The sequence below is a fragment of the Chelonia mydas genome, chromosome 3 (genome assembly GCF_015237465.2).
Source record: "Chelonia mydas isolate rCheMyd1 chromosome 3, rCheMyd1.pri.v2, whole genome shotgun sequence".
Taxonomy (NCBI): domain Eukaryota; kingdom Metazoa; phylum Chordata; order Testudines; family Cheloniidae; genus Chelonia; species Chelonia mydas.
This window is the reverse complement of record NC_057851.1, coordinates 155,936,587-156,008,675: the sequence shown is the minus strand read 5'-3', so window position 1 is coordinate 156,008,675 and position 72,089 is coordinate 155,936,587. Positions and strand designations below refer to the sequence as shown.

Sequence of the window (72,089 nt, the reverse complement as noted above, 5' to 3'; positions counted from 1 at the left end):
AGTTGTGAGCCTGGCTGCATGCCTATGAAGGGAAGCCTAGAGACACAAGGAGCCCCCTTATACAGGCTTTCTGCAATGCCAGACCCTGCATGGGGGCAGCAGCCACTGCAGGACTGCTATTCTTCCTCCTGTATAGATAGGCAGAGCTTTGGGTCTGCTCCCACAATACACTGGACAGCAAAAGTGAGCTGGCACAAAGGGGAAACTAGCCTGCACCAGGAAAAGGGCTGGAGCAGTTTACTTCCCCGGGGAAGGGAGTATGTACCTGTGCTGCCACAGAGTAGTGCTCCGAGGATCAGTTTTGTCCCAGCCCTGCTCCTGGGACTGGTCAGCTATGCACTGTTTACCTGGGCTGGATTGCAAGGTTTCAATCCAACACTAAATGACTTGCTCAAGGACATATTAGGATTCACTCAAAGGCAGGATTAGGATTTAGAAATCCTCTTTCTCGGACCTGCCATTAAGCCATTAGACTGCATTGCCTGTCAAGCCTTCTCTCAGCTCTAGAAGCAAATCTCAGCAGAATGTTTGTGATGTTTGGAAATGTTTCCATTATTCTTTCAGTTTGGATGCCTCTGCATGCCATAGTCCCAGCAGGGATCCAAAAAGTAAGTGCGGATATAGAGAGCAAGAGATTGTACTCATAGGATAGAGCATTTTGTTAGAAGATCTCCCTAGAAAGTTGGTTCTATAGACTTCCATCCCATCTCTGCAGACTCAAGAGAGTCAGTGAGTACTTAGATAAGCACCCTGAAGTTTATCCAAAGTCAATCCTTTGGAAGGCCCTGTAGATGGGTTGGGTCACAGAGACCCCCTTGGGACTGCCACCTGATGTGCTGAGATTACCTCTGAGCCCATTTTCCCTGGCCTGATGGGACTTCAGTACCCTGCCTTGTTGAGCCAGACATGCTAACCTGCTACAAACACAGACCAAGATCTGAACCACATCCCCCAAAAGCAGCAGACTTAACAGAAAACGGCTCAAAAACTTCTCCTGTCTCTAGCACCCAGATACCCAGTTCCCAATAGGATCCAAACGCCAAATAAATCCATTTTACTCTGTATAATGCTTATACAGCATAAACTCAAATTGTTTGCCCTCTATATCGCTGGCAGAGAGATATGCACAGCTGTTTGCTCCCCCAGGTATTAATTATTTGCTCTGAGTTAATTAATAAGCAAAAAGTGATTTTGTTGTTAAGTATAAAAAGTAGGATTTCAGTGGTTCCAAATAATAACAGACAGAAGCAAAATAAAACAAAAACACACAAGTCTAAGCCTAATACAGTAGGAAACTAAATGCAGGTAAATCTCACCCTCAGAGATATTCCAATAAGCTTCTTTCACAGACTAGACTCCTTCCTAGTCTGGGTCCAGCAATCACACCCCCATAGTTACTGTCCTTTGTTTCAGTTTCTTTCAGGTGGAGAAGCTATTTTCTGAGCCAGCTGAAGATAAAATGGAGGGGTTTCCAGGGCCTTTTATGTCCGCTCTCTTGTGGGCAGAAACCCCTTTGTTCTCCTGTGCAAAATTACAGCAACAAGATGGAGTCTGTAGCCATCTGGGCAAGTCACATGTCTATGAATGATTCAGTTTTTTGCAGGCCGACGCCTTTGTTTACATGTTAGTTTAAACGTTCCCAGGAAAGCTCAAATGTGGATTGACGTCTCCCAAAGTCCATTGCTAGTTAAGTACTCCCAATTACCTGAATAACCCCTTCACACTAGATTGACCAAATTTGCCTTATGTGCTTCCTACAGCAAACATTTTAAATACAAGCATAGAGCCAACCCTCATAACTTCAGGTATAAAAATGATACATGCATACAAATAGGATGAATATATTCAGTGGATCATAACCTTTGCAAAGATATGTTTTATGCTAGATATGCCATATAACCTATTCCAGTTATCTCATAATTACACTCATAAGCATAGTTCCATAAAGCATTATGGAGTGCAATGTCACAGGCCCTTCATCCATAAAATAAATACATCAGAGTATTGTCAACAAACAGAACCTAATCTAGTGTTATAATCTTAGGATCTGATTTTGAGAACATCTCAACCTAGATTCCCTTTGTGCTCCCACAATTTTAAGGCACAAATATACACGGACACAAGGGATATTTATTAGGCATGTAACAGTCAGAGTTGCAGGTGGAATGAGGTCACTAAACATCTGCATTTATCACTTGTACCCACACAATTAAAGACTACTTCTAAAATTAGACCCTTAAAACAAAACAAAAAAAACCCACTATCTTCTCCGCACTTCTACACAGTGATGTTGGTATAAGACCACCTTGGACTGGAGCCTGTTTTCCTGTATAATTTTTGAAGGGAATGAATTTACCGATTCACTTGGAGGAGCGTCAGCCACCCTCCAGTTCACAGGGGCTCTGTTTTATTTATTAGTGACAATGAATTCCTTTCATAACTCTCAGCAGTACATTAAATTATTCATGTATCCCCCAAATACAAAAGGCTCCTGCTCTTGAATATTTGATGTGGCTTATAGTCGTACCTCTAACATGTTTAATGTACGACTTCTCATCCCTGGGGAGTCCCAGCAGGGACACTTTTTTGATTCCTCCGTTACTTGCCAGTACCAAAAGGTGTTACCACATGCCTTCCCTGTACCATCAATAGATTAAACAAGGATGCCAGATTCACTCCAGCTCTGTGCTTACCACATGATGGGGTGGGGGGGATGTCACACAAAAACCTCAATGGAGGTCACACAGCCCTTCTAAATTCCACACAGAGAGATGGGCAAATAACTCATTTTTCGGTTCGCTGGCAGTTCAGGGGCTGGGCGTGGGGGAACAGTTCAACTTGACAAACCACGTCTTTTACAGCAAAATTGAAAAAGTCAACAAAAAATTCATTTTGTTTGACCCAAGATGAAATATTTTATTTCCAGACATTTTAACCCTTTTTAAAAATAGAGTAAAAGGAAACGAAGGGCTAGATACACAAAACTGCAGGAGGTGCTAGTCATCAATCATCATCATCATCATCATCATGTTCCCATTACGCCTCTGGCATTTAGGGCAGTGATGAAGCTCCTCCATCCTGTCTGTTTCTGGCAAGTCTTTCAATGGTTCCCCAGCTACGCCCCAGGTTTTTCAGCTCGGCTTCCACAGCTCTTCACCATGTTGTTTTTGGGCAGCCTTGTTTTCGCTTGCCTTCAGGTGTCCATCTAATTGCTACTCTGGTGACGGAATCAGTTTCTATCTGAAGCACATGACCGATCCATCTCCAACGCCTCCTGGCAATAATGGTGCTCAGATCCTCTTGGCTGCACTGTGTGAATAGATCTTGGTTTGAGATTGTTCTGGGCCAAAAGATATGGAGGATTTTTCTGAGGCAGGCTGTATGGAATGAGGACAGTTTGGACATGTCATACTTTCTCATTCCCCAGCATTCTGCACTATAAAGTAGTTTTGAAAGTACACAGCTCTGATAAATCTTGAGTTTGGTTTTGGTGTTGTACTTTGATGATTTCCAGACTGTATTTAAGCTCCTGAAGGTGTTCCTGGCTTTACTGACTTTGTTCTGGATATCCTGGCTTGTTCCACCATCCTGGCTGATGGTGCTACCCAAGTATGTGAATGTTGCGACATTGGTGAGAACATAATCCTCTATCCGTACTTGTGATGGTGAGGAAATAAAGGTCATGATATCTCATAGATTCATAGATATTTAGGTCAGAAGGGACCATTATGATCATCTAGTCTGACCTCCTGCACAACGCAGGCCACAGAATTTCACCCACCACTCCTACAAAAAACCTCACACCTATATCTGTGCTATTGAAGTCCTCAAATTGTAGTTTAAAGACCTCAAGGAGCAGAGAATCCTCCAGCAAGTGACCCGTGCCCCATGCTACAGAGGAAGGCGAAAAACCTCCAGGGCCTTCCAATCTGCCCTGGAGGAAAATTCCTTCCCGACCCCAAATATGGCGATCAGCTAAACCCTGAGCATATGGGCAAGATTCATCAGCCAGATACTACAGAAAATTCTTTCCCGGGTAACTTGGATCTTACCCCATCTAAAACCCATCACAGGCCATTGGGCCTATTTACCATGAATATTTAATTACCAAAACCATGTTATCCCATCATACCATCTCCTCCATAAACTTATCGAGTTTAATCTTAAAGCAAAATAGATCTTTTGCCCCCACTACTTCCCTCGGAAGGCTATTCCAAAACTTCACTCCTCTGATGGTTAGAAACCTTCGTCTAATTTCTAATCTAAATTTCCTAGTGGCCAGTTTATATCTATTTGTTCTTGTGTCCACATTGGTACTGAGTTTAAATAATTCCTCTCCCTCTCTGGTATTTATCCCTCTGATATATTTATAGAGAGCAATCATATCTCCCCTCAATATCTGTCTTATTGTGGTTGATTTTCAGTCCAATTTGTTGTGAATGCATTGAGTTGTTTTTTCTTGTATATGGTGTTGGATATGTGATAGGTTTCAGAGTAGCAGCAGTGTTAGTCTGTATCCGCAAAAAGAAAAGGAGGACTTGTGGCACCTTAGAGTAACAAATGTATTTGAGCATAAGCTTTCGTGAGCTACAGCTCTAAGGTGCCACAAGCCCTCCTTTTCTTTGAGGATATGTGATAGGAGAGCGACATCATCTGCAAAGTCCAGGTCTTCAAGGGATGAGAAGAGTGTCCATTTAATGCCTCTTGGCATGTCTTCTGTTGCACGCTGCATTACCCGGTCAATGGCAATGTTGAAGAGGATTGCAGACATGACACACCCCTGATGTACTCCTGTTTTGACTTCAAAACTGAGCTCACTGTGATCAACACTGCATATAAAGTTGAAATAGAAGCTTTTTGATGATGTCGATTATAAGGAAAGAAATTCCATATGCCCTCAGAGTGCGCCATAGGTTGGTCCTGTGAATGCTATCAAAAGCCTTCTCAAAAGTCTATGAAATTTATGTAGAGTAGTCATTGCCATTCTAAGCACTGTTCTATTATGTTTTGTAGAGTGAAGATCTGATCTGTGCATCCATGCCCTTTCCGAAAAACCAGCTTGCTCTTTCCTGAGAATGCTATCAACTGTCTCTGATATATGCTGGACTATGATCTTACACAGTATTTTGCTTGGCACAGATAAAAGTGCGATACCACACCAGTTATTACAAATCACAGAGTTCCTTTCTTTGGAATCTTTACTATAACCCCATTGGTCCATCCATTGGCACTTTTTCCCCTTTTCCGGACTGATGTAATAGAGGGGCCAGGATAGATGCTGCTAATTTAGGATTTACCTTCAACAATTCTGCATTCAAGTTATCCTTGCCAGGAGCTTTCCCATTTTTTTAAGGATTTAATGGCTTGAATGATCTCTTCCTTAGTTGGGGTGTCTGTGCTGATATCAAGATCTTCTTCTGCCTCCTGGATGTTTGCTTCCTCTTTAGGTGACTCCCTGTTCAGCAATTCTTTGAAATGCTCTGTCCAGTGCATTTCTTTTTTAGTGTTAGTAGGTGTCCTTGTTTGTTCCTGATGAGAGTGTTTGTTGGTGCCTGCCGTTTACCACTGATAAGTGGCTTCATTTTGTAGATTCCTTGCTCACCATAAGCAGCTACATCCTCTGCTTATCTTGCCAGGTTATCAGTATAATGCCATTTGTCCACTCTCACAAGGCATTTGACCTTGCCTTGCTATATCACGAGCAGTATTTGTCCTTTAGATTCTGGGATTTTGTGTCTAAAACTTTTCTTCAGGGCTCATCTGGTTTCTATGGCGTTCCATATGCTGGGTATAATCCACTCCTTCCTTGTCTTCTGCCTGTAGCCTAGACAGGTGTCACTGCTCTGTTTATAAATTGTTGTTACTTTGTCCCACTTCTTGTTGATCTCCTTGTCTGCATTCCCCTCCTCTTCATCAAGATCTGCAAGTGCTTGAAACCTGTTATTTAACTGCAGAATGAAGGCTCTCTGTATTTCAAGGGACTTTAGCTTGTCAATATCATAACGTCTATGTCCCTTGTTTGGTGGACCCACACTTCTCAATTTTAGCTTCAGGGAGGCTATCACAAGGTGGTGGTTGCTGCTAACATCTGCACTCCTTCTCACTTTCACATCTGTCAGTGACCGTTGCCATTTGCCATTGATCATGATATGGTCAATCTAGTTCTTATCTCTGCCATTTGGAGAACACCATTTCAGCTTGTGAATTTCACGATGTTCAAATAGGGTTCTGCCGATGACTAGGTCAGTCATATTACAGAAATCAACAAGCCTTTCTCCGTTTTCATTCATAGTGCCACACCCATGTATTTCCATTGCTCTGTCATTGTTTGTGTTGCGTTACTGACCTCGGCATTCAGGTCTCCAATGATGATAGTTAGGTCACTTTCTCTAACTCTGCCTGTAGTGTAAGGTAGAATTTGTCCTTTATTTTTTCATCGCTGTCATTTGTTGGAGCATAACACTGAATCAGGATGATATTTTGTTTCCCTTTCAGTCTGGCTCTCATAAGTCTGGTGCTGATGGATTTCCATTCAAGCAGGGAATGCTCCACTCCCTTCTTCAAAAAGGATGGTAACACGCTCATGGTGTTGTCCATCATCCCATCCAGAAAAGAGCAAAGTTTCTCCTGAGGCTGCTGTTAATCTTCCTGATCCCATCCATCTGCTCTCGCTGACACCCAGGATGTGTAAGCTGTAGCGGCTCCTCTCCGCTGTGACCTGAGCTAGCTTCCCTGCTTCGTACATTGTCCGTACATTCCAAAAACCAAGTTTGTTTTTTGTCTTGGTGTTGAGCATGTCAGTCTTCAAGCCAGTGGCTTCATTTTGGCTTTCACCTCTGGCAGCCATACGGGTCATTAACTCCTGAAGGCCATCACCCACAGTAATGGTAGTTTTTTCCGTCGCTGTTCCCATAAGATTTTGTTTTTTACGGGACAGCGTTGTTAGCCCTGTGCCTAACCCCCAACCTGGAGGACCAGGGTGTCTGTTTTGTCTGGCTTCTCCCTAACAGACCAATCTGGCATGGTTGAACCTACCAGGAACAAAAAGCCCTCGCTGACACAGACTCTGGGGATCATTAGAGCACGCAAGCTGTCCTGCCAAATAGTTACAATTAGGCAAAGTTATAAGCAACTGAAAACAGGGAAATGTCAGGCAGCCTTAATAGCAGGCAGCACTACCAGCCCCACCTATAATAATGAGAAAGCCCTCAGTTTCCTCACTTTAGCTTGATGTGAAGAGCTAGTATCCTTTGCTGGGAGGCGGACCGCTCCTGCTTTTGGCTGCATGGAGTCTGTGGTGGCTTCAAACCCTGTTCATCTTCTGGCTTCTGCTCAGGGAAGGCCTACCAGGCTCAGCTAGCTTTCAGTCCTCATGAGTGCAGCATAATATTAGGGCTTGGTCTCTCCATAGTGGAGGTGCTGGTGCTTAGTCAGTCTCAGGCCTTCTGACAGGAAAAGACAAATTTTCTGCCTCCTGCTGCTGCAGAGAACAATCTTGGAGGTTGTTTCTCCTCTGGCTTCTCTAACTTGACGGCCTGCAGCCAGCTTTCTCTGTGTTTCCACAGTCCCTGCCAGACTCAGTGCATGTGGCCCAGCCACGTATCAGCTCTTGAGGGCCTGGCGTGTGTCACCCAGGTATACCAGTCAGGTTCCTCATCCAGACCCCACAGGCTGTCTCTCTTGTTCAAGCACAGGTTTGCAGGCAGTCTCAGTTGCAGTTGCAGTTTGTGTTGCTCTCTTTGAGAGGGCCTTCTTTGAAGCCCACAAACTGGCAAGAGAGATACACTGACTATCATTTTTCAGCAAGATGGCCACTTCTGGTACTAGGCTCAGAAATGCCAATGGCCATTAAACACTACTTGCACAAAGCCTTTATAGTATCTTACCTTTATATAGCACCTTTCTTGCCAAAGTACTTCATGACAAGTATATGTAGTAGGGCTGTTGATTAATCGCAGTTAACTCATGCGATTAACTCACTTTCAGGTGACACTGTAAACAAGAAGCGGGCAGCAAATGTAGAAAAAACTTGTTTGAGCAACTGGCTGAACAAGAAGTAGGACTGAGTGGACTTTCAAGATCTAAAAAATTTTAGATTGTTTTATTTTTGATTGAAGTGTTTTTGTACATAATTCTATATTTGTAAGTTCAACTTTCATGATAAAAAGATTGCATTACGGTACTTGTATTAGGTGAATTGAAAAATACTATTTCTTTTGTTTTTTTACAGTGAAAACACTTGTCATAAAAAATAAATATAAAGTGAGCACTGTACACTTTGTATTCTGTGTTGTAATTGAAATCAATATATTTGAAAATGTAGAAAACATCCAAAAATATTTAAATAAATGGTATTCTATTATTGCTTAACAGTGCAATTAATTGCGATTAATTTTTTTAATCACTTGACAGCCCTAATATATAGGAAGCAATTCAGCCACCTCTGGAGTAGAACATAGCAGCTGTTTAACAACGCATACCAAACACAATCATTGTATAAGATAGGAAGTGAAGGAGAATACCATATCCAATTGAAAGAGCAAGAGGAATTTTAAGTAGGTAGAATGTAATCAGTGGGCCATATGCCTCGAGTTCTGCTGAAAGTGTTCAGTAGCCTTGAAGTGGCATACGAGTGGCTAAGAAGAGGAAAACGCTTTACAAATATTCACGTCTCAATTTGATGAGGTTCCAGAGGTCCCTTAATCGGATTTTCCCATACTAGACCTTTTCAGTGCTACATTGCAGTAATGATTTCTGGATTTCCTTGTAAAAAATTTATGATTTTCATCACATAAAGACAAAGATGGTAAGAAAAGGAAGCTGATGTTTTATTCCAATGATTTATGTGATTGAGGATCTGGGCTAGATATTGCAGCCATAGCCAGCCCTGTGAAGGGCATTCAGCTCAGGATGGGATACTTACATGTGTGCAGGGGCAGAGAATTAAATCTTTTTATGTTAAACAAAAGTGGCTCTTTTCACAAAATGGGGTTGGGGGTAAGCCAGGAAGGGGAGGAACCCTAGCTGGAGCAAAGGACTGTGATAAATTGGGCCCAGAGCACACAAAACTGCTGGGGCTGGATGAGGGTGCACAGCTGTTTAGCCGTGCTATGGCTGTATAGAAGCCATGCTATAGCTTTTGCTGTCTGACCCTTCTGATTTTGAGGTGAACAGGAGCGGTGTACATAATATGAAGAAAATAGAGAAGGAAAAAATATTCCAAGTCCTCAGGAGGAATTAACCCACTCCAGGCCACAGTCAATGGATGTTATTGTATCCAAACTCTTATTTAGCCATTCAGAAGCCAGGATAGTGGTATCATTTATCTATTCTTTTCCTCCCAGAGTTATCCTTATATTTGATTAACTATCCTCTTTCAACTAACTCAGAATATACAGTAACATTATATATCCTCTGGGAATTTATAATAGCACTATATGGACTTGGGTACATCATTTGGGCTCTGTGCCTCAGTTTCCTCATCTTTACTAGGGGGCTAATATCTCCTACTTTTTTAATTGCTTCAAGATCTCAGTGCAAAAAGCCCTAAGCACTAAAAGGATTCTTATCATATTGGGTAATGTTTTCAAAAAGGCCTGACTTAGTCGATGAAGTCCTATTGATTAAGGTCAGGCGGTGAGCATCACAAGGCCTAACTTTCAGGTGCCTAGAAAAATCACTGATTCACAAAGCCCGAGTTAGGAGACTGAGCTCTTATACAGCGAATGGGGAGAGGAGCCTTACAGTGATTCACAAAAACCAGCATGCTAGACAGAAAGTTGCCTAGGCTAGCCAATGGGAGTTACTGGCCAGAGGTGTGCCTTGTGAACCCTGCCCCTGTCTCAGACACAGGGGCCTAAGTCTGGGATTCAAGGAAAGCCTGGGGATTCTCAGCTGCAAACTCTCTCTTTGCATTAGGTGCCTGCACCATTTTAACAGAAGCCCACGAGGAGGGCTGCCAGTAGTGGCAGCAGACTTCTCTCATAACTTCTCTCCCTGGGATTAGGTCACTCACCTAGGATGTGGGAGACCCCAATTCGAGTCCCCCATCTGCCTGAGGGGGAGAAGGGATTTGAACAGGTATCCACCATCTCTCAGGGGAGTGCCCTACCCACCCCGTAATAGAGTCATTCTCAGGCTTGTGGGCTTGCTCTCTCTCACCCAGTCCCCCTGCTTAAATGACTAATTATTTATCCAGAGTACAACAGGAGAGACTATGGGATATTCTCAGGCAGGGGTCCCTCACTCCAATGGTTAGAGTGGTCACCTGAGGTGGCAGATCCCTGTTCAAATCCCTTCTTCCCCTTGTCTGTGTGTGTGTGTGTGGTGGGGGGGGGGAGGGAGGGGTGTCTCTCCCAGTAAGTATCCTAACCTGAGGGCTAAAAGTTATTAAGGGGTCCTGTCCTGCTCGTCTGTGTGAACTTGCATGAGGAGCCTGATGTGGTAGGTGCCCTCTGAGCATACCTACCAGATCAGGTCCAACACACGACTTAGGCAGCCCAATACTTACCTTCCTCTGATTCATGAGTCACACTCCTCAGGCAGGAGACAGGTGTCCAGGGGCCTAGAGTGAGGGCTGCAGTGCACTTGCTTAGAAGCAGGAACTTGGGCACATAAAGAACTTCGATTGCAAAAGAAAACCTTCAGCACCGAGTGAGTTTACGTGCCCGCAGGTTCAGCAGGAGTTTTGTGGATCACAGTGGTCCCCAAACAGGAATATAGGCACCTCATCCCTTTTGTGTATCCAGGCTTGTCTTTGATAAACAGGACTTAGGTTCCTAAGTCACTGTGGGGGGAAGGGTTGAGAGCTTCACCCATTAACGGTACTAAATTATTCCCTTCATATAAGCTGCTACTTCACAAAAGTTTTGAACAGCACACCCCACCCCACCCCCCCCGGCCCCCTGCCCATTCCCAGGGGCATCTCAAGCCAACAAAATAATTATTTCTCAGAATTTGCCCCCCTATCATTTTGCATAGTTTCACAAAATAGCATTGAGGGACTCAGTCTAGTTCCTAGTGGACAGATGTCCACATCGTCACAACCTGACTGGCCAAAGACTGAATGATTAGAGAGACTGAACTACTCGCTCACTCCTAGAGGTGAGGCAGTGTGACAGCCAGCTAGCCTTACTGCAGCCACTACCATGCCCGTTCTGTGACACTGTGCCAAAGAGCACACACTGCTGTTGCTTGCTAATGCAGTGTAAAGTTCACCAGAATAATACACCCTGCTGCACTGGTGTATTTTTATGAAGGGACACAAACCTCCTTGGGTTCTGTGTTGTCTCAGCCATATAAAGCCAGCTCAGTGGGGTGGAAATCCCTTTGGGCCTGCTATAGGAGCTTGCCTTTTCCAAATACGTCAAAAACACAACCCCAAAGCTGAATGCAGGATTGCTGAGATCAGGGCTATTCTGGTGCAGACAAGTTATGTACTGCTGATAGGGGAGGATTAATAAGCCAGGCTGCTCATCCGTTGCAATTAGAAACAACACAAACTATTTTGGTGCTATTTCTATGCAGAGAACTTGAACTGCTTATCAGACCCTACCCACTTGTAGATCTCTGTGTAATCAAGGTTATGTTAAATATAGGATGAGAAACCAGTGGCAACATCCTGTGTGCTGGGCCTGATTTAGAGCTAAAGGACTGCTTGGTAACATTCGTACAGCAGTAAAAAGGGATTAGTGAGAGGTACTAACAGGATTTTGTTGTCACTTAATTGAAGCGAAAATTGCTCTGGCATTTTAGCTGCCTAGAGGGCAGCAGGATGCAATTCAGGCCTTAATTCACCATGGCCATCAAGCTGAAGGGCTCACTTTATGGGTCTTTATTAGACCATCAATATATTAGTCAGCAACCAGATGCAGGAAAAAGCTGGAGGTCTAATGTAACGATTAAAGAACTGGGAGTGAGGACTGCTGGGTTCTTTCCCTCGCTCTGCCATTGATTTGTGGTGTGACATTGTCTGAGTCACTCAGTTTACTGCTCTGTAAAATGGGAAGAATACAACTTATATACCTTACAAAGATGACATGAGGTTTTATTTAAAGTAAAATGAAAGTTGGCATATAATTGCAAAGTATTATTACTCTTAAAGAAACCTAGCTCTATCTTAAAGCAAATCTAGTGGGTTTTATAAAGGTGCCTACGTAAGACAGCATGGTATATTAACAGGTTTCAGAGTAGCAGCCGTGTTAGTCTGTATTCGCAAAAAGAAAAGGAGTACTTGTGGCACCTTAGAGACTAACAAATGCTCAAATAAATTTGTTAGTCTCTAAGCTGCCACAAGTACTCCTTTTCTTTTCATGATATATTAAGCCCTGCCATTTCAATCTTTCAGGTGATGTATTGTGTTTGGTATTCCACTTGAGAATTTGACCCTAATCGACTGCTGTAGGATACCTAGTGTGTGTTGTTTGACATGGCAAACAATGTGAAGTGGTGGGGAAAAGACTAAATCACAAAAGTGAAGCCCAAAGGGGTTTATAGGTCACACTCTCACAGGCTTATCAATTAAACTTGAGTTAGAGCAGCATGATTCCATGGGCTGCTCTGACCATTGTGATTGGAGCTCCAGGTAGCAAAAGAATTCTACTGCTTAAAAGACAGAAGAGTTGGGATGACTGGGAGCAAAAACTGGGAAATCCAATCATACTATTCAACCCCACCTCATCATCCACCACCAGAAACTAAAGGCTAGAAAAACAAGAGGGTGAACGTTTTGATCTCCAAGAGTGGGAGATTTCCCAATTGGGAGAGAAATGAGTTGGGACAGACACAGGATACAATAGCCTATTCTAATTCTTGAACAGGGATATTAGATGACTAAGTGCAACTTCAAGCTTTCAGAGCTACCTTGGAGAACACCAACAAACAGCTATCTGGTTGAGAACTTAGCACAATTGCTTTTCATTCAAGCATTTTTTCCAGCTACACTGACTGTATTTTAAACTTCTTTCCAAATACATTTGCAACCTAAAAAGATCTCTATTCAAAAGTTCTTGTATTTTAAGGAAACCTCTGCCTGTCCTAGAAACAGTTATTACTGTAAACCCCCCTAAAAAGGGGTGTTATTTAAATTCACTACTTACGTTTTGCATTAGTTTAATTCCCCATTGAATTCCTGAGTAGCAGATAGTCTCTTCAGCTAGGAGTATTTCATCCATTGCAAATAGGACTTAATAAATTCATGATCTCTTAATCTCTTCCCCACATCAGTATCTTACATTATATATAGAAACTTTTGTCCCTAAACATATTTAAAAACAGGATTAATTTCTCCCAGCAATGAAATGCATCCAATGCTTGGGCAGAATAAAGCAACTATTTAATCATACATGCATCATACAAACATAAAACAATAATTTAGGTGATATTCTTTCTGTTCTCCTAAAGTTAAGTCTGCCGGGGGGAGGAGTTAGCAGAGCAGATTGCAATTATCCAAATTAGAATTTAGCCATGACTTGGAGAGAACACTCCAGCTCTTGCTGAAAAACTCATGGCATCTTTAAAGACCAAATGTAGAAGCCCAGTTTATTACTCATGCAAACTACTGTATTTCAAGCAGCTCAGTGCAATCTAACAGGCAGCGGAATTCGTTCTGCAAAGACTGAGAGAACAATGTCAATTGCTGAGTCACCAATGTGACTTCTGATAGCACCCTGCTTTTTCCTTGGAAGTCTCTCATTCAAGCCCTGACACTACTTTTCTGACATCTCACAAGCATCCCCACCCTAGATAGCATGATAATAGAAAGACATTTGAGCTAGCCCATCGATTGCTTTGAATACTCTGGGAGGATAAGACTAATGTTCCCTGCTTCACTTATAACTAAAAGACAGCACCAAGCCTGTCAGTCAGGGAGTCTGGCTCTGCCCTCTCTGGACATTTGCCAGTGACAGTGCTTCCAAAGCTGAACAGTGAGCTCCTACCTGTACTTGAATATCGTGCAGGACTTGCTAAGGATTTCCCCGCAGAACATAAAGGGCGGGGGGGGGGGGGAGAGGGGAAAGATTGAAAATCAAGTTCAATACATTTGTTTTTTTTCCAGTTTAGGGAGGGTTGGGGCAAAACAGGGAGGGGAAAAAAAGTGGCTGATCTAGCTGAAAAAACAAATTACACCCAGTGGGGACAAACATTATGAGTCAACATGAGCATCAGACCACCATTAGAGGCAGCCCACGCAGCTCGGTTAAGAACCCATTTCCCATCAGTGCCAGCACTGTACTGCAAAGTACGTTCAGCAGTGAAGGGAAAGGGCTCTGATTATTACCTACTGGTATCACGCTGTGCACACAACACTTGAAACTTGTTTATCAGCGACTTCCCCCTGGATGCCTAAAGTAGTGGAAACCACACCGTTCGCAGCAACTGCACCACAGACAGGCATCTCACAGGAAGGACGCTACCTGTTAAACAGCTAATGGCTACCTCAGGCTCGCTTTCTTGGATTCCTTCCTTAGATCAATCATCAAGAAAAAGGACGTTTTTACTTCTCATGACTCTGGAGTTCTTTTCTTGAATTACCAGGAATATTTCCTTATAATTTGTAGCAGATCATGCAAAAGGTGATGAGACTTACTCCAAAGCATTTACAGGGTGTTTCTTTGATACCCACCCTCTTCCTCCCCACAAATGTCTTAGCTTGACTGGATTACCCAAGAGTATTTTTGACAGTACCTTCCTGTGTCTATCTGGTTGTAGGCACAACAACCTTTGAGTCATGCACTAGGGGTCTTCTTCACCACACTTCCTGCAGCTGTTACAGGCTAGAAATACTTCAGCATGAATCTGTCACTTTAATATGAAGGAAACCTTTAACCATAATTCTCCTCTTTTTTACAAGCCATGTGAGCACTCACTGCCATGTCAGAGACCCACTGAAAACCATCTACTATATTTACGGAAGATTTAGCTTTATTTCTGGTGTGGCCAAAAAAGCGATGTGTGGACTAATTAGTGCTATAGGATAACATCTGTCTTTCACCTTGGAAAGTCCAAGTTTAAATGTGGGATAGATCACTACTGAAATGAGTTAAGTCATCTCAGCATGAGTAGATATTTATATCTAGTTCTTTAAATTATTCTACAGTTATCCAGTACATTTGTCATCCACTAATTAAAACTAATACTCTGCATTTAAATAGATCTCACGGGACTTCATTTTTTAAAAGAAAAGTTCGCAATTTGAAATGGCGTTTAGTGCTAAAAACTTGATATGTCAAAAGAAGAGAAAGTTTGAAGGTCCCATTTCCACTATACAGGTCTTGAGAGGAGTGCACTCGGGAACACGAAACACTAAAGATCTAACTGACGCCTCAAGCAGAAAGAAAAAATAGAAACAAGTTATTAGACATTTGCTTAAGAGTTCAAGTAACTGAGCAGATGAGAACCATTTTGCCAGCTGCTAATTAGTTTAGCACACCTTGGATACAAATATGAAACTAAAATAGGACTGGGGAGGGGATTTTTTGTTCCATTCAAAACACACAAAACGCTAACTGAATGTCTTTTACATGGCTGAAGAGTTTAAGTTTTCTGGGGATTTGCACCATAGACTATTACATGTGCTTCTTCCTTTTAACTGCAAATAGGAGCAGGACAGAAGGATGGTCAGTCTTATCGTTCAGACATTGGACTAGAACACAGGAGATCAGTGTTTAATTCCCAGCTCTGCTGTGATCTTCCTGTATGACCTCAAACAAATCCCTTAAGGCCAGATTTTCACAGGTATTTAGACACCTAAAATTCAGATAGGTGTCCAGTGGGATTTTCAGAAGCATGCTGAAGCAGCTTTGAAAATCTGGGCCCTAGTCTCCCCTGATCTCACTTCCTTCTTCCCAGTTAAGGTTGCAAACTTATCAGGTCAGGAATTCTCTTACTAGGTGTAGGTTTCAGAGTAGCAGCCATGTTAGTCTGTATTCGCAAAAAGAAAAGGAGTACTTGTGGCACCTTAGAGACTAACCAATTTATTTGAGCATAAGCTTTCGTGAGCTACAGCTAGTTAGTCTCTAAGGTGCCACAAGTACTCCTTTTCTTCTTACTAGGTGTAGGGACAACACCTAGGACAGTGGCACGTAGTAAGTGTGTTGGGGGTAGGGGAGGCTAGCTGGGGACCCCAGACACTACAGCAATACAAACAGATAAGGAATCCAAGACCGACTTCCTTATTCTCCCTTCCAGACAGTTGCACAGGGGATGCTCTCTAGTGTCAAAAGATTCCAATCAAGTGAACCAGTGTTAGTCCTTCAAGATTCCACCCACTGCAGGGCTCGAGTTGCCTTTTCCCACTGTATTTACTCTTAATGCCCTCCTCTCCCAATTTCCCCCCTCCAAGCCTCCAAAGACATCTGTGCGTGTAGTAACACATGGTAGTCACTGTTGACAAGCTGCTACACAGAGAAAGAACATACTGGGAAAGAGAAAAGTTTGACTTGGATGACATCAGTTACCCAGGACCAAGCAGAGACCACCAAACTCTGTTCCCTTGCGACCTAGTGCAGTTCCTTTCTTACATCTCCAAGTGGAGATGTTCATGAAAGCCAGGCAAGTCTTAACCTTCTAGTCATTACTGAGCTTTCTACCACAAAAACTGCAGCACTGAAAACATTTAAAGTTCCTTTCTGCAACAGTCACTAAGAGCATACAGCAAAATGCAAGCCAGTCCCAAACTAAACATCTCTGGGTGCAACAATGGCAGGGGAAAATCAATCAGCTATCCCCAGAAAAATCTGAAATATACATTGTAAAATAATGCATTTATTCTACTAAACACAACATTCTGGGCTGCAGAGGGATTTATTTATTTTTTTAAAATGGCTTTTTGAAAAGCGCACACATGATATAAATTTGAATCTTGTCTAAAACAGCAGAGATTGGTTAGCATGAAACTTGATAGAAGGTTGAGGAAGGTTATACCAAACAAGCTGACCCTTGTCTTACTTGTACAGATTTGAATTAAGTTATTCAGTATTCAGAGCCAGAAAGCTACAGTGGAAGTAAATAGCAATTTTGAATCTTACCCACACTGGTAGGGAAGGATGAGTAACTATATTAGCCATAACACATACAGGCCACTATGTATAGTATGTTCACATACTGAATGTGTTGAATAATCTATTTGGATGTTCACTCACCTGTTACATGGGCTGATTTTGAGCTGACTTTCAACTCTCCTGTGATTTTGCAAGACGTCTCAAATTTTCTGGCTCAGGGTGAACTGCAGGCACAAGCAGATTTTAACACCAACTGATTTGTGCCTGCAAATCTGTAGTACGACAGTTGTTTGCACCAGAGATTCACTGTGGGCTCAAAAATGCATCCATAAAAAAAAACCAACCAAAAAACGCATCATTGAAAGTGAATCTCCTTTCCTCAATAGCACCCAAACGCAAATGCACAGTTTCACTTTCAGTGGAGTGCTCTCTGTTAAACAACTACATTTTGGTGGTCCCAGGAGTGGTCACTGCTGATGTGTTTCACTGCACACGAAAACATTCATTAAGGATGAAGTGGAAAGAAGACTAACAGTGTTTAGCGAAAGGAAAAAAAATCAATTCTAGTAGAAAAATAATTTAATAAAGGGATAAGTTTCAAGAAAATATTTGTATAGTAACAACATTTTTTTTTTCAAGCAAAAAGTCCACAAAAATATACATGTGTAATGTGTTTATACATAAGTTTTGCTGACATACCCTGTTTTAATTTAGTTCAGTCCGTGTAGATTTTGATTCACAAGGCACCATCACTGCTATCAGACTTCCTGGGATATTTCAATTTTCACCAAAAAAAAAAGAGTCAGACAGTTTTTCTAATCATTTCACATTAATACAAATACACTTTGGGTTGGCAACAGTCCACAAGGAGACCAGGTTACACTGGGGGGGGGGGGAACCCCACACCCCGACTTTTTAAAAAGTGTTAAATCTATTGAAAGAAATCAGTGCTAAACACTGAACCTGCAATACACACCACACTTTTACACTGTGACGTGGCCCCGAAATGAGAGGACCGGTGGGGGTGGGGGGGAATAAATGCAGCAAAGTGGGAAGTAAACCCAACATGGATTTTAAATTGTGAAATTAGATCCCATTCTCTCTTAACCGAGGACAGTACACGGTACAGAAGGGCATAACATAGATGATAATAAAACTAAACATGGGGGGGTGGGGAGGGAAGAGTGGGAAGACTTGATTCTGCAGTTTCCCAAATGAGTGCTTTGCTACCAGACTGCAGAGACAACAGCTCCTCCACAAAAAGCCCTCACTGATTGAACTAGTTCATATAGCCTGCCCAGCAATTTGATGAATTCTTAAAAAAGTGTGTGTGTGTGGGAGGGAAGGGAATAAAAGAGGGAAGGCTAGGGATACCTGTTTCATCAAATGCAGTTCTATACTGAGAAAGAAAAAAAAAAAGAAAAGCCCAGCCCATATAAAGCAAATGAAATATGTAATTACTAAAGAAATAAAAGACACACGCTTTCCAAAAGAATTTTTCATTTTTATAATCAAATTTTTTTTTTACATAGACAGAAACACACCAATATTTTGTGCGAAAAATATCTTAAATAAACTTTGCTTGTTCTTGATTTTTTACATTCTGATATACATATGTAACAAGGTTTATGGCACTGTAACCAGAATCAAAGGAAATGAATAAAAAGGAAAATATAATTGCTTTTGTTTATTCCTTCTAAATCAAGCTGGCTGCTGTCACACTTTAAAAATTATTTTTGTATTATTATTATTGGGCAGTCAGCTGTAATCAGTTTGCACACTCAAAATAAACCCCAAATTATTATTATTGCACAAGAAGCCAGTGAAGGCATATGGCATAGAATGGTCAAAGTCCCTTGCTGTTAAAACCTCTTTACACCCAAAAATAGAAAAATAGAACCAGAACATGAAACACACCAAATAAATGTTGTTGTTTTTTTTCTTTCGTTTCTATCAGGAGTGTGAAAAGTTCTAAGCTGCTCGGATTTCCTTTGCACCAGTGAGCATTTTGCTTTATCTTTAGCAAAGCCTTTGCAGAATCAAGGCCCATATGCTTCAGAAAGAATCTTTTCTGCTTTGTTTTGGCTGTTTGCATGTTGTTTTAAACATCGTTTTCTTCGGTCTATGAACCTGCACAGACTACTTAGCCATAAACTCTACAAGTGGCTAAAAAAAATAATAAAATAAACAAAGAAGCACAGGTTTTTTTCCCCCTGTTGTGTTGCTTTTAAAAATTATGCATTTTGTTTGGAAGCCTCCCTGCTTTGTCAGTTTCTAGGAAGGGAATCTCAGTGGCATTTCATCAAACGTAGTGAAGTTCTTGGATTTGTTTTAAAAACCTTTCCTCACCAAAAAAAAAAAAGGTTTTTGTCACCAAGTTTGCGAGGAAAAAAAAAAAAGCACAACCCTTCCCCTCCCCCCCATATCAAGTGAAGAATATGATAATCCCTTTATTTTATGGCACCTCTTAGCTTCACTATCACACAACAGTCTCCACACCAATCAGCTTTGGTGTGAGAATTCGTGGGGTAACGCCATTATTTAGATCTTCTTCAAACTCCAGTAACTGCCCCATGAAGTTAAGATTAGGAGAAATGATGGGTCGTTTGCCTTTGACAAATTTATAGGCATCCGTCATGGTCATCCGCGTGTGCTTCATTAAGTAAGCGATGACGATGGTGGCAGAGCGCGACACACCGGCCTGACAGTGAATAAGGAGGCCTTTTCCACACTGGTGAGCTTCCTCTGGAAACAGAAACAAAAGACAGAGGTAACACTTGTTGCTGGAAAGAAGGGCAGGGCGGGATTTTGTTTTTAAATTAAAATCAGATAATCTCAATGCAATTTCCAATTAATTGGAAGGAAACTGTCAGTGAAAACCCCCTCACTTAGGTTACACACACAGCAAGATAATTAAAAAAAAAAAGTGGAAAATCAATTGGACTGTTAAAAAAAAAAAAATCCTTTACCTGAGCCAAAATGCAGCAGAAAGTAGCCAGTTTCAGATTTAGTTAAATCCATTTATCTCATCTCAATTGCTCTTACATGAGCACAATATTGCAATGGTTGTGTCGCAGGCACTGCAGGGGAATACTTGTTTAGGAATAGCGTGATCTTTAGTCAAGGCACAGGACTAGGAAGCAGGAGAGTTGAGTTCTATTCCCTTTCAAGCATAAATATTCTATAATAATTTTGGGCATGTGATTTATCCCCATTTAAATGAGGAGGAAATTCAGTCCAGAGGTTAATACCACCTCCCATCAGGGTGTTATAAAGCTCACAGTCACTACTCATTGTAAGATACTTGGAAACATTCTACTCTTGGAACGATTTCCACTGATCCGCACTTTGGATGAACTTTAGCCTGACATTCTTTCACAATGTCTTTGCAAAAGCAGCAAGTATTATACCCATATTGCAAAAGAGAAAGCTGTAGAGAAGTTAAATAATTTGCCCAGGGCACTCAGCAAGTCTGGCACAGTTGGGAAAAGAACCCAGAAATTCTGACTCCCACTTCTTTCCTGTATATGAAAAGAAGAAAGAGTGGTATGCTCCAACTTCCCCTCTGCTCCCAGCCCAGTTTTAATCACCTTTAGCAGTGTGAAGAAAGGTGGTTATGACAAATCCTATACCCAATCTGAGCACAACTCTAAGCATTAACTTGTGTCCCTTGATGTAAGCTCACCAACAACGTGGGCAGGGTTTGGGGAAAGGGTATCTCCAGGAATTGTACATCAGCAGTATCTGGAAAAATAAATTACAACACCAATTGTCTTCCCCCCCCAACCGCAACCCATGAACATTTTTAGAATGACAGATCCCTAAAGCAAAAGTAAGGGAATCTTAAAGGATGCTCCTAACTCTAGGCAGGTTGTATTTTGCACAAAAATCCACAAACCACGTTCCATGCTCTTCACATGGGTTAGAGCAAAAGGAAACAACAGCTAACAAGTGTGGATAAAGGAACACATTAGATCAAGAACAGGTCTATTCTGACAGTATAAATTAGGCTAAGTTCCCCCAGGATATTTTTGCCAGTTAGCATTTGAGGAAGTAAAAGCTGGAGTTTTGTAACTGCATGAACTTTCGGTGTCTCTTTCCAGCAAGATTCTGCCTTCACATTCTATGACTTCAGTCTTCAAAACCCCAGATGGATTGATTTATTTTAAAAACACACAGTTTAAGATGTTTCCAGATCTTTTCAAATGCAATTTAAATTTCCCCCAAGGCAAGACAAAGAAAAAAAAAGCTTTGACAGGTTACTTAACAGCAAATGTAGCCAACTGATAAGATATAGCTGTTTATTAAACACACAAGCAGGCCCTCAAGCTGCAGTTATTAAAAAGGAAAGTAAAACCAATTTAGGAAACACATACTTTCTAGCCTGGCCTGTGAGAGGCCTTCTTGTAGTTTTCTCTGCACTCGGATCAGGTAATAGACCATGCATTATTTATGAATGGTTTCAATGGGATCTAATCGTGCCGTTGTTATGAATGCTGAATAGAGAACCTTTTCTTCTCAAGAATGGTTGCAAAATTTAGTAATGTCTTAACGTAAGCCAGGCCTGATTGCATCTTCCTGTTCTCATGAATTAGAAGTTTAGGGTTTGCCTGAGTTCATGACCCAGCTTCTCTTTTTTACTGAATATAAAACAAGACTTCCTCCCCGCCTTGTGTTCACCTCCTCACCTTCTCCAGAGAGGCCATTTTAACTTTTCCACTCCTGCTGTAATCCAGGTTTAGTGAAACTAATTTAGTACAAACTGGAGCATATAGGAGCGTAATTGGTTACATATGACCAATTACAGATCATTGCTATGCAGGCAAGTAGATGGCTATACTTCAATATCCTCAAATCACGACACTACTGCTACCCCGGCGGAGCTGGGTGCGGGGCAGCAACTGTAGGAAGCATTTGGCAAATAAATCAGTGAAATGTGGTAGAACAGCAATCCTGAGCACTTCTAGTGAGAGATCTAATGAAACTTTTAATAAGAGCCAAGATGGTAACCTTAGCGTCTCCCAGCTGAATTCCAACACAGTTATAATTACCTTCTGTCTACTTATTTATATGAATAGTCACAATGATGTAACCATTACTTTAACCTCTGAGGATAGGACAAGAAGCAATGGGCTTAAATTGAAGCAAGGGAGGTTTAGGTTGGACATTAGGAAAAACTTCCTCTCAGGGTGGTTAAAAGCACTGGAATAAATTGCCCAGGGAGGTTGTGGAATCTCCATCATTGTCTAATCTGCTCTTAAAAATCTTCAAACACCTGTCAGGGATGGTCTAGATAATACTTAGCCTTACCTTGAGTGCAGGGAACTGGACTAGATGACCTCTCAAGTTCCCTTCCAGTTCTATGAGACTCTGGTGCATTGACGCAATTAAACAATTAAAAAAAAAATACAGCTAGACTGGGCAGAGAGTCTGAGACATTCTCCACACACACTCTCCAAGCTGACACTACTCTTAGCACTGCCATGAAGGAAAGCAACATTAGATAGTTTCAGTAGAATGTGCTATTCTAAGGGCTTGTCTACATGGCCCCGCAGCACACACTACAGGGTACGAGTTGCAGCCTGCACTACAGTGTTGCATTGTAACGGGTCCCGTGTAGACCCTGCTCGTGAGAACTAAAAGGTACCTAGTTTGTGTTAACGTAGACCCGTTTCAAACAGGACTCTACAGTACGTTAACTCAAACTAGTATCTTTTAGTTCGCACGAGCAGGGTCTACACAGGACCATTACAATGCAACACACATGCCTATAGTCTACACTGTAGGGCCGTGCAGACAAGCCCTTAGTTTCCTGCATTAGACCCCAATCCTGAAATTGGATCCACTAGTTCCAGGTCCCTGTTGGCTCCATTAGGACTGTGCCAGGGTTGGATGTCAGAGGTGCTGAGTGCCCAACTCCAATTCAAGTCAATTGAAGCTATGGATATTCATCTCTTCTGAAACTCACAAGCAGAGGGGGGTGAGCTAGCAGATCCAACGGTGGGACTGGGAACGTCAACCATAAACACAATGCTGCTGCATGCTCCTAAAGGATATGTCTTCATTCACTGCATATTGAGCCCAGGGGACTGGCACATGGATTAGCCTAGCCCAGGTGCAAGCATCCGCACTGAAAAGCCCTACCGCAGTCACTGTATGCTCACTAGTGCTACACTCCCTCCTGTGTCACACCTGGGCTTCTGGAGGCATATCCCATGGCTCTTTGTGCTACAGTAAGCAGAGTCATTCTAGGATTCTTTACCAGTGAATTGCACGTGAACTGGTCTGTCCTAGGCACATGTGAAGGAACTGTGGGTGGGGACTGGAAGATTATCAGCCCTGAAGGGATTGAGCCCGTATCCTGACCACAAAATGGATGGGCCTTTGGGTACATTTACTGACCTTAGGGTGCATTTACATTGCAGTTGGGAGCATGCTTCTCAGCTCCATTAGACGGACGTGACCTAGCTCTACTCGAGCTAGCACAGTATAAATAGGAATGTCGCCTGTGGTAGCCTGGGCTATCTGCCGGGAGCGAAAACCTTCCCAGACCCTCTGGGTACACACTCAGGCAGCTAGCAACACTGTTATTTCTAGCATGCTAACTCAAGCAGAGCTAGCAAGTCGCTGTCTACCCGAGCTCAGCAGCACACCCACAGCAGCATGGGCAGACTTACCCTTCCTGAAAGCAGCACTTGGGCTCTAACCTCTACCCACAGGCTACAAAAGTGCTGTGAAGCGGAGTGAGCACTGGTAAAGCACTTGGAGCAAGTCTGCCATGATAGGGAGGTTGAGGACAGAGACTTTTTTTTAAGAAGGGAAAAAGGGAAAGGAAAGGGACATCTTTTTATCACGGAGACACAACAGACCAGGAGCAAGATTTTTAATGGGACAGAGCAGAAAAGTGGTAAATATTTGCCTTTAAAACAAAAAATATGGACTGGTCATCCTAAGTAAGTACACCTAGCAAGCATGCTTTGAATGAAGACTGTATAAAAGAGTATTAATTTTTCATGGTTTAGGCAGCAATAAAAATAATAGAAGAAAAACCTTAGTGAATTACTTTGAACAGACGACTTCAAGATTGTACCTATGGTTAGGTTAAAGTGATTAACTGCTTAAAAATACCATTCATTCCTAACGCGTATGGGCCTCAAACGAACAAACTTATCATTGCAGGGCTCCAAAACACTACTGCAAAGTGTAGTATCTTCAATCGTTTTTAAGTGGAGGGGACAGGGCACTAAGTAGAGAGAAAATGGAGCTACTCTGTCTACCCTCCCAGTCAGCACTGAGTCAGGTTGGCATGACAGTATATTTGGAAAGCTTACACCAGCACCGCAATGTTGCCACCTTTTAAGTCTGCATCATCACAAGCCTTGATATGTTTAATGCCTCTGCTCCTGGAGTTACAGGATTAGAAAGACTCCCAGGTTTTTAAAAGGGGGTAAGCCTTTAGCCCTCCTGGTTATTGAGAAAAGCTGGAAAATGTGACCACGCTAAAGACCTTTATTTTTTAAAATAAAGTCTCATGATTTTTGGAGGCACGGCTCATTAATTTTGAACACTTGGGGTTTGGCAGTATTGCCACTGTGTACATATAAAGAGGACTTGAAGTCTGACTTTAATAAGAGGTGCCACAATTCTGAAGTCAATGGGCTCTGCATTTCTCACAAAAACAAATCCAGTCTTAACAAGCTTTCTGAGCTGTCAGCATAGCACTAAGTTCATTCAAGGTTTTCAAACAGGCATCAAGGGTTATAACAAGAGTAATTGCCAGGCAAGGATAGTTACCAATGAATTCAAAAGCCTCTTCGAAGTACTGCCTGAGATTCTGCTTGTTGCTGTCAGTGGCAGGGAGCCGCTTGTAGTTGAACAAGCCTTTCTCGTAATGGTAGAGGGGGAGGTGGGTGGTCACGTTGATTACGTATCCTATGTTCATCCTCTGCATCTTCTCCAAGTCCTGAGCATCATGCTCATTTCCAAGGAAGAGGAACGGCAAGATGGGGGTCAGCTCGGCATTCTCTATGTCCGGAGTGGTGGGGATGGACTGAGGTAGTGTGGCCGGCACCGCAGATGCACCTCCTCCGCCTTCTGGGCACTCCTGAAGTTGGAGGGAGTTATCACAGAGGTTTTCGTGGTTCTGTTTAAAACTGCTGAGTCCACCTGAGAGAGAGAGTGTAAGGGCAAAGATTTCAGCTGGAGATTTATGAGGAATCTACCGCTCACATGAGAGAACTACTCACATACGTACATTTCTTCAACTCTGCACTATGCCTGAGGGTTTGCTTCCTCAGAGCAGGTTTTCCGAACACAGTGGTAAAAGTGCCTGATCCCCCATCAATGCCATTGCTTACGTTTTTGCTACCACCAGTGCAGCTGTACCATTGGTAACAGCTGCTGCAATACATCCCAAATATGACTTATTTTTATTTTTTAGTATAGACAAGATATATCGGGGAAGAAGTTAATAGTCAAACGTGTTTCCATGCAACACATCAGTACACAGTTGCACCCCATATGGCTGGGGCTTCTAATTTTGTGGGGTGAGAGAAAGTAGTTATCTGAACAAAGCTGTACAACAGGTTGAATCACTTTGCTTTAAATTGTAGGGTGGGAGGGTTAAACATTTGAACTATAATATACAAGTCTTAACTTTATCTGTTCAAGTCCTTCACTGATCTGTGCAGCAGAGATTGCCCGGCACAGCATGACATTTTCATGAGGAAAAATGTCAACAAATGGAGGGAAACATAATCCATTAATACTTCATACCAGGCAATAGAGTAGCGAAGTTTTGTTTTTTTAAAAGACTGTATTCCTCATAAAAATGATCATAGTCGAGCTCACTTAATATGTGGCAAACAGCAGCCCCACTTTTTCTACCTAGAGTAGCTGCAAATATGCAACATTTATTATTTTTAGGACATTAATAACTGTGAGGAAGTGGACCAGGGGGAAAACCAGTTTAAGTTACACTTCCCCTGTGTACCCTATTATGCCGTGGGATTTTAAAGCAGCGTTTTCTTTTCAAGTGGGTGGCACCACAAAACACTAGATGAAAAGCAGAATCGTTTTTAAAATTCTTTCTACACCTCATTCCACGATGACATCAGCTCCAGGCTCCCCACCTGCCTGGTTTCCATAGCAATTACACAAAGACATACAATGACATCAGTTGGCATGACATTAGCTCTTTGAGTGCAAACAATACTAGAAGAACTACTTTGTTTAAGACCTTTGGTACAACTGTGTTCTTGGGAGTCAATGATGTAATGCTAACAGGTGGCTTGGGACCGCCTTTGCCTCACTGGAGGGGGGAGAGGGGAGGAAGACAAAAAGGAGATATGTATACAGAAGGGATATCTTTGTAAGAATATGTGTTTAATGTTTTACTGAGGCCATATGGAGTACCATGCAGCCAATATTTTGAAACCGTCAAAATGTATGGATTCAAATGCACGTAGTTAAATCTAAGCCAAAAAAAAATATATATATATATATCGGGAGAAAGATATAAAAAGGTTACCAGAAAGAGCTGCACTGACCAAAATAAATGCTTAAGAGTTATCATCTTGCTAACTTTATTAAGCTTAAAAAGAAGAAAGTATGTGGCTGCTTAATACACATAAAATACTTTGGTAATTCGCTGCTAGGAGAAGATTTTAAAAATATGGAAACCTAAACATACTATCATATTGACAGGCTTTGTTCTTCATTTGCTGATAAGTTTCTTATTTTGTCCAGGACCCCCAACAGAGTTAGCAAACTGTAATACACTTCTCCTACCCCTAAGCCCCCCCCCCCCCCCCAACCTCACACATTATCTTCAGGGGTATTAAACACTTCTCTCTTAACAGTTCCAGGACAAAACAAATGTGCAAAGCAAACCTCAGATAAGATCTCTGCTCAGGAGGTTATTTGAGAGGGGAAGTGGATGAAGGGGGGGGGGGGGGGGAATGCAAACCTGGTTTAAACTGTCCAGTGAAGAGAGAGAGCTTTAAGGAGTTGTGGCTCAAACACATTTTTTACTCTTCTGATAAAGGAACATGGATTTTTAAAAGTAAAAGTAAAGGTAAAGATGGACCAGATATCAGAAACTTTCTCTAAATGACTTTCAATTTCAGAAGAGATTGGGAGTGAGGGTTAAGCAAGAGGGTTAAGTGTTTGAATCCATATACCTGGATCCAAACTCACTCCCAAGATTTTGGTTCTGATAAGATCCAAAATCCTCAGGCCGCACAAGAGAACAGCTCTTTTTGAGCTACTTTGGCTCAAGATGGTAAAGTCTCATGAGTAGGACCCTATCAAATTCAGTCAATTTTGGTCAATTTCAGCCACAGGATTTTTAAAATAGTGAATTTCATGTTGTCAGATGTTTACATCTAGAAATTTCACAATATTGTCACTGTGGGGGTCCTGACCCAAAAAGGGGGTTGTCATGGGATTGCCACCCTCACTTCTGCTCTGAAGGCAGCAGCTGCAGAGCCTCCTGCACCCAGGGGAGATTCCTGGAGATGGGTCTGATCTCCACCACCAAGAGCAGCTCTGCAGGGGAAGAGGAAGTCCCATCCCTCCCCAGCCCAGCTGGGACTAGCAACTTGAGTCTGGTGCATAGCAGGAGCCCCCTGCTGGCGTACCCCCAGCCCTCCTCCCGTCCCGCCCCTCCCCTCCCTTCCCTTACAAATAGCTAGCTTTTACGGGGGAGATCCAATTTCACGGTCCACAACGTGTTTTTCACAGCCATGAATTTGGTAGGGCCTTACTCCTGCGATAGCACTCAAGAGGACACCTCCATCAAACCGTAACCCCGTCCTGATGCAGCCTTTAACGTAGCCTAAAACCAAATGTGAATTCTGGTCACCTCAGCGCCTCGAATTTGGAGGCTGCTTTTCGCAGTATGGACAAGTGAGTAATTACATTCTAAATATTGTTTTATGTTGCAGTAGCAACCAAAATGTGCTAGCACTCTCCAAACACTGCCCCGCCCCAAAGAACATGCATTCTCAACAACGCTGCCAGACTCGCCACACCTTTGCATGTGGCATTCCCTATCCCCCACCCCCATTTAATTGCAATGGAAGAGGGGTGGGAGTAAGAAGCTGTAGGCTGATCCTAGCCTCTTCATCTCTTAGAAGCAGAGATGTTTGTAGGGGTGGAGGAGGTTAGGGTAATGGCAGAGCAGGCCGGTGAGACCTGGGGAAGGGGGAGAGAAAAAAAAAAAAAAAAAAAAAAAAGGACTGGAGAGTCCAGAGCAGTCTCCCCAACTCTGCCTCCCCCTCCCGCCCCCTCACCCATCCTGTTGCCCAGTCTCTGTTCCTTCCTTCTTGGCTCCTTGCCTCCCTTGGTGGAAGGAGACACCAGGCCACCCAACTGCAGCAACCACCCCCTCCTCCTCAGCACTTCTTGCCAGTTTGAAAGGAGCAGGTGGGAGTGGAGAGTGAGAGACAATATGAATGTCTGAAATTCCTCCTCAAGAGCAGCACCTGATGCCTAGGAGCAGAAACTGCAGGGCAACCCCCAGACAAACATTCCAACAAGGCTGCCAGGCAGTGGGGTAGGGCTGCTGGATAGACCAATGGCATCCAAGAAGCCTGAAGCTTATTATCTCTTCCAGCGGGGGAAAGAGAAACATAACATACAAACAAAATGACAGTAGCCACCTCACTGATTAGGTGCACGTTTCCTCCTTGGCTGGCTTTTGGGGGGGGATTTTTTTTTTTAAAGAAATTATCGAAGCACAATAGCTATCCAAAGCACATTTCAGAGTGCACGTGCCCTAAGCATATGCAGCACTGAATGCAGTGTGCACATTAATAGACATTTTTAAAATATGCACACTTGGAGACAGGAACAAAGAGGCAGTAGATGATAATGCAAATGCTTATGAACCATGCAGTGAGGTGAATTGAGAGAAGAGAGGAGGGAATTTTATATGAGATTAGTTAGGCTGTCTTTACGAGAGACATTAACTTTGCAGTCCCCACATCAGACACCCTAACAAGCATTTTAGGGAGAAGCAGTTAAAGAGAAGACTCCCCTTCATAAAAAGTAAGAGGTAACTCAATATAAAATGAATTTACAATCTCTTACTATGTTTTTCTACAGCACTTAGCACAAGGAGGCCTTGATCCAAGTGGGTTGTTTGGCACTACATGTAATTTAAACATGTACTTTGTGAATACATCAGAATGCAATTTATTCCACTCGCTTGCTGGAATAATAAAATATATGTATCAAATGAATTTCCTGAGGTCCAGAGTCAGGATGGGGTCCCCATCTGCCTGTGTGTACGTATAACCACTAGAGCTTTTAGTGGATTAGTATTCCTTCAGAGGATGGCTGTTATCCCAGAATTTAAAGTCTATGCTCTCGGGAGAGAAGGAAAAATATATATATACATAACCATAACCCCAAGAAAAGAAAAGGTCAATACTGACCTACAGCAGGTCTGTCTAGACTGGATGTTCCAAACTTAGTGGTGACAAGGACTTCACCATGTCACTCCTATCAGGGAAAGAGCCTCAGGAAAACTGGATGGTGGGAGGGAGGGACATTCCAAAGGCTCATTTTTTTAAGCTGTAGGAGAATCTATGGGTGACACTAATGTGTTCTGTTACACTGTACTTCCAAACTTCCCAGGTCATGGCACAAGAATGAGAAGTGCCCTGAAGAGGGAGGTGAAGGTTGAGAAGAATCACAAAAGGAAATGCAACATTATACAAAAAGTAAGCTGCACATTAAAAGAAAGTTTAAAATAGTAGCATTATACAACATACACAAGTCCAGATGCGCAATCCTCAAATCTAAGAACAAAAACAAAACAGGTTTGTTGGCATGGGAGTCCATTTCTGAGGCACCGCTGAAGAGATAGCTATAAAGATCTAGAGACTGTAGATCTAGAGTACCTTGTTCCATGAGAGGTCTGATTGAAGTCAGTGAAATATTCTGGTAGAAAACACACACACACACACACACACACACACACACACACACACCCCCCCCTATAATAGCAACTATGGCCCATTTTGATAACACTGTAGATCTCCTAGGCTGAGTATTATGTAGCTGCAAACACCATGTTGCAGATTGTGTCCACTTAGCTGCCGGTGATGAAAAGTATAACTTCAGCCTATTGCAGTCAGATGCTACATTGCAAGCATTTATGCAGAGATAAGTGTATGAAACTGCTTGCACTTTCACCCTGAAGTGCTGACGAGCAGATTTTCAAGGGTCTGAGCACACCCAAATCTAACTGAAGTCAGTAGGTTCTGTGGGTGTGCAGGGCATCTGGAAAACCCAGGTATTTATTTAATGAAGACTGGAATCAAGGAAGCAATACTCTTAATGACAGGCAGGCTGGCCTGTCATCTATAAAGCAAGATAATTCAGAAGCCAGAGTATTCTTGTAGTCACTGATGCAAGCAGCCAGAGATTTGTGCCATTATGACTACATCTGAAATACTTCCCCCACTGTATGACAAGTTCCACTGTCCTGCTCTGCCACACCTGCTAGTAAATAGAGACAGACCACAAACCATGTCCTGAGAGATCAAAACTTTTATGAAGCTGAACAGTGCAAGTCATACTAAGTCAGCACCATACCCTCCAGCTACCAATGACAATTTGTTCCATTCTGCATATGGAAGATCTGTTTGTAAGTGTCTAGATTACTTTATTCTAATAGTAACAAAGTCCTTGTCGCTAGGTTGTAGTCTCTGGAGATCAGCTGCACACCAGTTTCAACTTATTGAAACCACTGAGGATCACCTAGTTGGCGAAAAAACAGGGACAGGTAGATCCATGGAGACTTGAGCCACGGCAGTTTTTAAACAAGCAAAAAAAAAAAGTAGACTAGCTTGAGTTGTAACAATGTTACAGACATTCAGTGGGTCTATTCTGTAATCACCACGGGGGTGATTATTATATTGTATGCAGCAGACACAAAATGGTCTCATATAGCAGAGATCTGCTAATCAGCTTTTAGCAGGAGCTATGAAATCTTCATTGGCAGAATCATCTGCAAGATCAAGAATTAAGAGTGACTTCATTCTATGAAAAATCACTAAACAGTCTATCTTAAAGAGCTAGGATATGCAGCTACCCCCATGCGACATCTGTACTCTCTAAAGAAAAACTAAAGAATATTTTTGCTGACCTACAGTTGATGCATATCTTTAAGTTCTAATTTTAACAGGCACCGTATGTTCCTGTTGTGTCAAAAATACGTTCCTGTTTTGTAATGCATCACACAGACTGTAGATGTGATGTCCTCATTTAGACAGAACATGTGACCCTCTAGTGACAAACAGACCTTTTACATATCTACCCTAGATTATAATAAGACAACAAAACTTCATTAGATAAAAGCGAAGACTAGAGGAAAATATTGGCTAAGGCCACATTCTGTCTATATCTTCTTTTCAGATTTGCTCCAGCCAAAGTATTCAACTCTAACTGAAAGATTACAGCAGAGCAGAATAAAGTAGTACTGAGTAATTCACTAAAGACTTTTAATGGTTTAAAAAAAAAAAAAAAAAAAAAAAGCAGCCCACTTAAGAACACACACCAAATCTGGACTTTTAACCAAAATTCTGTACTGTCTAAAATTAAATAAGAGTTTTCAGCAGGTAACATTTTGGGCATGCCAGGAGCAATAATATGGCTGTATTGCAACATGCACCAAGGACACTTTGGATTTGTGCAAGTACAGCCTGCTCCTTTAAACCTGTGACCTCATTTATTTGTATTACTGCAGAAAAGCCAGAAGCAACAGCTGATGACAGTCTCATATATTTTCTCACTAATACAACCATTAAACTGCTTTTGTGTTATTAATGAACAGGTGATTTTATGTCAAGCTGATTCAAAGTGCAGGATGATTCAAGAGAAAGTCAATCTGACTTTCTCTCTCACACACACACACACAGTGGGATATGTATTGCACTGTTTAATTTTAGTCTGTCCACACTATATCTAAAACTACACTAGCATCAACAATGTCCCAGACCTGTTGGAAAAGTCTTTACCTTCCTCCATCCCAAGAACCATCCCAAGAACCGCAAAATAATGCTTGAGACTGGCTTCCAAGGTCATTTATGACAGTTCTAGGACTGTTTTCATAATTATCTGTATGCCCGGGGAGTCAGAGTCATTCTGTGGGGAGGGCTGAATTCTGGTTTTAATTATGATCTGGGGCACAAGTTTAGGACTGGAGTTCACAAAGGATTGGCCCCAGAGCCACTAAGATTTGTATATCAAAGATACGTCTCTATGTAATAACAAATAATAAATAGGGAACTAAAATTTAGTAAGTGCCCTGTTGTGTCACAGAGCATCACTCAATGGAGAAAACATGCTCATCTTATGACCACTGCTATTCCTGACCTTTGTTCCTCTTCCTTCTGGTCTTGATTCCTTTCTCTTTGGCATAGTCCACATGCAGGAAGTGCTTTGATTTAACTAAATTGGCTCATCTCCTTTGTGTGGGCATCCTTAAAATTGGTTTAAGAACAGCTAAAATTGATTCAGCTTAATTGGGTAAGAAACCAAAACAAGTTCAATTGATTTTAGCCACTTAAACCAATTTAAGAATAGGATTGCATTGACTATGCAAGGGAGTAGAACAGTTTCTTCCTACATGTAGACCAATCTTTTGTCTCTCTCATCCATTCACCTTTCCACATTTTCCCTCCCCTGTAACAATTCTCAGTTCTTCTCCTCCTCCTCCCCCACGAATGTCCGGAGCTTCCCTCCCAATCCCTTCAGCAATGAAGTAGTTAATACTGACATTTAAAGAACTGACACCTCCAGTAAGATGAATGGAGGCTGTGGGAGTTCAGGCCTCTCCAAGCCTTTTTCCCCAGACTGTTTGCAGACAGACAAAAACACGGCTGCAGATAACCTTCCACACATGAATCAAGTGTAATCTTCACAGGCCCAGGGGCAGAAATTGGAAGGGAATTTTTTTTAAAACGAAAGCTTAGATTCTACAGAATCTGATGTGTCCATATCTTGCATGATAGAGACTAGTCAGATCCAGCCCACAAGGCTAGAGTTTGACACCACTGCCAGGCAAGTGGTTACAAATATGCTAGTGTAAGTGGGGGAATAGTCCCGCTATTGTGGGGAACTTTCCTGGCTTCTGCACTAACCCGGTGAAATAGGCTAGCGAAAGGATCTGAGTCCTCGCTCCCACTTCCTTTACCCAGAGGCCTCCCTGCCCTTGAAGGCCCCCCTTCCACTCTCCTGTCTGGCAGGGTCCTCGTAACCCCAACTAGGCTGGGCCCAGGATTCCTGGGGGGCTCGACCCCCAACCCTGCTGCAGTCACCTAGGACAGGGGCTAGTGTGTCCCCACTCCAGGGTACTCTCTCTGCACTGGGCACTTCTCTGACCCACAGATTATTACATACAATTTGAAGCAAATGCAAGTTATTTAATCAACAATTAATTTTAAAAAGAATAAGCGGAAATGGGAAAGGTTAAAGGAAACACATCAGCCTACTCTGTGGCAGGGAACATCACAAACAGTGTCTCTGGAATGTCAGGGCAGTTCACAGTCTGTTCCTTTTAAGTCCCAGGCCTCCTTCTCAGGCCCTGGCTGTGCTGCAGGGATGCTGTGGGTTGGACCCTCCCTCTGGTGGTGGCCACAGGCTCTAGGTGGCAGGGCCCTTTTTCCCAGCGTTGCCCCCGCCCTGTCGGGGTTACCAGTCCCCCTTCGAGTCTGGCCTGCAGAGCCTCCTGGGTGAGGCGTCTCCCTGTGCTGGGCCCACTGCCCAGGGTCCCCACTCGCTCTCCCCAGCTGCTCACGATACCCGGCTTCGGACTGCTCCAGCCCCAGCTCCAGCTCCACTCTGTCTTACCTCCAGCTCCACTCTACCTCAGAATGGCTGCTGCTCTGCCTCCAGCTTCTCTGGCCCCTCTGGCTCTGGTTGCTACAGCTCTCCTCCCAGGACAGGTCTGCTCTACAGGCTGCTTCTGTGACTCTGCTCCCAGCACTGACTTGCTTCATGGGCTGCTTTTCTGGCCCATCTGGCTCTGGTTGCTGCAGCTCTCCTCCCAGGGAGAATCTACTCTCTCTGGGCTGTGCCTCTGACTTTGGGGCTGCAGCTCTGCTCCCAGGACAAGATCTGCTCTCTCTGGGCTGCTTTTCTGGTCCCTCTGGATCTGGCACAGCTCCGCTCCCCAGCTTAGCTTGGGTCCCTGCTTTCTCCTTAGCTCGGCCCCACTCTGTCTGACCCAGGCAATTCCAGCTCACACAGAGGATGGGATCTCCCTGGCTTCCTGACTCCCTGATCAGCCTGCCCGCCCTGTCATTCAGGCTGACCTGGAGCATTGGCCTCTCTCCATTGTTCCTGGGGACTGTCAGTCTCAGTGTCCTGATTCCCCATCGACCCTTCCCCTTTGAGCACTGGGAGCTAGCAACTAAAACACTGCCACTGAATGTTAGTAAGGGGGCAACAGTCCCCGTCAAGGTTCCTTCCCCACTCTGCTGAGCCTTTGCCTTCTCCATCTTCAGTGCATGTTTCCTCTTTTTCCTTTGCCTCCATTTCTTTTTCCCTTGCCTCCATAGCTCTCCTGTGAGCAGCCTCTTGGGTTTTCTCTGCCTCCATAGCTGCTCTCCTGTGGGCAGCCTCTTGGGTTTTTTCTGCCTCTATCGCTGCCTCCAGTTCTCTCCTGTGGGCAGCCCCCTTTCCTCCTCAGCATACTTCCATTCTTTTTCCTTTACCTCCATAGCTCTCCTATGGGCAGCCTCTTTGGCTTTTTCCGCCTTGGATTCTGTCATCTTAGCCTCTCTATTTTTAAACTAACTTTACACCCAAGAGTTAGAAAGAAAAAAAAAAAACTGGCTTGTAAATTTTTGTACTGTAATGTGATACCTATGTTCTCTGATAGCTATTCTCAGCCTACAGAAAAATCTTCTAGCTGCTCTTAACTTAAATATAAACAAGAACAAAAACAAAAACAAAACACACTTCTTCAGGTCTGTGAAAAACTTGTGAATTTCCCTGCAGGAGGTTAACTACCCTGCCTTGAGGTAGAGAAAACTCCAGCTCAAAAAAGACAAATCCCTTTGTTATGCTTGCTGCTTTGGCCCCCAGGCAGAGAAAAAGAAAAACTCTAACTGCTTTCAGCTTAAAACCTGCTTTCAAGCAGCCCAAAGGGAAAAAAATGTCCTTTTAAAATCCTACTGTGCTTCTGGTTCAAAATGACCCCACCACTGCCACCATGTCAAGGTTCTTTCCCCACAAGGGTCAGTCTGTCTGTGTGATGCTTTTGCTGGGAACAGATCAGGAATGCTCTTCAGAACTCCTGTAAAAAGTTAGTAAGCAGTTTAGCTAGAAATGCAATAGATTTTCTTTTGTTTAAACGGCTGGTAAATAAGCTGTGCTGAATGGAATTTATATTCCTGTTTTTGTGTCTTTTTGTAACTGAAGGTTTTGCCTAGAGGGATTCTCTATGTTTGGAATCTGATTACCCTGTAAGGTATTTACCATCCTGATTTTACAGAGGTGATTCTTTTACTTTTTCTTTAATTAAAATTCTCCTTTTAAGAACCTGATTCCTTTTTCATTGTGCTTAAGATCCAAGGGTTTGGGTCTGTGTTCACCTATGCAAATTGGTGAGGATTTTTAATCAAGCCTTCCCCAGGAAAGGTGGTGTAGGGCTTGAGGGATATTTGGGGGGGGGGGGGGGGGGGAAGACGTCTCCAAGTGGGCTCTTTCCCTGTTCTTTGTTTAACACGCTTGGTGGTGGCAGCATAGGGTTCAAGGACAAGGCAAAGTTTGTACCTTGAGGAAGTTTTTAACCTAAGCTGGTAAGAATAAGCTTAGGGGGTCTTTCATGCAGGTCCCCACATTTGTACCCTAGAGTTCAGAGTGGGGAAGGAACTTTGACAGGCCCCCCTACACTAGCAACACATGAGCTGCAATGCAGCCCCTTTCCACTGGGCTGCTGGTACAAAAGCAGACCCAATGCCAGCATCAGCAGCCACAAGACAATTACCCCAGCACAGGGGATTCTACAGTGGCATACAGCTAGACAGCAGTCCCTATCCCTGTTGCTGGTAAGGGGGATGTGGTGAGGGTTTATTTACACCCTTGTGATCCTTAAGTCCTCATGCATTTGGCAGTGGCATTAATTTACTCACCCCCCAGCTGCACTTGATCTCATAGTTGGCCACCATGTTTAAATATTGTTGCTGCTACCACAGTTTCAGCCATAGTGGGAACACGGCTCTACTGTCATCGACACCCCACCCTTTTCAGTCAGAGGGTCAAACATTTCACACTGGGGCCACAATCAATACTTAGAGGCTTATTCTCGGTCCTGTTCCACTCCCTTCACAGCACTCTGGGTGGTGCAAGAGTGGAAACTGCCCTCAATTCCTCCATCAGGCACAGAGCTAGCAGTCAGCCTCCCCACTTTGCTCCCCTACCACAGCCCCTTGTGCAAGGAGTAGGTTGAGAACAGGGAAGGAGAACCCCTGGGGCAGAGAATCAGGAACATGTAACTGGTTGTTCTCCTCAGGTTCTCCTCCCTTCTCCCCTCCTGGGCTGTCCTAGGGAGTGATGCTGGGAAGGCAGCCATCCTTTGTTAGTTGCTCCAATAGGTTCCAGCAAAGCCAAGCAAACACCTATCCTGCTCTGTCTGAGGCTCTCAGCCATGCAAGTAAAAAGGCAATGGACCAGGCAGAGCTACTCTCTCCACCCTCCTGGGCAATACAGCAGGCAGCCACTCTCGGAGGTGCTGAGCAGCTGTAGCAAGGATGGGACAGCAGCTCCTCAGAGCTTCTGGCTTACATCAAAGCTGTCCCTGAGGCTTCAGGGGAAGCAGTAGGTAGCTCTGCCTCCCACAATTATCCCATATTGACAAGGCTGATTCAAAACACTTCAGATTAAGGGCAGGATTTCCTGCCATCAAATACAAGTTCTTCGTCTTACCACAAACGTCGTTGAGGGTCACAGTTTAGGTCAGGGCTTGTAACTACTGCCCCAGAAAGTCAGTCTCCAAAAGTGGTACTACTATTAATATAACTAACTATCTCGTGCCATGGGGAGCACGTGACAAAAGAAAAAGGAGCAATTCTCCTCAGCTAAAGAAAGAGGGACCAGTTCTGATCTCACTTACACTGGTGAGAATCAGAGTCGCTCCTTCACTTTCCATGGAGTTACACCAAGTTTTGCCCAAGAAAGATAAACTGGGCACAACTGACAGCGTGTACAGATGGGAGGAACCCACCATATTCCATGTTGATGGGAAACACAGATACAACAAGACTTCTGCTAATTTTTAGCATTTCTGTTTACCCTGTTAAAGAAGGGGGAAGAAAATCCATTGCGTAGCAAGTGCTCTTCAAGATGAAATGGTTTACCTCAGTTTCAGAATACAAGTAGACTTTGCTGGATCACATTTGCCTCTGAAATCTATCCAGTCTTTGAAGGAGAATTTAAAAAAAAAAAAAAAAAAAAGAGAGTGACTTACACCTTTCTATTTATGTTGGTTACTAACAGATTAGAGGAGTCTTGCTCTCTAGTGCTGCAAGCACTTTTCTCACCTGCCAAGGTCTGCCTGCAGCACCTTTAAACAGTTGACAGCAGGTTTTTTGCCCCTTCCACACACACAGCACTAAGTGTCAGCCTTGCCGTAAAAGATTAAGCTTAAAAAAATGTAAAACTAAACAGGTGGCTACAAAAAACTTCCACCTTGATACACCCAATCTAATCGAGTCACTCCCTCTAATCAAGCTACCAAGGTGAAAGCTTCACAAACACTAAAAAAAGAAATCCTAAATCTAACAACCAACCAACCAAAAAAAGTCTGACAAAAGCAAAAAGCTCTTCACATTCCAGAGAACCTGTAAGGTGAGGTTCCCCCCCTCGCCATGTGAACTACCTAGAGAGGTTTCAGAGTAACAGCCACAAGTACTCCTTTTCTTTTTACCTAGAGAGGCTAGTTTATAAACAAATCCTGGCCCTAAAGGAAGTTAAAGATTTGCAAGCACATCCTTGACAAGAAGAACAGGAGGACTCGTGGCACCTTAGAGACCAACAAAATTTATTTGAGCATAAGCTTTCGTGAGCGACAGCAGTTGCTTTGAGGTCCTTTTTGGTTTCTAAAGAGGGACCTAGGGTAAAATTCTCAGATGTATATTAACACGCATTTTAGATTATTTCTAACACTTCTAACTCCTGCCAACTCCTCACTGCCAGACCTCCAGTTCACAGGACATTCTCCTTCTGACCCACTATAATCTCCTCCCCAAGCTCTTTGACCCTGTCTGCACTAGAGAGATTTTGTACTATTTTGCCAGCAGTGGCACAGCTGGTAGACAAAGCCCCGTAGCCTTCCTTCTTCATCTGCTGAAACAAACTTCACTTCCCATCTCTCGTCATGACATCACTCATGTCTCAAGTCCTTTCTCTGGCACCATGCCTTGACACTGAGGTCAGGCTCTTCATTCTTACTTCTAAGACTCTGCACAGCTCTTCCCCTGCCTGTATTTTATCTCCCTTTTTTGTCACCCTCCACCTCAATCCCTTTTCTCCGACCACTCTTCCTGTCTTGTCTCTTCATTCATGGCTTTTCCTATACTGTTCCCTACACCTGAAACTACATCCCTCTGCCCACCAACCTTCCTTCAGATCTTTCTTCTTCCCACCATTAACTTCCACACTTGTACCATCTACTCCTTTTGCTCTCCCTGGATAGGTAGCATCAGACCATGCAATTCACTTCTTAGGGGATAAGGGTTCAAGCTACTTTGGTGGGTAGATTCACCAGCCAGGAGAGCCCAAATGTTCAAGTTTAGTTCTACGTCCATTTCCTCAGGACAGGCATACTGATGAAACCAAAAGAGGCAAAAGAGACTCAAAATACTTGGCAAACTGAGATCTTTCCCACTTTGGACAGTGGGAAAGGGTAAGGACATATCCTCCCCCATATAGTATCTTCCAGGATACTATGCCCCCCCACTAGGGCTTCCCCCTCCTTAGGTCTCCTATCTGCTGGTCCTGACTAAGAATCAGGAAGCCTTGTATCTCTTGCTCCTAGTCACATGCCCTGCAACTATAGCTCCTAGTTTTGAAGGGGCCCCAAGAGCTGTAATGGGCACACTGGATTGTGTGCATGGGCTCCAAGACCCAGTGACATTTTACACTTTCATACCCCACCCCTTGTCTAATTTTCACTAGAAAGCCTTCAGGAATTCTATCTTCTTTTTAGTCTCCATACAGTACAATGGACAGTTATGATACTCTATAAAATACTCAGTGTCTGATTTATGACTATTTTTCCCCAACCCTAAGTTTTGGACCTAGACTACCTGTCAGCATGCTTTTACATTTGTCTTCTTGAGCATCTAACAATCTGAACTGAAAAAGCTGATTAAGGTGCTCATTCTATTCCAAAACAGCACGGCCAAGGAGAATCATTGGCCATGTATGTTGTAAGAAACATAAAAACTAACAACTTTGTATTGACACTCTATGCCCTCACCCCCTGCTGTATCAGCCTTGAAAGGAGAGTGAGTGAATAGGACTGAGGAAAAAAGTTTTATGAAAAAAACCTCTCCATTTGGGGTTCTGTTGCCGATTCTCTCCTACATCTAGCCATCACCATATTTATATCTAAAGCAATAATGCCCATTTGCCCTTCAAGGCAGCCTTCACATTGACACAATCAGCAGCTGGTGTGATCATGTGGTGGATTACATGCACGTTAAAGCAATGCAAAAGGGTACTGGCTCAGCATATATGATGAGGGAAGGGGTGAAGTTTAAAAAAAAAAGTAAGTCTGTAATTCTGGAAGGGTAAGATTAAAACACTTCTGCTTAAACAGTGGCTTTCTCTAAACCTACTGTTTCCACAACTCGTTTATCCACTTATTCATTTTATGCTTTTAAGGGAAACATTTTCTTAAGGACAAACTTTGCCATAAGCTCTATAGGAGATACTGCAACTTGTTTCTTCAGAGGACAAGGGTGACCACCTCTCGTCCAAAATGCTGTTGCAAAGGGAACTACAATTCTATCAGCCCCACATACAGCTGGTGTGAGATTGACTCATTACACACTGATAACCCATAGTGGCACTTCCTTAGTAGCCAATTCATTACTGAAGAACTTAAAAAAAAAAAAAAAACACCACACCCCCCTTAAGTGAAGTAAAGAAAAACTTTTGGTAGTAAAGAAAACCTTCATAATGTGATTTAGTGCAGCATTATCTTACAGATTCAGCAGTCAGCCTGGAGCAATGGTTCAGAGGCATGAGCTGTCCCCTCCAAGTATTGTTTTAATGCTGGACCCTGATGATGGCCATTTACATCTCAACAAAAACTAAACTAGATTAGTTTATAGGGCACAGGTATGCAGAGAACTTAATGAAGGAAAGCAAAGTGAAAGAGAAGCTTCTTGTATGGAGTTCTCAGAGCAGGTAGTTCAGCAGTTGCTTCTCTCTTATGGGAGATATGTCCCTAGCCTAGGTCCAGCTCCTTCAAAGAGTTCTGCCTGCAGCACTCACAAGCCTCCCCGTACTGACCAGCAGTTTCATTGTGCCAGTGGATATAAACGTTGTGGGAGCTCAGGGAGGGAAGCAAGACCCCTCAGGCAGCCCATGCCAATCCTTTCCCGGAGGATGCTGAACAATTACTATACAAAACTTGCATTTGATAGGAAGTCACTGCAGAGAGACTGGAGCACTACAGTGACAGGGTTCACGCTGGCTTGTTATTCAGTAGATTGTTACTCTCTTGTACCAGTTAGGGAAGGGGGCTCCCTGTCGCCTTTAGGGCAATAACAATCCATAGTTGTTCAGAGGAGAATTGCCATGGTGCAAGGCAGTGCATAGGTCAGCCTGCCGCAGTCTCAAGATGACACCCAATCCCCCAGGGTAGAGCCACAGCACAGGGTTGCCCACAGGCAACCCAGACAAAACAACACCTAGAGCATCTCCCTGAGATGCCTAATTTATGCCAATAGCCACACTGACCCTCACCAGCCCAGAACTGAAAGAACCCAAAAGGTGTTAACCCACATTGTCACACCTTTCCTCCCCTCATCCCCTGGAACTCTTTCTGCCCAGAACTTTTTTAGGGCATGTGGTGTGTATCATTCCTATACATCAAAAAACAACAGCAATCCACCCTGGAGCTCATAAATGCATCAATCACCATGGCCAGGTCTGTGGTTGAAGGATGGGTGCGTTCTTTTGACCAGCTCCAGATGGAAAGTAGGAGTGCTTTGCCACTACAGGTACTAGGTTTCAGAGTAACAGCCGTGTTAGTCTATATTCGCAAAAAGAAAAGGAGTACTTGTGGCACCTTAGAGACTAACCAATTTATTTGAGCATAAGCTTTCGTGAGCTACAGCTATAGCTCACGAAAGCTTATGCTCAAATAAATTGGTTAGTCTCTAAGGTGCCACAAGTACTCCTTTTCTTTTTACAGGTACTAGGCCACCCTAGATCACTGAGCATCTCAAAGGACCAAGGTTGTAGACGAACTTAATCCGAGTTCTGCACTCATCCCCACCTCCCGCACTGCATCTCCTAGAGTAATCAAAAAGGAACAAGGAAAAGAATTCTAACAGTAACTAAGTAACAGACCGTAGATCTCCACATACATTGGGAAACATTGGCTCCATTTACAACTTTATACAAGAGTCGCTCTAAACAGAATTTGTACAGAGAGGGAGAGAGAGAGAGAGAGTCTCTAAGATGCTTCCCTCTAATATTTAAGGAGTCTACAAAAAAACATTAACTAAAGAATGATTGAACACTGGGCAAAACCTTCTCTTCCCCATACTTGACATCCAAGAGGCCAGCAGGTAGCCATAATGAGCAAGTAGCCCCATGCTCCTGTATGGAGAGGTTTTCCACACAATTCTTGTGGAAACTTCAGTTTAATCAAGTAGATAGAAATGATACAGTCAGTCATGACTGTTGCTGAAGGAAGAGCTTTTCTGTGGGAAACTGATGCTACTCTTCCTGTGAAGCTGGTTCCCTAGGCCTGAATCATAAAGGTGATATACACACAGGAGAAAGGGAGGAGAGAAATGGGAAAGAGAAATGCAAAGTAATAGGAGAAAGACAACAATAAGAGAAGGCATGATCCGTCACATTGCTTTAAATACATCCAACGTCATGGACTTCCAGTAGAAACGGAACCCTGAACACAAGCCTTGGCAGGTAAGGGTGGAAGGAAATGAGTCTACATTTTCAGTGATTAGAGCATGGGACTGGGAACAAGGAAACCCAAAATTCTAATATCTGCCACTGACTCACTGAGTGGCCTTGGTCTAAACTCAGCCTGGCTCTCAGTTTCTCTGTTTGTAAATAGGTCATAATGCCTCACAAGTGTGTTGTGAGGAGTAATGCAATACTCTACATAGCTCATTTTATTTTAAAATTGCCATTTGGAATTTAAATGTGTATGTATATATTCTGCTACTGATGTGATTATGAAAAGCTGAAAATTAAAATATCAAATATATTTAGTCTTAAAACTGCCAGTGAATTTTAACAGCTTCAGTAGAGAGCATAGGAAACACTTACATGATCTTTGCAGAGACCAAAGCCAAGAGTACTCTATTATTTCAGAGGAGCTAGAAGCTGTCATGGTCTCAGAACAGGTCAATTGCTTAACAATAGCTTTTGTTTTATAACATTATTGGCCAGTCACTTATATAAGAGCCAGTTTTAGGCTTTAGCATAGTAAACTGACAAAACCATCGCATTCAACTAATGTGACAGACGCTTGCAAGTTACGCCCAATCCGCTGGTTTTATGAATTTCCCAAGGCATTTTTACAAATAATAATTCATGTGCATAATTCTTGCAAGGGCAAGGGATGACATGTTTCCTTTTATAACAGGCATCTTTCAAGTCATCTTTTCTCCCTTTCAGTGAATCAAAAGGGGGCTAACTCAAATATTCTAAAGATTTTCAAAAGCTTTACTGTAGTAATACAGATTTGAAACAAATGTGTTGAGATCACTCAAAATTTTATTTCCTTCTTGGATCCCAACCAGTCTACTATTATTAGCACTAACACAGTGTTTTATATCTTCAAAGTGCTCACTAATAGTAACTGGGACAGAGGTTGCCATTTACCCCCAGTCAATGAACAGTGGTAGCTCAGAGGTCATTTTGCCAACTCATGACAATTCCACGTTTCACTTTAAGGCCCAGTTCCTGAAGACAGAACACTATATGGAAAGCTCAACTTTCACATTTTTAAAATAAAGTTTCTATCCTTCATTGTTGCAGAAAGAAAAATGGGGTGGGGGGGAAGAAATCACAGTACATAAGAACCCAGCGTTTATCACGTATTTATAATGTTATGATTGGGGAGGGGAGGGAGACTGACTCATGATATTTCAAAGCTTGGGTTTGGCAAGGCTGCAAATGACATAGTACTAAAGCATAGGAAAATTATTGTTGATAATTCTGGGTCAATTACATATAATGTTAACCACGATCGGCAAAGTATTAGCTCTATTTTATAAATCACGAGTTGAGAGAGATTAAAAAGAAAACCCAGACAGATTAAAATGACTTGCCCAAGGCCTCCCAGCAAGTCCATTATGTAGGTTTAATCACACTGGGCTAAAGTTATCATTGCAGTGACTTGACAGTTATAATCATTCTCCCAGATGGTGCATAGATCATGGGTGCACAGATATACCCTGCACATGCAGATCTCCCATCTTCTCCACAGAAGAGGATGCTACCTCCACTATGCTATTCCTCCCCCACCCCAAATCCCACAAAGGACATTCTACAGGCCCAGGATCTGCAGCAGGGTAGGAAGACATGTTCTGCCTAGAGAACAACAGAGCTTATGGGTGGGGTGTTGGAAATCAATGCTGAAACTTTCCCTCCCAGACAGATTTTTCCAGGTTTGTTGTTGCCCTGAAGGCGAATTTTAATTTGAGCAAAAATAATCCCCAGTACAAAACAGTTCTAAAGATTAACAAAACAAAACACAGCAGCTCCAATGATGAAGCATCTTGGGGAGAAAGTATCAATGTGGTAGAGAAGTGCCCCTCACTGACTGTTCTGGAATGTTTCATGGGCAAAAGTGGCCAAGCTGCAAGACTTTGAAAGTTAGCATTGTACACATGGACATAATTTTTATGTGTCAATAATGTTATAAGCAGAGGCAGGGTACAACTGCATAGTGGTCTACTTGTATTTATTTGGGCGGTGAGAGCGGAGGGGCTGGTAACCTGGCCTGATCCCACAGACAGTTGTGTCCACAGTAATTTTGGGACTTAGTGGGACTACCCACATGAGTAAAGCTATTGCATGCACATTCATAGGATCAGTACTTTAGTGTGCAGTGAGCGAGGCACAGGTCTGCAAGAGACATACAAGTTGCATTAACCCAAACATAAATTCAGTGATATGGAAGGAACTATTCTCTCACTTTTCTTCAGTATTCCCTCCAGCAGTATTGCCAACTCTTGCAATTTCCAATCATGAGATTTGTAATATTTGGCTTTTTTTTTTTTTTTTTTTTTTTTTTAAAAAAAAAAAGAGCCCAGATGTTGGCACTCTGGGACTAACTGAGAAGCTCAGCTTTCATTTAAATAAATAAATAAATAAATAAATAATAAAAATTAAAAAAAAAAGTTTCTAGCCCTTATGGTTGCAGACAAAAGCTTGAATACATCACTGAGTGCACCCTAAAGGCTCAGAAACAAGGCAGCAAATAAAAATAACTCCAAGTGTTGGGGTTTTTTTTAACCTTATGGTATTTAAGCCAAAAACTCAAGATTGTTTTGGAGCCTGTGAATACATTCTAGAAGATTCTATGTGGGGATCAGTAACAAAGTTAAGAGAACGGTACAGTTGCACAGTTCAAGCTGTATGTTCAATCTTAGCTCTGCTCTCTTGTGCATATATACCTAAAAGATTGTTGTAAAGAGGACAATGATCAGTTGTTCTCCATGTCCACTAAGGGTAGACAAGTAGTAAATAGGCTTAGTTTGTAGAAAGGGAGATTTAGATATGGCGGGAGGGAGGCATAAAGGAATCTCATTATAACCATTGTTAAGCACTGGAACAAGTTACCTATGAAGATTGTGGAATCTTGGTGGATTTTAAGAACAGGCTACATAGAACACTTGTCAAATACTCTGGGTATACTACCACAGGCTCAGCATGGGAGTGATGAACTAGATGACCCTTGAGATCCCTTGCAGCCCTACATTTCTAGGATTCTATATGCATGACAATTTTTATACTAGATGATTGCATATTTCCTTAAATACAAGGCCATGCATTTCCCCTCCCCCCCACATGTGGTCAACAGCAACTGCAAGTCTATGTGAAATAACCTGCCTGGGGTTGTCTGCATACACAGAGTGGCAGTAGGAAGTGCTACATTTCTGTATCTAAAAATTGTAGCAAAGTTGAATGCTTCACTATATTACCGAGAAACAGTGTGTGATCATGAGAATAAAAACCACGTACAGACACCCACACACAGTTAAAGTTGCATGTGTGGTCCTACTTTGGGCATTTCTTGGCTTTTGAGTCCTAAAATATGCAACCTTAACATTCTCTTACTTATTCCATCAAAAAACACATGTTAAAAAGTCACAGCTTGAAGCCCGGTGGTTGATCCCCCACAGCACATTTCAGATTTATTATAAACCCACAGTAATCTTAAGAATCTTTGAGTATTAAGCACAGTAACAACGTCAGCTGCTACTTTGAAGGAAAAAACCCACCCTGTGCGCAAACTTAAAAGGCATTATGCAGACATATTTGCATTAAGCAGTGTCCAGGTTACCACTCAAGCCTAGAACATAAATGTGGTTTTGGTGTTTTGTTTGTACAGTAGGTTAGCTTTGTACATCCACATGACAACTAACAGTAACACTCATGCTGGAAGTCTCAGTGGTGACCAATGAGCCAACAGGTGAAGAGACTGATCTGCCTTGCAGCCTTAAGGAAGGTTTCTCCAAGCAAGGGTTGAGGTCCATTTTTGGGTCAGTGTGTCAAAGCCACAACCAGCAGTAGTGCAAGGTGTCTCATGTGCAGTGCTTAAAAAGAGGCTTGTTTTTTTTCCTTTACCTCAGGAAAAACACACATGAATTATCCCCAAGGTTAAAAAAAAAAAAACAAAAAAAAAAAACCACACACGAGGATAAGGCACTGGAATAGGGCTGCTTATCTCATGGTAAAACTAAACAGCCCTATACCCCTTCCAGGAGCTCACCTGGGCAAATGTACTTGAAGTAAAATTGAAGTGCTTTAACTACATTGTGTTTTTACCTCTGGACAGTTCACGCAGGTTAGTTACCCCAAGTTAAGAAGAACACACCTTTTTTAGCAGTGAAGACAAGGCCAGTGCTGTACCTGGTTCTGTAGTTCAGCAGGGACTGCTGCCAGGGCCGTCAATCCAGTACTTAACAGCATTAAAGTTACACTGAAGGGAGATTTTAAATATGCAATATTACCAAGAACAATGGAACTTTAGTAGTAGGTACTGAATGTCCCTTACCAAACAGGGTGAAGAGAATGAATGGCCATATCAGTAAATTTAGGTACCCAAAACCCAACTCCATAGTCTTTTGCAGATCTATGCACTGCTAATCCCCTTCACCCAAATGCCAGCTTTTATCGAGTGCTAAACCTGCCATTCACATTGCAGGTGATGTCACACCCAGCATTAGAGATGGAGCCAGCCTCCAAAAAAAGGGATGGTAAATCCAGATTGTTCCTCCCAAATGTTGCAGGGATGGGTCTTTAAAACAGTTTGCTTTTTAATATTCTTATTGTGGATCCCCAAGGTATAAGGAAGGATCCCCAGGGAAAACCCCTGAAAGAGAAAAATGCAACACTGGAAGGAAAACAGGACTTCTTACCCCTACACAGAGGTAGTCTCCTGCTTTCTTCAAGGCTGAGTGTGACATAACCAGCAGCATAGTGCATGCTGGGACACCACACAATAGATACCATTTATTTTGGAGGCAAGGACAGCATGTCATGTAGCTGCAAAGAGAAAGTAGTTTTCAGTTTCTTATGCAGCAATGTCCCTTTAATGCGGTTTAAGGGATTGAGAATGTTGAATTTTTCAATAATATCTGTGCTTCAGTTTACCTTGTATAAACCCATGTACATAACTGGAGTGGAGAGAGAATGTAGACAAGGCCTTAGCATTGTCAACCACAGGAAAAAAAAAAAAAGAGTGGTAGTTTTAACACATTAGGTAGTATATATTAAAATCTTAGGGTGAAATCTTGGCCCTAGCAAAGTCATTGGGAGTGGTCATTGATCTCAGTGGGGCCAGAATTTTACAAGGCAAGTTTCATTTTGAATCACACTAGGATTTTCACATGTTAGTTAACATTTAAAATTACAACTTTTTCCAAGTGTAGTTATGGTCTTATTCATTGGGGGTACACAGAGATCTCCCAGGGGGTACCTCAACTCATCCAGATATTTGCCTACTTTGACAACAGGCTACCTAAAAAGCACTCATGAAGTCAATACAAACTAAAATTTCATATAGACTAGGACCTGTTTTTACTGCTCTATATATACACTGAAATTTAAGTACAATATTTATAAAATAAATTGATTGGAATATAATTACATGGTAAAAATGAGAAAGTAAGCAATTTTTCAGTACTAGCGTGCTCTGTCACTTTTGTATTTTTAGGTCTCATTTTTTAGGCAAGTAGTTTTTAAGTGAGGTGAACCTTGGAGGGCATGGAAGAAAAATCAGACCCCTGAAAGAGGTATAGTAGTCAGGAAAGGTTGAGAGCCACAGGTCTAATTGACTTCAGTGCGTTGAGATCCCTGGCAGAAATACATGCTAAGTTTTCATATATTCTATTGGCCAGTAGTTTTGGTCAGTCACTCAGAGCAGAATTTGATCCATAATTACACATCTGCAAATTTAGAGTAACTCTGACATCAACGGAGTTACTCTAGAATTACAACAAAACATAACCATGTTTATTTCTGAAAAGAAAACTAACATCAGGTACAGAGAAGCAAGCAGATAACTGTATTTCACAGTGAGCTTAGTGTATGACATTACATGGACATTTATTTAAAATCTACAAAGCTCTGCATTCTTTAGGAATTATTTTAACTTTCTTGATACCTGTTTAAGTTAGGAGTCTGGAAATTATTCTTAGATCATGACAACAAACACCAAACAGCTTGGTGGCAGGTTTTACACTCATCACTATAACAAGACCTAAAACACTTCACTTCATTTATTCCCCCGTTAGATGAACAGTGCAAAGATAGAACAGCAGAAGAGAAATAAGCTCCTCACGCCAAGAGGAAAACAAAAGGAGTTACAAGGAACTAACTGAGCTTAACCACACTTCTCTGGGTTCATATAACCCAACTGTGCACAATACTGTGAAAAGCATCAAGACTTTCTTTAGAAAGAAGCCCCCCCTTGACAATCTGCAGGATTGTCAATCTGCCAATCCCATGCATTCAAAATCTCAAATCAGCCTGTCCCCTTTAAAAAACAAAAAAGTGATTGGCTTGAAAAATCATGTTTTGTTTTAAATGATCTCCCTTCACCCCGCAACGTATCTTCTGGTTTCTGAGCCTGGACAATTCATTTCCTGCCCCAGATTTTTCCCTTCAATCCCAGAGGGGGGACAAACAAAACCAACACCACTTCATTTATAATTAAAGCAGAGATATTTATGTAATTACCTGACTCCAAAAGCTGGGAATTTAAGGGGAAAAACAAAAACATAAAAAGTGAACACCAAGTACCACAAGACTTGTGATAAAATTGCAAGGGTTGGCAATATTGCTTCACCTGTGGATTAGTCACTAATAGGAGAAGAATTCCCCCTATAAGGCACTGAGGCCCCTCCACACCATGGGTGAAGTCCTGGAAGTGTTGCTATTAACTTCAATGGGGCCAGGATTTCACCCCAGGTCTCTCCCTCTCACCCTGTTCCATGGGTCGATGAGGCTAAGGACCAAGCCACCAGGGCTCCCAAGTCTACTTCAACTGAATGCAGTGACTATTTTTCCATCAGCTTCAAGGAGAGCAGAAGTAGGCCCACATCACTGACTTTACCCACCCACTGACTTTGGGGAAAATTGACTCCCTCCCCCCGCCCCAAGAACAATGAAAGGCAAAGCAAATTGTGTAAGTGCCTCTAGTCGTTTAGCAGAACTGGTGAAAGACACCACTGCGATCAGTTCTGTATGTGGTACACTAAGAGAAAGAGATGATGATATGCAAAGAAATCCAGCCACTAAAGAGAGTGCCTTTCGTTTCTGATAACTACTTGACACTAGCATCTACTGTTAAAGGGAAGAAAAAAGGGGAAGTTGGGAGGAGGGAGTGGGGGGAGAAAGCTATTTGACATACTGTATGCAACCAAACCAAAGCTTTGGATTTCGTCAGGATAAAATAAAAAGCAGTTTAAGTTTATACACAATTTGACAATACTGCTAAAAATATAATCTGATATATACTTCTGTAGATATATAAGTTCTTGTATTTGTTATTCAAAAAGCATAGCGGCATTTCAAACTTGGCTTTTGAAGTGCTTAAATCAAATGCAAATCTTACCTTAATTTTTAAAGAAAAAAAATGTACCCCATAACTAGAGGAAGTGGCAAAGAAATAGTGCAGAGAAGGCAGGTGGGGGGGGGGGGCGAGGAACATTAGAGAGATTAAAAATCCCTTCATAAAACAAAGGCAAGCCCAATCACATTCAACACTGCCCAGATATGTCTTCTTGTTGCAGCCCCAGTACAACATATGATCCTGTTGAAATTAATAACTTATTTTTAATGTTAAATTAAACCAGATTGCTTAAGTGTTCATGCCAATGGAGAAATTTAAAGTGTATTTTAACCAACAGATCAGTCTGGTTTTAGGAAAGCACACAATACGTCCCTCACTGCTTTAAAAAATAATTAAATAAAGATTCAGACATCTAGAACAACATACATCTTGGACTGAAGTCACCAACCAGAAGAATTGTAAATTAAAGCAGTAATTTAATCCCCAAGGCCAAGGGCCCGGAGGTTCTCTGATCAATTTCTCCTCAATGTGACACGGCAACACTAAAACGGCAACAAGGCTGCTTGGTTGACAGGCAGCACCATACATGGAGAACATGGCACCAGATCAGGGGGACATAAATTTGGACGGCAAGGTTAGCAACCAATGTTTACAAACATAAAACAGAGGATCAGATGGGCCAGCAATAAATTATGACTGGATTGCGGTGAGCAAGAGAAATCTTCTAAAATAAAAAGCAACGAGGCTTTATATCCTCTCTTCAATTTTAGCTCAATCCCTAAACACACACACACACACACACACACGCGCGCGCTATTGAAGCATGATGGAAAAATCCTATCTGACAACTGGAACTAAATAACAAGCACTTCTACTGCTACTTTCCAGGCATGGAAGCCTAAGCAGAGCCTTATTAGTTACTCTATAATAATCCCAACTCCAAGAGGCCCCTACTCAGACCCCATTTCAAATTCGGGGGGGGGGGGAGGGGGAAGAGGGTTTAAAAATGCAAGATAACCTGTTTAAAATGGGAGAGCTCTTGGCCCTCCTCTGCTTGATGCGCTTTCCCAAGCTAGTTCCATTCCCTTTAAACCACAGTTAACAGAGGTTTTTCTTCCCTTGTCCTTTACCTGTTTCATCCTCCCCCCCCCACACACACCTTGGCAAAAATAGTTCAGAGGGAACATCTGATTGCCGAGGGGGGTGGAGAGGGAGAGGGAGAAAGAGATCCAAACTCTATTAAGAGAATCTTCTGAGCCAACCACCAAATGCTTCTCACCAATTTTAAAATGGTCTGCAGAGCAGGACCAAAGTAGTGTGTACTGGGTGATTTTGCAAGCATTTTACGAAATCTCAGCAGAGCACCCAGCAGTTAGTATCAGTAAAGGCCATGTTTCAAGCATGACACCTGGGTGGACTTGCTCGCTACTGTTACAATTGCTGAACATCTCACTGATACCAAATATCTATGCAGATAAACCATAGCTACCACACAGTATATCAGGATCCTGGAATTGTCATGATGATAAAAATGTTTATAGAAAAAGATCTTTTTTTGTATTTCTTTGTAAAAAAGATATGGGTAAATGACATACAGAAAGATCTTTTTCTATAAACATTTTCTTTGCTGAAAAAGGTATGAACGTCAAGACAGGGAGGGGGGAAAGAAAGCTGTGTTAGGACAGAACTATGGTCAATAGTAGCATTGAATTTAAAAGGAAGCTTCACTGCACAATGTGTCTCTCTGTTCCTTTTGCATGCATAAGAATCATGATGGCCTAATGATTTCAGTGAAAGTCCATTGGGAACCAGTTGCAATTGTCAAAATCAAATCAGTGTCACTGTGAGTTGCAGTTAATGCACAAGAAAGCCAAAACATGATTTTACGGTTTAAACAAAATTGTGAAGGCTGCCACAAAACCTTTAACTCAGCTCCATTCTTTGACCCATCTTCTTCCACAGAGTCCTCTAGCAACTCTCAGAACAGCAAGTTTAACTGCCATATTCTCTGGGATATGATTGCAAGGCTAGAAGAAATTACCTCTGAGGAAGATTAAGGGAGTTCAATATGTACAGTTTGGGTAAACCATGGCTAAAGGGAGAGGGAAGGGTCAAACTGTCAACCAAGTCTTTGAAGGGTCTAAATAACAAGGAAAGGGAAGACAATTTGGATGGCAACAGAAGTACCAGAATGAAATGAAGAAAAAGGTAAATATCTTCAGACAGCATTAGACTGTGGAAAGCTTTTCAAAGTGGTGGACAACATCACTTGAAACACTGAAAATTAGACTGGACAAAGCATTAAAACTGTAGTTCTTCAAAAAAGTGTTTTCCTGCAGACAACTTCAGAGCAGAGAAATTGTTTTCTGGACCCTCTCAACATTCCAGCCCTGCACAATGTAAAATATATTGAGATCCAAATGATCAGCCACCAGAACAGGTAGTATACCATGGTAGTCCACAGACTAATCTGAGAACTCAGACTAGTTAGGTTAATACCTCTTCCTCTTCTTTTACCCAACCCCTATTGCCCATCTCCAACTTCTATGAGCTAAGTTTTATGAAGACTAAAATAACAGACAGCAAGACTACTAGAAATCCAAGGTCCCCAAAAATCAATTTGATCTAAAATATTTGGGTAGAGTACTGCATCTTCTTGGGTCTTTGCCCTTTACTATAAGTATTTCTAGTCCAAATGCTTATAGTTAGGAAAAATTAAAATTCTGCACAGACATTAGGAATCTAGGAAGTCTGTTTCCTCCCTCTCTTCCCACCTATCTTCACCCTCAGACAGCAATATTCATTTAAAAACAAAAAACAAACAAACAAAACCAAAAACCCTAAACACCAAGGTCTATCAGCTCCATGCTTTATATATAAGACACATGCTAAGATCTTCCTCCCCTCTCTTAATCATAGACTTTTAATAAATGGAGAGCTGGAGGGACTTTCAGAGGTCATCTCCTACAGCCCCCTATGGGACTAAGTATACCTAGACCATCCCTGACAGGTGTTATGTCTAACAACCTGTTTTTAAAAACCTCCATTTATGGGGATTCCACAACCTTCTTTAGAAGCCTATTCCAGAGCTTAACTACCCTTATAGGTAGAAAGTTTTTCCAAATATCTAACCTAAATCTCCCTTGCTGCAGATTGAGCCCATGACTTCTTGCCCTACTTTCAGTGGACATGGAAAACAGTTGATCACCATCCTTTCAATAAGAGCACCTAACAGTCTTCAAATGTGTTCAGGTTCCCTGAGTCCTCTTCTCTCAAGACTAAACATGCCCAGGTTTGTTTAGTTTTTTTTAAAGCCTTTCCTCATAGGTCAGGTTGTCTAATCCTTTTATCATTTCTGTTGTTCTCCTCTGGATTCTCTCCAGTTTGTCTACATCTTTCTGAAGAGTGGCGTCCAACACTAGAGACAGCACTCCAGCTGAGGCCTCATCAGTGCCAAGTAGAGCAGGACAATTACCTCCCATGTCTTACATACGACACTCCTGTTAAAAAAAACCCAGAACAATATTAGCCTTTTTAGCAGCTGCATCATGTTGTTGCCTCATTTGGTTTCTGATCCACTGTACCCTCCAGGTACTTTTCACCAGTACTACTGCTTAGCCACTTATTCCCCACTTTTTGCAGCTGGGCATTTAATTTTTCTTTCTTAAGTGTAGTACTTTGCACTTGTCTTTATTGAATTTCATAATGTTGATTTCAGACAAGTTCTCCAATTTTTCAAGGTTGATTTTAATTCTAATCCTGTTCTCCATACTGCTTGCAACCCTTCCCAGCTTGGTGTCACCTGTGACTTTTATAAGAACGCTCTCCAGATCCATTATCCAAGTCATTAATGAAAACATTGACTAGTACCAGACCCAGGACAACCCATGTGGGATCCCACCAGCTACATCCCTCCCTCCCCCACCAAGTTTGATAGCAAACCATTGAGAACTACTCTGACGATGGTCCTTCACCAGCTGTGCACCCTGGTTATAGTAATGTCATTGAATGTTCCTTTTGCTATTGAGGACTCTATACATATAGGATTCCCAAATAGATTTTAAGTGTACATCTTTCAACCAAGCAAAAAAACCTGGATATTTATGGAGAAAAGACACAAGAAACCAGCAGATTATTTTGGGGGTAGTGGGTAGAAGTACCTTTCAGAACTAGAGGTTCCTTGCCTTCTCGCTTGAGTGACTCCAGCACTATGTGGAGTGGCTGGGAAGGCATTACTCGGCTTGGCTCATTGGTATTCTCATCATAAACTATAATTTCTTTGGAAAAGATCCTCTTGAAGGAGTCCTTGCCTTCCCGGCAGGAGATCAAGTCCAAGACCGTGATCTTGCCCTGCTGGAGCCTTCTCCTGCTGATCTTGTCAGAACAGTTAATGTGAACAGCCCCTTGAATGTGACTCTTATTGTACTCCATGAATGGCCTGCAGTCAATGATGACAGGCCCTTGGTTCTGTTGGTGGCTCTTGTTGCATTTGGTCATCTTTTTAGCCAGGTCATTAGGGTAGATTACTTTTATGCTAGCTAGTTGCTTGGTTGTGCCTGACGCCGGGCTCCCCACTCCACCCGATGGACTCAATGCGCCCGTGTTCTCATTGTTGTTGACCATTTGGTTAGCAGGGCAGGTGGTAGAGGTTCCTACGTTGGTAGTGCTGCTGGTGCTTGCTTGAGTTTGGGCCTGATTGTCCTTGTCGTAAGTTGCCACAGTGCAGCAACTGGCGCTGCTGCATCCACAACTCAGAGAGCGTGCAGAGCTGTTGGATGAGGGCATATACGTGAGATTAGCAGCCTTTAGGGACACAACAGCTGTGCCAAGGAGACTTGTGTGACTCTCACTGGCAGAAGAAGCAGATTCAAGGTAGCTAGAGTCTAAACAAAGGTTGAGATCCTGAGGTCTTACTGGCCTTGAAAGTGCCACTACTACCCTGTCGTCTAAAGGAGATGGAGGCATGAGGAGGCTGAGAATTGGCAAGTCAAGAAGAACTCAAGATCTGTCTGCAAAGGGAAAAAGAAAAAGGATCACATGAAACATACAGGGTCAGAGATTTCTAAAAGCTGTTTCTGATACTCATCGCTGACTAAGAGTGATCAGCTCAGTGCAGTTAATGAAGGAACCTCTCCCACTCCTGCAGCAAAAACTTCAACTCTTTACCCAAAGAGAATGCAGAACATGCAATTGGCCTACCATGTAACTAGTCGACATTCATTTACATGCAGATGCTGAGCTACCCTGAAGCCTTAAGGCTGCAAAGCATGCAACTGAGAGAGATAATAAAAAGGCATGTTCTCTCATTTCCTCTGCTCACAGCAAGGGACAGAACTACTGGCGTGGCTCGACAACTCACTGGAATGCACAGCAGCTAAATACATCAGAGGCAGATGTGCAACTTTTCTAGCAAGCTTGAATAAAACTAGCCTTGGAATAAACTCTTGAGAAAGCCATTTGAAAGCTTGAACCCATACAGAAACAAAGGCATAACAAGAAACAGAAGATGCCAGAGATCATTATGTAATTGAAAGGGACAAGCCTGCATTCCATCTCCTCTTTTTAGATCCTAGTACAATTCTAATAAAAATGTATCAGCCTGGAAATTCTAGCACCTCGAGCAATCCTAGAGGCAGAAGCACCCTCACCCCACAGAACAGTTTTAGGGACTCCAGGAATAAGGGTCCCTCTGCAGCCCCTAGGTCATGATCTTTACAAGCTTTATTGTCTCATCTACTAAGAGACACCAGAAAGTTATTTACACACACACACCCCAAAAAGATATCCACCAACTTTCAGAGCATCTGGTACTCCCCTCCTCGAAATACATTCATTCCATCAACCAGCTGACAAATTAAATAAATCTAACAAAATAAAAGTGACTGAGCACTTCTAATATCAGTTTCCCCTCACGCTTCCAACATTATACTGTCCACGTCTCCAATACCTATAACATCCCCTTTTTATATCAATGAGTTGTATTCTCTGGCCTGCCTTGGGATAACAAGTCCCTCCACTTCCTTCTTTTCTCTAAAAATCTCTTTGCGAGATGAATTTGAAAACATTTTTACAATGGGGAAAATATTTATCATTTACAGATGAACGTCAGCTCGAACATGACAGAAAATGAAATCTCAGGGTAGAGACCAATCATCAACCTTTACAAAATGACCCCAGTAGATTGTCTAGCCTACCCCTCCTCCTTTCCTCTTAAAAAAAAAAAAAAAAAAAAAAAAAAAGAGCCTGACAGTCAAACATAAGGTAAAACTAAAAAGCAATCTCCTCCAGCTAGTAAAGAGGAAAAAAACAGCAGCACAATTAAAAATAAAATGCAACTAATTTTATTTCAAAGTATACATAAAAATCACTAAGATTACAAAAACACTTCACAGGATTTGATCCCAGGTACAGAGGGCTGTTTTCCCAAGGATATATATGCAGTTTTGGAAGAGCTGCATCTCTGCAGCAGAGGGTCGTATATTTCCAGCAAAACCACGAAGTCAGGGAACCGAGCTAACGCAGCCCTATTTAGCACCACGAACCACCAACCTCTCGTGTGTGTGTCTGGGGTGGGGGAAGATAAAGCCAAGGGAGAAGATGCAAGGAGAGCCCTGGGAGCACTCTAGTCTCTCACCCACCCACCAACCACACTGCAGCAATCCCAAACAAGAAAAGCCGCTTCTCCCATCCCAACAACACTCACTAGAAAGAGCAGAGGTCAGTAATCAGAAGCAGTACAAGCCCAACGCTGTTGGCCGAGCTTTCTACACCACCCCTCCAAAAGTAGTATGGCATACAGATGAAACTATGCCCTTCTCTCATACTATGTATGTTATAGGTACTGTACCTCTGTGTAACTATATAAACGCTGCCCTCCCCTAACATTATGATCAGAGCCTTCCACTTACTTCATAAATAAGTAGATCCCTTCAGCATCCGGCGCTCGTCTGCGGCTACGGAGTTACACGTTAAACCCCCATTCACCGGGCTTCATTGATCTCCCGCTGCAACAGAGTTACTTTCTCTTTTGCTACACTGTAAATGTAAGGTTCGAAAGGGGCGGAGCGGGCGGGGACGGACGGCGCCCCCGCCCAATGGGGGCTCTCCCCTGCAAGCGGGCGGGCTCCGAGCGCCGGGGTGCCAATGGCTGGAGGTGGGGGAGTGGGAGGAGCCGGGGGCTGGGCTCCCAGCCGCTTGGGGATAGTTTATCCGACGTAGCTTTGAGTCCGTTGTGGTATAACACAGGGGGGCAGGGGGTGATGTCATTGGCAGCCAATCAGAAGCTGGGAAGAGCCGGCCCGAGCCGGAGAGGAGCAGCTGCTCTGTATTTACATGTCAACTGGCCCAGCGGGCATGTGCTTAACCCGTTCCGGGGCTGGGTTGTCAATGGGGCTCTCGCTCGCCCCTTCCCTCCCGCTTTCCCGTCTCTCCCGCTTCTGTCTCCTGCCTGCCCCCCTCCTGTCCTCACTCACTCCCCCGTCTCTGGAGTCCTTCTCCCCGCCCCCCGCCACACGGGCTCGCCTTCTGTGAATGAAACCCTCCCGCAGCAGCCACGGGCGCCGCGCCGCGAGATGAATTTGTTCATGTTAACCCCCCCCCCCCCCAAGCAAGGGGCTTACAACGCAGGCGGCACTTGGCAAGAAGACTTGGGGAAGGAGCCGATCCAGCCGCAGCCCGAGCTGCTCCCCCCAGCCCCGGGGGGCTCTCCGGCCGCAGGAGGGACGCTGTGAGAGGCAGGGGCGGAGCGGAGGGTGATAAGCCCAAGGCAGCGGAGAACGAGCGCCAAGGTGCGGCAGAGTCACCACCAGCCACGTTCGCAGGTGCTGCTCTGCTGGCTGGCTGCCTTCTCCCCTCTGCCGCTTCCCTGGCTGCAGCCCCCGGGCCCCGGGAAGGGCGAAAGTATTATTCCCCCCAGCACGCCCCTCCTGGGATGCAAGAGGCATGGGCCCAAAAAAAAAAAAAATCACACTCTCGCTTAATTTTTTTTTAAATCTCCCTCATTGTAATTGTCACAGCGCGAGTCAGCCCTGCCCTTTAAGGCTGGAAGCTGCCTTTTAAAGAGAGCTGTTGGCGTCTGCTGCCAAACGGCTGCATGTTGGGGAGAGACAATCCCAGCCCAGTACCAGGCTTCAGCACCTCGTGCTGCCGCCGTTCAGCACCCATGCAACTCTGGAGCCCTTCCCAGTGCGGAATCAGATAGCTGGAGCAAGAGCAGAGCTCTGGCCGCGCGTTTAGGAGGTGCAGGGTCTCACAGCGTATCTCTCTCCCTCACACTCACCTACCTCTCTTTGAGAGGCAGGGAGCACCGTGACCTTGGGTATTAACCAGGACCCACAGTCTCTGCTGTTATTGTGTTGTTAAAAGGATAACAAGGAGTGAAGCGCTCATGGATTGCAGCAGTTCTGCCTACTACCATAGCAGCCCTCCAGCAGGGGCTCAGAACGGTAAACTAGTGTGCCTGCGGCGAGACTGTAACATGAGGAGGAGGGAGGACTTCCCATTTAATAAATCTTTGTAAAATGCTGTGTCAAAGAGCCTCTTTTTTCAAAACTTGTCTTTGTCAATTACTTGTAAAATGCTATGATTTCATGCGCCTCGCTTTTGCCATTTTCCCTCTCCTTGGTTATATAAGTCCCATTATTTGTTATAGAGTTTGATACAGACATGATGGGACTGTCACAGCTGTTGTGATTTTCAGTCAGTCTGATCCAAAACTATTTTATAAACGTTACATATATATAAGGAATCACTTCACCCACCACGGGAAAGCAGCCACTGCTAGAGCAAAAGCGTGGTAAATGTTTAACAGTGCTCAGCAACACTACACAATCGTTTTAGATGCTGTATCTAATTGAAGATACAGGAGGAATTCAGCAAAAACAACAAAGAGTCCTTGTGGCACCTTAGAGACTAACAAATTTATCTAGGCATAAGCTTTCATGGGCTATAACCCACTTCATCAGATGCATGGAGTGAAAAATACAGTAGGTAGGTATAAATATACAGCACATCAAAAGATGGGAGTTGCCTTACCAAATACTCACCAGCAACTACACACCACACAACAGAAGCACTAACACAGGAACCAATCGCTGCAACAAACCCCGTTGCCAACTCTGTCTGCATATCCATTTAAGGGACACCACCACAGGACCTAAGCACATCAGCCACACCATCAGGGGCTTGTTCACCTGCACATCTACCAATGTGATATATGCCATCATGTGCCAGCAATGCCCCTCTGCCATGTACATTGGCCAAACCAGACAATCTCTACACAAAGGAATAAATGGACACAAATCAGATATCAAGAACTGTGACATTCAAAAACTAGTAGGAGAGCACTTCAATCTTCCTGGACACTCAATAAAAGTGGCCATTCTTCAACAAAAAAAACTTCAAAAACAGACTTCAGTGAGCAACTGCAGAACTGGAATTAATTTGCAAACTTGACACCATCAAATTAGGCCTGAATAAAGACTGGGAGTGGCTGGGTCACTACAAAAAGTAATTTTCCCTCTGTTGATACTCACACACCTTCTTGTCAATAGTTGGGAATGGGCCACATCCACCCTGATTGAATTGGTCTTGTTAGCACTGAACCCCCCCCCACACACACACTTGGTAAGGCAACTCCCATCTTTTCATGTGTTGTATATTTATAGCTGCCTACTGTATTTTTCACTCCATGCACCTGATGAAGTGGGTTATAGCCCATGAAAGCTTATGCCCAGATAAATTTGTTAGTCTAAGGTGCCACAAGGACTCCTCTTTATTTTTGCTGATACAGACTAACATGGCTACCCTTCTGAAACCAGGGGGAATTCAGGTAACTGGAACATAATGAGCAGGACTGGAATTTGACTAGGACACAAGAGAGAATTCCCCACAGCAGAGAATTCTACCATTGAGAGCATCAGCAATGCTTGCAACACACCCTATTGCCTGACACAAAAAACGTTTGCCACAGCATACAAACAGAACCAGGCAGCACTAGACACTTTAGTGCCCTAGGCCACTGTCAGCCAGTGGTGTGGGAATGCTTAAAGGAACACCTCGGCAGGAGCTACTCCTAAATATTAGGTGCCTTAAAGGTTGCCTATGTAGGTTACAAACTAACGTCAGCCCCACCAGCATCTCTCCAATTGCACTTGCTGTGAGTGAACTTATTTAGGAAACATTAAGCCCCATAATTCAAAGCACTAGTGCAGCTCCACCCATGGAAGTTATCGTTTAGACAAGACTCAGGCCCCTTTATCATGGTGTCATATTACTCGACACTGAGTAGTTTTAGGCAAGAGGGTGATGAAAATGCGTAAGTTATCTCTGAAATACAGTCACCACTTCTGCTGTCACCATTGGAGCTAACTGGTGGGGAATAAGTCTGAATTTTCCTGCTTTGGATACAGCCAGCAAATAATGTACATGCTTATAAACGATTGCATGTTTCATTTCTGTACCTAGAAATGGCACGACCATTCTATTTACAAGTGTTAGGAGTATATTTTCCATCCGTATAAAATGTTATAGGAATAATTTGTATGGTCCAGATTATATTTAGACTCAGTGTTTAAGGCCAGAAGAGATGATCGGGATCATCTACCCATAAGAACCAAGCACTTATGTATAGGACTGTCATGAAAACAAGAATTCCATTTCCAACAACGAAGATATCATTTGTTTCCAGCCCAAGGCAGCACAAAACCAGGACCTTTCAGTTTTGGGGGAAAAAACCCACAAAGAGAGATCCCACCCCAGAATACTCAGTACCCTAGTGGTTAGAACAAGGGTCAAGTCCCTCCTTTGAATCAGGAAGAGCAGTGACTTAAAACTGTCTCTCTGACATCCCAAGTAAATGCCCTAATTACTGGACTATTGGCTCAAGCTGGGTCTGGGGGTCTGTCTCTCTCTCACTCATATATTGGCCTTGAGAAAGTTTAGTAAAAAATTATATGATTCAGGGAAAAAATTTGATTTCTACCAAACAGCATTTTCCAATGAAAAACTATTTAGTTAAGCTTCCGCTCAGCTCTACTTATAATTTTACACATAGAAAATGAGACAATACAGTGGGCGAGGTCCATGCTGTTAACTGTGAGACAGATAGCCACACTACTATGCATTGCAATAGTGCAGGGGATGGATAAGACACAGTGTGCATTCGAAAAGGTGCTATGAGACCATTTAATGCCCCACAAGTTGTCAGAGAATTGGTCGTGCATCTCATGCAACAGACCGCACATTCATCAACTCAGGACTCCCAAATTTCATGCCAAGGCACTCTGTCAGTACTGAAAGAGGGAGGAGGGTCACCTGCGGAGACTCCAGCACCAAAAAGAATCAACATTCAATTGAAAAATAATTCCCGTGGTACAGTGATGACTAACCTCTGGAATTTCCATTTTTAGATATAAGTTTCCTAATAATCCTGTTCCCTCAAAAATAATCATGTGCTAGTGAGAGCAGCATCAAGTGAAAAAAACACAATAGCTTCTGTGAATGGAAGCTGTAAATCACTCAGAATGCAGCATAAGTTCCCACTGGAGCACAGAGCCTAACAAGGTAAGTCTGTTAAGTCTCTGCATGCTGTACTTCCTATTAACTATGAGGCCAGCTGCAACCTGCTCCGTGTTATACAAATTAGGATCCACCCCCAGACTCCTGGTAGGTAACCAGTGCAATACTCAGATTGGCAAACTTTGGGTTCTTCTGGCCTAAAGTAAAATATCCTAAGGAAAAGGAAAGCAAAGTAGGGATGGGGGCGTGGGGAGGGAAGAGAGAGACACAAAGTTTCACAGACAAATTACCAGGGGAACGCAGATGAAAGGGAATCAGACTTTCTGGCAATATATTTAGACACAGAAAATTATATAAAATATTTAGTTCCTTCCCTTTTTCCAAGTGAACTGCAAGGCAAAAATGAAAATTGGCTTCTGAGCTGCAGGGGCCCACTAATCAACCTGTGGGCAGGCATTCAGCAGCGCTACAAAATTTTAAAATTCTTTTTCCCCCCCATCCTGATCTTTGTGAAATCCTCTTAGTATTTGCTGGATCACTGACAATATCTCATAATGCATCAGTATGTCACATCAGAAATGCTTCAGATCTCATTGCAATCCAAGCAATCTGGTGAGGTGACAGAATGATGTCACTTAAGGTATCTTCACTGATTAATAAAGTGTCTGTAAAATTTAATCTAGAAACTTGAATCTAAATCCCTTTGATTTTCCTGGGTTCGGACAGGAAAGGGGTTATGTGAATTTGAAATACTGAATCCAAATTAAAGCACCAGGGCTTTGGTTGAATCCAAAGCTGGAAAGGGCCCATTTTCCAGATCCATTTCCAAGATGGTGAAAACTTTACGGAGAGTAAAGTCAAAGGTCTGCATTTTAGAGCCAAAATCTCAAGGTTGCAAGACTTTGATAGCATTGAACACAAATCCCTTGATCCTGTCAACAAACCCAAACCTGGTCTAAACCTAATCAAGATCCAGATCCAGGCACCATCTCCTCAGCCCATCTCTGCAGAAAATCTTCTACCCCCGAATGCCTATCAAGTTAGTGGATTCTATCAAAGCTCTGGTCAAGCTCCCCTGCTGGGCACTCATCAGGCTGCTGTGTTTGGATCCCAACACTGGACTTGTGTGCTTTTCACTTGCAGAGTCTGAGCAGAGCCAAGGCATGGTCTATGGTTTTGGGTCTCTAGGCAGACTCTCAGTGTACAAATCTCCATCTATCCCTCCCTTCTCAGAGCGGGACCTTACAGTCCAGCTGCGTAGGCCCTGAGAATATGCTAGCTCCCCCAGACTCCGCAATACCATAAGCACACCATTCCCAGAGCTCCAACATTGTGGGTACTCTGGTATAGTTTGTCCCTTCAGGTGTTACCCCAAAAACAGATTCAGAGTATCCTCAGAATAGCTCACCTATTGTCCCTTTCTGGGCTTACCAAGGGTTCCCTCAAAACAGCCCACGTGTTCTCCTGTTATAATCAAGCTGTTCTCATTGGGTATGGGTCTTCAGAATAGCTAAGGAATATCTTGGGCTTGCCAGAGGTTCCCTGTTTTAGAAACTCCCTAGAACAGCTTGAATCTGTTACCTCCAGAGGACATGGATACAGTCTTCCAATAAATAATTGACACAAGCAGTATTCTTTCCAAAACAAAGCATCCTTTTTTGGTGCAAATAACAATCCCTGATACAATATCATCACAGGTCACTGACAGCTACCGGTAACAATCATTAAGTGTTACATATATAGATTCCCTGTACAATTAACATAATACGCATACACATCTTTATTAATCCACACACAAGCTGACACTAGCACTATACTACAATCGTAACTGACAGGCTTATTCTGTCTCCTGATTTCTGCAGCTGCTGCTTCTTCATGCTTTCTTCTACCATCTGCTTTGCTCTGATCTGCTCCACAGCTCAACATCACATTGGCTCCCCCGAGTCAGGTCAGCTATCTGCTTGCTCCTCCTTTGCTATCCGTCCATTCCCAATAGTCTCTCTCGTCCTTCTGCCCCTCGAACTCTCTCTGCTGCCCATAGGCACACTGCCTTTTATACTGTTTTTTTCAATTCTATTTTTAGACATAACACCATCAGATCTTTACTGCACATGCTCGCATGTGCTCAGTACCAACTTTCCAAACATTACCGCATTCTTGAATGCATGTCAACATTCCACGCGTGCTCACTGCCGTTGTTTACCTCAGAGTTATGATTACCTCATCTGTATTTTCCCCTACTTTGGTAATTTAGCTGACTTTACCCCTACTTTGAAGTGCTATGTGACCTGCAGCTTCCATCTAGTGGTGGAGTGACTCTTGTTTATTCAACATGGAGGCCAGGAATACAAAATGGAGTCTGGGGATTTCTCTGGTATCACAGGAACATGTGATAGTTGAAGCAAATAGACACTGATTTTGCTTTGGGATTCTAACACCATTACTCTTCACTTTCACAAAACAAGAGAGATACAGATGTAGGCAAAACAAAGAGACACCTCTATACCATTGCCTGCCTGTTTCTTCACTACCCTTAAGTATTCATTGGGAGCTGGTCAAAGCATTCTAATGAGTGCAGTGTCCTTCCTCTCCAGCTTTCCTCCTGCACGTGGCTTTTCCTCCAGGACATGGAGACTCTCCATCTTACTCCTGCAGTTAGTGTGCTTCAGGTTCTGTCTGGTCTGACGGTCAGAAAGGTTCCCCTTCACTCCAGAAACATATCCCCCTTCTGGGAAATTCCACACCTTCTCCTCTGGAGATCTGGTTTTCCTACCTTCAGCCACCCCATTGTTCTGTTCAGGCATGGCTCTTTCACTTGTTGATAGTCCTTAACGCCTGTCACAAGGAGTACACAATAAGAATACAGTAAAAATAATCGTAAGGGCCTAAACACAGAGAATTCATAATATCAACCAGAACTCACCAATTGCACATAGACAGATTCCCCAGAAAGTCACAGAGCCATTCAACACAAGCCTGTGCTCAGCTCATCTCAGTCTCAGATTTTTGTTTGCAGCTCTGCAGCAGCAACTCCAGACCACTGACGGTGAGGTAGGGGAAGCCAGTGGATATATCACAGATACAAGAACTTGGCTTCCTGAAGTCTCTTCCCCTTGAAGTGTCAACTTTCCACTGAGAGCAATTGCTTCTGTGTTCTGGTGAATATTTTGATTAAGCAAGCCAGGAAACAGAACAACTTCATTCTTATATCAGAAAACACAACAATCCTATTTGGAGGTAGATTACTTACTGATGCCTTATGAGTTATAGGTTATTTGCAATAGTGAATACAAATAAGATTTTTACAGATATGAAATTGATTATTAATGCCTTTTCCAAACAAGAGGCTAGAATGGAGTGGAGAGGGAGTGGTGGTGTTCTCCCAGATTTTGAGCACAGATATGGCTTGATCCCCTTGAAAATGCCAAAGTGAGACTCCACTCAGATTTTCCTAATATGATCTTCCTTCTTTGTTCTTGCTTGCTCCAATCACCAGTGTAGAGTTAATGTTGATGTTGCTGAGGCAAAGATAGTCAGTTTACACTTCCCCCTAAGCTATTATTTCAGGTTGTCTGCAAACTCTGGAAGACAGCACTGCATTGGTTTACACCTTCACATGTAAAAGGTTGTCCTCTCAACCATAAGGGTTCTAACATATATATAATTGTGGGCATCCGCCTGAAAAATGACTGATTCATTGAACTGATTTGCTGTGCGGTGGTCAAATCTGACATGTATCCAAAGCAAACACTTATTAAAAAAATAAATGTTTTGGATACTGATTGAATAAGGCATTTGTCTTATTACTTTCTCACCAGACTATTCTATATTAACATAAACTGAGCAAAATGATTCATTATGAATTATTTTTTGATGAACTTACCTTGTGGGAAAGTTCTATAGAATTAAATGGAAAATAAGTTTTCTATAGATTATTTTGAACCATCCAATAATATTTAATTCAGGAATGTATCTCTGCTGAGTAGTCTTGCCAGATAAAGAGGGCATAAATGTACCACACTGTTTTATAACATGTACACTTTCTATTGAACTTAGCTTTGTGTTTTTTCCTTATTCCACTGTAATTGTTATTGCTTTGTCCTTGTACAACAGAAAAACAAAGAATATCCTTTGTATTCAGTCACATTATATAGCCTTAAGAGGATTTACTACAGAACCTTATTGACTTCATCTTTGTTACATTTCATTGGATTCTTCTGTAAAGCTAGCCCTTTCTTCCTACTCACAGAATATGCATGACCCAATTGGGATTTCCTCACCTGTATTTAACGAATATCTTTTCCGAATGTTTTACTCTCTGACTCCACTTTTATTCAAAATTCAACCTGTGTTGCTTAATTGTGATATGACAAGTAGGTCATAGTATTGTTTCTGTATCACGAGTGGATGAGTGTGCTACTGGAATATAAGCACTGCTGGCATCAGTACCTGCATGTGTTTATTTAAATTTCTGTTTCCACAGGTAGTTGTGGGCATGATTTTGAAGTCTGTTTTTGGCAAAAAATGTTTACTATTAAAGTGTGGTTATTTAGATGTTTGCTGGAGAGCAAAAACAGAAGGGTGGAGAATGAGGCCCAAATGATTTTTAAGTGAAACATTCACAAAATTTTTGCATCTCACACCACACTAACTGAACAAAATATTTCATCCATTAAAGTTAACACATAATTAAAACAGTTAAACACCAATACATGTTTTTACTAATAATCAATTTACACAGTAATAACCATGTCAAACTTACCAGTAGATATCATTTTAAAGTGGCCCCTAAGAAAAGTCCCTCGTTGTTGAAGGGTTTGTTCTGTGTGTCTCATTCTAATCTTCTGTTGAACAATAGGTGACTTTGTCCCTTGTTTGGAAAGAAACAGAAATTTTATCTAAAATATTGCCCTGGATGTTCATATTTTTAGTACCAGTCTGCCAATGGCTATGTGCAGTACCTGACCTGTGTGTAAATAAAGATTAAAGTCTACAGAGTTGGCAGGCCTTAGCTTTCAAAACTACTTCCAAGGAACAAAGGAAGATTAGCAGCCTGATTGGGCCTGGTCTGGCAAACAGTATGAAAAGTGCTTTCCACCATGGTAAAAACAATAGTAAGCGCTCTCCTCAGTAATGTTTGCAAGGTCAGGTCCTTAGGTTTCAATGTCTGAAACTTGGGCTCAGATACATTTGCCTCAATGATCATGGTTTATATTACATTACAATAGAACTTGAAGGCCACAGCCAAGATTAGGCCTCCATTGTGCTAGGTAATGTATAGACACAGCTCCTGCCTGAGAGAGCTCACAATCTAAACAGACCAGATGGAGAAAGGAAGCGTTGTCCCCTTTTTACAGATGGTCAACTGAGGCAGGAGGGCTTGGCTTTGACTGAGACCAATACACAGGAAGTTGTAGCAGAGCCAGGAATTCAATTCCAATCTCCTGTGCCTTAACCACAAGACCTTCCTTCCTCTTAAGGAGTCTGCCTTTCTGAGACTATTAACATTCGTATGGTTTATATTGTACACCTACACCTGGAAGTGAAGGGGTTCCTGTGTAGGGCTCTGCATGGAGCAGATAATGCCTTTATGTAGCACCTTTCTTCCAAGGGGCTCAAAGCACTTTACAAAGCAAGTAATTATCCCAGTTGTACCGACCAGGAAAGCAAGGCACAGAAGTTGGTTGACAAGTCCATGGCAGAGCAGGCAATAGGAGACTGAGGAGTCAGAAGACAGATTGCAATCCTCAGTCCAAAATGATGTTTAAATTTTGCAGTGAGCTCCCTGTACCAGGTCAGGAAGTGGCTGGATTAAATAATAGGCACCTCTGTGTATGTGTGAAAGTCACCCCCTGCAGAAAGCCAAGCACCTTTTAAATTTGCCTGGAGTTGAGAGGACAATGTTTTTGAACTCCATCTGCTAGTAACAGAGCTCTCATAGGTTCAAAAGCCATCTACAGTCCCACCAAATTCATGAAGGAAATGGTGTTCAGTGAGGTCAAATGACTAAAACTAATCTGAGAAATCTCTTCATCTACACATTTCAGTTAGACTTTTGCAAAAGTAGAATACCATTCTTTTAAAAAAAACCAAACACCTCTTGTCCTCAAGACACCTTGATCAGTTATCCCCCAAACTTCCTCCTTAAATACTCCCCTAGTAGGAGAGCAAATGTGACAAGTTCACCCAGAAGTTGGATCTTAAAATAGTATCTAAAACTTACTTTACAATGAAAGGCTAGTCCCAGCCCATATATGATGCCTGACCAGAAAGGGTTAAGCAGCTTGTAGGCTAGTTGACCCAGAGTCAACCTTCAGAGACATGTTAGATAGGCTAAAACTTTGAAATGCAAACCTATATTGTTAGAAATTAAAAGTGATACTAATGCTATGATTTATTTATATCTTGTTTAATGATTAGCCACGTAAACAAACAGTTCCTGTCTGTCACTATAGCTATTAATTCAGAGATCAAAAGGACAACTTAACATTTAGATGAACTGTAAACATAGGATATCGCTGAATTCATATTTCTTTAAAATGTATAGCAAATCATCTGTGAATGGCAGAAAAACAGGCAATTGCCTTATGTTAATCTGTGTGGATAACTACTGGTTATGCTTAGGAAATGGATCCACTTCAAAGTCCCCATGAGTGCCTATTGTTCGCTGAAGGACTCTGAGCTGTCACAAGAGGGCCTGAAACTGTATAAAAGGGTCCCAATCATTTTTTTATCTCAGATCTGCTTGAGGCTTCATGCAGGGGAAGCCTAAGACGTAAGGACTGAGATCCCAGTCCTAACTGGACCACCCTGAATATAAACATTGGACTACAACCTATGAAGTATTTCTGAAAGAACTCTTTGCAACTGCAAAGCTCACCATCTCTGCTATGAATCTGAATCTCAAGAATTGTACTTGTCTGTATGTATACTGATCTTTTAACCAACGCTCTCTATCTTTTGTTTTTAAATAAATTTTAAGTTTACTTCATAAGAATTGGCTATAAGTGTGTATTTGGGCAAGATCTGGAATATTCATTAGCCTGGGAGGCAATGTGTCCAATCCTTTGGGATTGGTAGAACTTTTTTATATGATGAATAAGATTTTCAGTAATCTTCATCATAGTTGACTTGGGTATCTGGGTGGAGGCCTAAAGCTGGGTTACTTCAAGGGAACACTGTTGTTGGCTTTTGGGTAACCAGTGAGTTATTATAGAAGCTGTATTGTGCTGGCTTGGTAAATCTAAGTATTGGAATAACCACCAGCTTTGGGGATTGCCTGCCCCATTCTTTGCAGTTCACCCTAATTGGGGTCCCAGGGGAGCCAACTGAGGTCACTCAGTCACACCATACAATGGACAGGGTTCTGTCTGCCTTTTAGAAACCTATCTCCAACCAAACAATAGTAACAAAGGGATGTAGCTGACCCAATTCACCTCAGTGTGGTGTTAACTTCAAAGCCTGAACTGGGGAACTTTTCAGTGCTATGGAAGACACTTCATATCCATTCTTTCCTATTGTATTATGGTCCCTTTTCATGTCAGAATAAACTCTAAATATTATGGTGAATGGTACAATTTAAATACCATAGGTGCACAGATAAAGGATTTGTTTACATGCCTGCTTGCACCAATCTATCTATAAGTTAACTACAGTTTTAAACCTATTTTGTTAAACTGAGGCAACTGTGTGTTGACACTTCCCACTTTAAATCTCTGTATAGACACTCCTGTATTGGTTTAATACTGGCTTATAACAGTGGAGCTTGGTACAGTATAAGCCAATTAAAAAAATAAAGATCCACAAGAATGTCCATGTAGGGGTTTGCTCCAGTTTAATTAAGCTCATTTTTAAAGTTATTTAAGTTAAATTAGAGCAACTTCTCTTTTTAAAGAAGGCCAAACTTTCTTGTCCAATAACCACAGCAGTAACAAGGTAGTTTTTTTTTCTTTCAGGAGCTTGAAATTTCTTCTTTTAAGCAACTGCTGTGGAGGATGGGCACATATCTATTTTTATCCACTCTGCAAACTGGTCTATAGAGCCTGGAGAGAGAAAAGGGGGTCCAGAGGGCCTTAACTTTACCTCCGGAGACTCAGCAGATACTAGGTTTCATCATGACTGGGAATAGCCAGGACAAAGGGGCTACAGAGCAAAAATGTTTTGGACCCAAGGTCCTCACCTCAGCGAGTGTTACAATCTAAGTTATAAAAGGGAACAACAAACAACAAACAGACCATTATAGACAAGAGAGGAGGGGATACAATGGAAAGTCAGAAGAAAGAGGAAACTGCTCTTCAAAGAGCTTTATAACCCAAGTTCTAGTCATTTATATTGTCTCCATTCTGTTTTATTAGTGAGGGGGTGAGTGCTCTCTCTCTCACTTTTTGGTGTAGCTGGAGTGGAAGCAGATTGTGATGTAATGGAGAATAGAAACAGAACACAAGTAGAAAGGAACAAGTCCAATTAGAGTTATCTTTATGTCTTCACTTAACACTTTGGTTTCGTAAAGACTATATTTTCCCAGGCTTTATAGCTGAATCGCTATATCAACTCTAAGAAAATAAGTGAATGTATAGTTATGGCTACCAGTAATAAACATGAACGGAGAAAGCAATGCACAGTAACTGATAGATGTATGGGCCAAATTACACTCTCAATTACACCCACGCACCCCTACTGATTTCCATGAGAACAAAATCTGGCCGTGTGTGTTGGTGCAAAAATCTCCTTAAAAATATAGTGCTGCTGGAATTTTCAACTGTGATGGCTCCTTTCTAGAGATAGGCAGGCTAATTAATCCAACGTTTGGGGGCGTATGCCAATCCTTCTCACCATTAGTCCCATTAAGCTCATGGGCTTCATTTGCCTGTCACTTACGCTACTCCGTGGTAACTTCAATGAAACCGACACTACAGCAAAGCTAACCTAGGTGAGAAGAGAATCAGGGTCAAACAGTTATATTTATGTGAACAGGGTTTGGTAACCCTTCTGATTATAAAATTCTTATTCTTGATACATTACACAATTCCCCACCCATTGATCATAGTGGTTGTTTTCTCTGTACAATAAAAGCAGAAGCTTTCCTTCTTTTAATCATGTATTAGTAAAAAACTAGCTTAAGTTTTATGGTTAGCATGGACACCACATTAATTGCTTCTTATTACCTTGAGAGAGCAGAAGTAATAATTCTATGGTTGACTGTAGAAGTCCAAGCAGAAGGACTCGCAGCTGATCTCAGGAACATTGATTGGAAGCTACTAGCTTAACTCCTTGTTCAGGAAGGAGTAACAGACGACACCACACCCAGAATCTATTCAGGCCCTTTCTTCAGGGAACTTGTGACGGGTTCAATCACAGAGGCCCCCTTGGGACTGCCACCTGACATGCTGAGACTACCTCTGAGCCCATTTTCCCTGGCAGCTTGGGTCTTCAGTACACTGTCTTGTGAAGCCAGACACACTAGCCTGCTGCAAACCCAGGCCTGAACCACGTCCCCCAAAAGCTACAGGCTTAACTGAAAACAGCTTAAGAAGTGCTTTTGTCTCCAGCACCCAGATACCCAGTTCCTAATGGGGTCCAAACCCCAAATAAATCTGTTTTACTCTGTATAATGCTTATACAGGGTAAACTCCTAAATTATTTGCCCTGTATAACACTGATAGAGAGATATGTACAGCTGTTTGCTCCCCTAGGTATTAATACTTGCTCTGGATTAATTAATAAGCAAACAGTGATTTTATTAAACATAAAAAATAGGATTTAAGTGGTTCCAAGTAATAACAGACAGAACAAAGTAAGTTACCAAGCAAAATAAAACAAAAACACACAAGTCTAAGCCTAATACAGTAGGAAACTAAATGTAGGTAAATCTCACCCTCAGAGATGTTCCCAATAAGCTTCTTTCAAAAAGACTAGACTCCTTTCTAGTCTGGGCCCAATCCTTTCCCTGGGTACAGTCCTTGTTCCAGCTCAGGTGGTAAATCAGGGGATTTCTCATGACTGCAGCCCCCTTTGTTCTATTCCACCCTCTTATATATCTTTTGATCAAGGTGGGAATCCTTTTTTCCTCTCTGGGTTCCCACCCCTCCTTCTAAATGGAAAAGCACCAGGTTAAAGATGAATTCCAGTTCAGGTGACATGATCACAAGTCACTGTAAGGCTTCATTACCCACTTGCCAGCACACAGGTATACAGGAAGACTTACAAGTAAACAGAGCCATTTACAACCAATTGTCCTGGTTAATGGGAGCCATCAAGATTCCAAGCCACCATTAATGGCCCACACTTTGCATAATTGCAATAGGACCTCAGAGTTATATTTCAGATTTCTAGTTTCAGATACAAGAATGATACATTTATACAAATTGGATGACCACACTCAGTAGATTATAAGCTTCGTAATGATACCTTACAAGAGACCTTTTGCATGAAGCATATTCCAGTTACATTATATTCACACTCATTAGTATATTTTCATAAAATCATATAGAGTACAACACCACAGAACTATCTATTGGTTACACGAATAGTTTTCAGCAACCTCCAGAATAATGCAGCTCAACATAAACCCAACAGCTACCTCTCCCTTGACCCAGAGGGTTCCTTGAGAGAGCTTCCCTGCTTCTAGCAGCTCTTCCCCTGTCCTACAGACCATCTGCCTAGGATGCCCCTGTTCCAGGGCTGGCCATAAAAACCAACCCACTTTCTCAAGGTCTGACCTAGCTGAGCTCTTTTAGCCCTTATAGGAATCAGGTGCTCTTTGGGTGCTGATTACTTCTCAGCTGGGTCAGATCATCGCCTCTACTAGGCCCAAAATCCTGTTCTTAAAGGGTCTGTGCATCAGAACAGGGCTGGCTGGCCGGCCTACTGGACCTTAAAGGGGCACACTGCCCTATTACAAAGACGTGGTACCAGGAAGACATTTAATTATATACCTGAAGTGTTCATTTCAGGGTCTCAGGGCCCTGAAACCCATTGTGTTCTTTAATTTGTAATGCTCATTGCAAGGAACAGAATTGCAGCTCTAGCACAAAGTATCT

The 72,089-nt window shown here is 42.5% G+C and overlaps 1 protein-coding gene across 1 annotated transcript; it reads right to left on the bottom strand.

The window, feature by feature from the left end:
- Positions 1 to 18,483: 18,483 nt before the first annotated feature.
- On the bottom strand, positions 18,484 to 56,606 carry DUSP10 (dual specificity phosphatase 10). The gene is made up of 4 exons (XM_027827128.3): positions 56,442 to 56,606; positions 53,694 to 54,542; positions 24,795 to 25,166; positions 18,484 to 19,745 (listed from the first exon to the last, which is right to left on the bottom strand). Exons 2-4 carry the CDS (start codon positions 54,496 to 54,498, stop codon positions 19,480 to 19,482), a joined length of 1,443 nt encoding a protein of 480 aa, XP_027682929.2. The 5' UTR covers positions 54,499 to 54,542; positions 56,442 to 56,606; the 3' UTR covers positions 18,484 to 19,479.
- Positions 56,607 to 72,089: the final 15,483 nt, after the last annotated feature.

Coding starts and splice junctions, on each gene's coding strand:
- DUSP10 (XM_027827128.3), bottom strand. CDS start 54,498: ATGCCTCCATCTCCTTTAGACGACAGGGTAGTAGTGGCACTTTCAAGG. Junction 25,167..53,693: donor GGAACCTCTAGTTCTGAAAG/GTACTTCTACCC, acceptor TCTCTCTCTCAG/GTGGACTCAGCAGTTTTAAA. Junction 19,746..24,794: donor AGAGGCTTTTGAATTCATTG/GTAACTATCCTT, acceptor TTCTGTTTCCAG/AGGAAGCTCACCAGTGTGGA.